We start from the raw sequence: 72,089 nt of genomic DNA, 5'->3' as shown, positions 1-72,089 counted from the left end.
CACTTGATATATACTAACTGAATGAATACACTCTTTTTGGAACCACAGAGTTTTCAAAATTAAATTAGATAAAATCTGCACCATTAAGATTCTTGTAAGACATTAAAGACTGATTAAGATAAAAATTGATGATTTTTATTACTGTTATTTTTGCTTCCCTGAATCCATTTACTTTAATTTTAATGAGAATCTTGTGTTTTCCTCTGAGAAGAATTCTCTCTGGGGTCAATTGAATTTCTGGCTGCAATTCTTCATCCTTTTTTGTAATGTAACATTGAAGTGCCTAACACCATAAGCAAAGTAATCTTTGTGCTCCTTGATCCTGCCACTTGATTTGTTTAGCCTGATTTATATTATAGGCATGAAACACACAGAAGCTTGCAGTGGTCTTGCACAGGAAGACTTGGTCTCTTGAGCCTTGCATATTGCTTGTTAGTCTACTAGTCCCAGAAGGAGAATGAGAAATATGTGCAGCAGCGCTAATCTAAAGAATAAGGATCAACCTTGTCAAGATCAGCTTAACCCTGTAGATAATAAAGGATTAATGTTTACAGTTATGCATTAAGTTACAGAGTTTGGGCGGTAAGAACTGATGTATACGCTCATCTGTTTCCTGTCCATGTGATTTAAGTAGAACAGACAGTAACCTTAAGTTCCAAGATTGGTCATTTTATCTAGATTTGTTTGCACAGTTTATTCAGTTCTCTTTAACTTAGTGATTAAGTCATAAATGAGCTCATCACTATATTCAGATCTTTCAAATCAATTCAGTGACATTTTGTAATTATTAGGAAAAGTAATCTCTCTTCCCACTAGCTTTCCTAACTCTAAGAATTACATAACCCCTGCAGTTGCTGGGGATTGAATAAGAATGCTGCAGGTCCAAGGATGAAGCCAACCCATACTGAAGAAAACACTCAAGAGATAGAAGGAAATAGAGAGAAAAAAAAATCCTTCTGACCTTGTGAGAACCCCTGGATCTACTTCCCTTTGGATATTTTCTTACTGAAAATCAACACTTCTTGAAAATTCATTTTCTTCCTTAAGTAATTTTGAGTTGGACTTATGTTGCTTGCTACTAGTTAAAAGAGTTCCCATAACTTTCAAGAAAAATCATAGAACAAGGAAATATTCATACCATAGAAGAAATATCCATAATGTGTTCCTAGGAAAGACTGCATAAAGATGAGTATTCAAAGAAGAGTTCCAGCAAAGATGAGATTTTGACCAATGAAGAGAAAAAGAGAATATATCCTAGTGAGAAAAGCAAAATGAAGTTAAAAATACACATGGTGGTTTAGTTGCTAAGTCGTGTCTGACTCTTGCAACTCCATGGACTGTAGCCTGCAAGGCTCCTCTGTCCATGGGATTCTCCAGGCAAGAATACTGGAGTGGATTGCCATTTCCTTCTCCAGCGGATCTTCCTGACCCAGGAATCGAACCCAGGTCTCCCACATTGCAGGCAGATTCTTTACCAACTGAGCTATGAGGGAATACATACATATATATATGTATTCATATCCCCTTCATGGATCATAGCCTTGTCCTTGTCATAGTAAAGGGGCTTGCATAACTCAGTGAAGCTATGAGCCGTATCAGGCAGGGCCACCCAAGATGGATGGGTCATAGTAGAGAGTTCTGACCAAAGGTGGTCCACTGGAGAAGGGAATGGCAAACCACTTCAACATTCTTGGCTTGAGAACCTCATGAGCAGTATGGACATGAGTTTGAACAAACTCTGGGAGGTAGTGAAGAACAAGAAAGCCTGCTGTGCTGCGACCCATAGGATCACAGAGTCCAACATGACTTAGCGGCTGATAAACAGCAGCCCTGAATATACTTGAATATTATCTTTGGAGTGCATGATTCAAATGCATATGTTGAACTCTATTATAACCTACTAAATCAGAATCTTTAGAATAAGTTATAAACAAGTTTCACTGGTGAATCTGATGCACACACCGGATTAAGAATGATCAACTTAATCAAAATGTAGGATTATGCTAGAACTTTACAAATAATATTCTCTTTTCATGTTAATTTTTCCCCATTTTTGTTTATTTAGTTAAACTACACATAACAAAATTTACTGCCTTAGCCATTTTTAAGTGCACAGTTCAGTGGTATTAAGTACACTCATAATTGTGTAACCATTGCCACCATCCATTTCTAGAACTCATTTTTATATTGCAAACCTGAAACTATACCCATTAAACACTAACTCCGATTTTCTCCCCTCCAAGCCCCTGATAACAATATTTCTACTTTCTGTCTCATTATTTTGTTAATCTAAACTTCTCAGATAAGTGGAATCAGAGTATTTGCCCTCAAAATTCATCCATGTCATGGGGAGTGTCAAAAGTCCCTTCCTCTTTAAAGCTGTATATACTCCATTGTTGGAGAAGGGATTGGCAACCCACTCCAGTATTCTTGCCTGGGAAACCCATGGACAGAGGAGAGCCTGGTGGGCTACAGTCCATGGGGTCGCCAAGAGTCGGACACGACTGAGCAACTTTCACTCACTCACACCCTACTGTAGGCTTCCCTGGTAGCTCAGCTGGTAAAATATCTGCCTGGAATGCACAAGACCCCACCTAATTCCTGAGTCAGGAAGATCCTCTGGAAAAGGGATACACTACTGACTCCAGTTTTCATGGACTTCCTTGGTGGCTCAGACAGTAAAGAATCTGCCTGCAATGCGGGAGGCCTGGGTTTGATCCCTGGGTTGGGAAGATCCCCTGGAGGAGGGCATGGCAACCCACTCCAATATTTTTGCCTGGAGAATCCCCATGGACAGAGGAGCCTGGAGGGCTACAGTCTGTGTAATAGCAAAAAGTTGGACTCGATTGAGTGACCAAACACAGCACAGTACAGCATGTTCCATTGTATGTGCTCAGTGCTCAGTCATGTCCTATTCTCTGTGACCCCGTGAACTGTAGCCTGCCAGACTCTGCTGTCTGTGGGATTTTCCTGGCAAGAATACTGGAGTGGGTTGCCATTTCCTTCTACAGGGATTGTATGTATATACCAATTTTGCTTATCTAGTCATCAGTTGATGGATACTTGGATTGCTTCAACACTTTAGCTTTTGTGGATAATGCTGCTATGAACATGATTTACAAATAAGTATCTCTTTTGTGACCTCGCTTTAATTTATTTGGTGTATATGCATGTTCTAAGGCCCCTTGTAGATACCAAAATCCTCAGAAGTTTAAGTTCCTTATATAAAATGGCATAGTATTTGCATTTAACCTATCCACATGCTCCTGCATACTTCAAATTATCTCTAGGTTATGTGCAAGATGGAATAAAATGTAACTGTTATGTAAATAATTGCCAGTATGTGGCAAATTCAAATTTTGGTTTTGGAACTTTCTGGAATTTTTTTTTTTCTAGAATATTTTCAATCCACCATTGACTGACTATACCCAAAAGCAAGTTTCTGGATTATATGGTAATTTTATTTTTAATTTTTTGAGGAACTACACCTCTGTGATCAGAAGCAACAATAGGATATCAGTACAGATCCTCAAAATTTAGAGGATGGTGTCTTTTTTTGTCTATATCTACCTCCCACAATAGCTTCCTTGGTGGCTCAGTAGTGAAGAATTTGCCGAAATGCAGGAGATGCTGGTTGGATCCCTTGGTCGGGAAGATCCCCTGGAGATGGAAATGACAACCCCCTCCAGTATTCTTGCCTAGGAAATCCCATGGACAGAGGAGCCTAGTGGGCTACAGTCCAGTGGGTCACGAAGAGCTGGACATGATTTAGCAAATAAACAGTAGCAGAAGCTCCTGCAAGCTGTGTGCAAGCCGCCTTAGGAACCTGTACAAAGCTGTATGCCATAGGGCTCAGGGATGAGGGGTGGGTAGCTACTACTTTTCTAAGAGCCGAAATTGGCTGAGACCTGAAACTGGCTGAAATTAACCACATTTTAGCATACAATTATTTCCCCAGAAGTTGCAAGCTTTCAGTAGACTCAAGAGTCCTGAAATAAAACAGACATATGGTGATATTGCAATTTTTTTTTTTTTGTCTTGGTAAAGAGAGAGTTATCTCATGCTTCCTACTCCACCATCTTCCCAGAATTTCCACTCTACTTTCTTTTTTAGGGTGAAGTCCTTCTTAACTGGGTCATCAATGTGAGATTTAATCTAGTTGTTCATCAAAAGTTCCTCTAGGTGACCTTTCTTAGCTGTCCGTGGTTTCTCTCCATTTCATTTGTATATATTCTTCAAATAGCTGAAGCTGAAACTCCAATACTTTGGCCACCTGATGTGAAGAACTGATTCATTTGAAAAGACCCTTATGCTGGGAAAGACTGAAGGTGGGAGGAGAAGGGGACAACAGAGGATGAGATGGTTGGATGGCATCACTGACTCCATGGGCATGAGTTTAAGTAACATCCAGGAGTTGGTGATGCACAGGGAGGCCTGGAGTGCTTCAATCCATGGGCTCACAAAGAGTCAGACACTACTGAGCGTCTGAACTGAACTGAACTAGCCTTCAAATCAATAAGAATCTCTGTCTAAGCAACATATTGCTTATATATGATATACAAAAAATGACAAAATAACATGTATCAGTTCAGTTATACAATATGATAAACAGATTCTTTCTACCTAAGTACTGGGGCTTCCCTGGTGGCTCAGAGAGTAAAGCGTCTGCCTGCAATGCAAGAGACCCAGGTTTGATCCTTGGGTTGGGAAGATTCCCTGGGAAAGGCAATGGCAACCCACTCCAGTATTCTTGCCTAGAGAATCCCATGGATGGAGGAGTCTGGTAGGCTACAGTCCATGGGATTAAAAAGAGTTGGACACAACTGAGTGCCTTCATTTCACGTCACTTCACTTCACCTAAGTATTAGAATGACAGAGTGTACTCAATTGCCTATTCAGGACAGTTCTGTAGTTCTGTGCTGGGAGCCGGCGAGAGACATTCCGCTTGTGACAAAGGTCATGAGGAAGGAGGCTCGACATACGCAAAGGTGGGATCGAGCCTCGGGAGTCTCCCCGGATATTCTCGAGTATCTTCCCCCAAAAAACAAAAGTCTGCCTACTTTATTGCTTTGTGCTCTCACCTCTGACTCTACTGGGGGCTGTCCCCTACCACCATCTCGCTCTCTCTGTCAAAGAGGTAACTTACAGCTCCAATTAATAAAGTTCCTGGGCAATTAGGAGTGTTTAAATCCAAACCCCTCAGATGGCTCTCTAGCTCGCCTGACAAGTTTACCCGGACTCCTGCAGCTATGCATACAATTGTTTACAGTCTCCCAGCCTCAAGAGGCACGGGAAGCTTAAGGTATTCAAATAGCTTAGAGCCTCTCAGAGAGTTAGAAACTGTCAGAATAAAACTAGTAAAGGATTTCATTGATGAGCCAATGCTTGTTGCCAAGTTTTCACATCCCCTGAATTGTATCCTTGAATGTGTATTAATTAATAGTGGGTATGTAGAAAAAATAAGTAGTGGCCTTGGTGTTAGTAACTTTAGACCCTTAAGGTAATAAATTCTTTCCTTTGTTGTAAACCCATTACACATCCGCCCTATAGGAATGCAATTTTATTTTTGGAAGATGGCGCCAAACCTTAAAATAATTACTCTTAGAGAAAATAAGTCTTTGTTGATAAGTCCTTGTCAAGAGTCATAAAATGTTAGTAGGCCTTCTGGCCAGAAGATGATGTAAATTACCTAAACCATTTGTATACGATAAATTTGCAGGAAAGAAACCCTGGTTTTTGATAAGAATCAAAGACTGCTGACTTTGCATCCCCTATTATCCTCTATGTGTAACTTAGGGTATAAAAACCCCTGTTGAAAATAAAGCTACAGGCCTTGTTCACCAGCGCTTGGTCTCCCCATGTCATTCTTTTCATTCTGGCTGAAGTCTCCATCTGGAGCGCGGAACCCACCACGCTTACTAATTATGCCTGGGCTTCTAAGACCCACTCGAGAAGGTGTCTAGGGTGAGGCACCTTCCGCTATTCGAGAGGGCGCCTGCGGCCTACGTAAGTGGTGCAAACTTCTTGTCTTGAAGTTTTATTGGTCTCCCGCGTAAACCAAGCTACTCAGCCTCTTTTCTCCACTGAATTTTCCTACTGAGCTATCCTCATTCTATTATTCTTTATACCTCTAATTAGCATATAAATAGTCGCCTAGTCTCTCCTTCGAATACCCTGGATCAGCTGGGGCTGGACCCCGGCAGTTCTGAATAAACAAATAGACTTGACTGTATTGGTTAAGTCTAATACAAAACACAACCTATTATGAGAGGTTTGTGTATTGAATAACATTTTAAAAAATAAAACTTAACAAGGTTTATGAATAGATATTTTGCAAAATTTTATTACAGTGTTACATATATCAATTTCAATGCAATACTTTTTGAGCATTTTTGGAAACAGTCTCCTCCTGAAGTCTTCCATGCAGAAAACCATTTTATTGATTTTAAGTTCTTATATGTCTAAAATGCTTTTCCCTCAAATATTTTGCCCATTAAATACAATAATGATGTCTATATTTTACCACTTTGCACATTTTCATGTCTCAAATTCAAATTAGAATGTTCTCTCTCTTGGGGAAAAAAACACTGAATGACATAGAAACTAATTGGTTCCTAAGTGAGTGATGGTGTTATGTAAAATATAGCACTAAGCAAAAATTTAATTAACATAAGACAGTTTAATTATAAATCTATAAATATGCAGATGCACACATATTCACACATAGAAAATGCATATGTAAACCAAAAACGAGCTACCTGAACATTCAAAATTATTACTTCATCAATGTAATAATCATCAACTGCATTCAGTCAGTTTAGTTCAGTCACTCAGTTGTGTCCGACTCTTTGCGACCTCATGGACTGCGGCATGCCAGGCTTTCCTGGCCATCACCAACTCCCACAGCTTGCTCAAACTCATGTCCATCAAGTCGGTGATGGCATTCAACCGTCTCATCCTCTGTCAGCCCCTTTTCCTCCTGCCTTCAATCTTTCCCAGCATCAGGGTCTTTTCCAATGAGTCAGTTCTTCACCTCAGGTGGCCAAAGTATTGGAGTTTCATATTCAACATCAGTTAATATAATAACATTAACATTATGTTATTTTTATATATAGTGGTACTATATAGAGTTATATATGCATAACAATCTATAATTATTCTGAAAGAGATGGGAATACCAGACCACCTGATCTGCCTCTTGAGAAATTTGTATGCAGGTCAGGAAGCAACAGTTAGAACTGGACATGGAACAACAGACTGGTTCCAAATAGGAAAAGGAGTTCGTCAAGGCTGTATATTGTCACCCTGTTTATGTAACTTATATGCAGAGTACATCATGAGAAATGCTGGACTGGAAGAAACACAAGCTGGAATCAAGATTGCCAGGAGAAATATCAATAACCTCAGATATGCAGATGACACCACCCTTATGGCAGAAAGTGAAGAGGAACTCAAAAGCCTCTTGATGAAAGTGGAGAGTGAAAAAGTTGGCTTAAAGCTCAACATTCAGAAAACGAAGATCATGGCATCTGGTCCCATCACTTCATGGGAAATAGATGGGGAAACAGTGGAAACAGTGTCAGACTTTATTTTTCTGGGCTCCAAAAATCACTTTGGATGGTGACTGCAGCCATGAAATTAAAAGACGCTTGGTCCTTGGAAGGAAAGTTATGACTAACCTAGATAGCATATTGAAAAGCAGAGACATTACTTTGCCAAAAAAGGTTCGTCTAGTCAAGGCTATGGTTTTTCCTGTGGTCATGTATGGATGTGAGAGTTGGACTGTGAAGAAGGCTGAGCGCTGAAGAATTGGTGCTTTTGAACTGTGTTGTTGGAGAAGACTCTTGAGAGTCCCTTGGACTGCGAGGAGATCCAACCAGTCCATTCTGAAGGAGATCAGCCCTGGGATTTCTTTGGAAGGAATGATGCTAAAGCTGAAACTCCAGTACTTTGGCCACCTCATGTGAAGAGTTGACTCATTGGAAAAGACTTTGATGCTGGGAGGGATTGGGGCAAGAGGAAGAAGGGGACGACAGAGGATGAGATGGCTGGATGGCATCACTGACTCGATGGACGTGAGTCTGGGTGAACTCCGGGAGTTGGTGATGGACAGGGAGGCCTGGCGTGCTTCGATTCATGGGGTTGCAGAGAGTCAGACACAACTGAGTGACTGATCTGATCCGATCAGACATATATATATATATACACACACCTATATATATCCCTTAATATTCATGAATATAGAAAACCATCTTGGGGTTTTCTTTTGGCTCATTTCTTCTTCTTCTTCTTCTTTTTTTTTTAAATAGAATATAGTCTTTCTGAAGTAGGCTCTCTGGGTCTAGGAACCAGAAATTGACATTGATAATAATACAGATGATCCTGCCATCTCAATAATTATAACATTTAAACAAATGTTACCAGCTGTTCTTTTCTAAGTTTTCTGTGACACTTAGTTTAAGGAATGAAAAACTAAAGCATTTTCCTTTCATCCCAGTAAGGTAGATATTGTGATGGGATTAATGGACACATTTCTCTCTTTATCAATTTAAATTATTAATAGAAATATTTAAAAATTATTTTGAAAATAAAAGCAAGAAGAAATATATTCAGGTATATTCCAAACAACTTACTCAGAGTAGAGATAGATATCACACAGGAAGAGTTTGAGATGAGAAGTTTTGGAAATGCTGAAATAAACTATTTTCAGCATTTATTTTAGTCTCTTTCCAGTATGTTTTAAATTTCACAGAAATAGACCCCTTCAACTAAATTCCCAAATTAACTAACAATCAAAGGAGAAGACAAATATTATTTATTTGGATGTGTAATAATCAGTTATTTTATATTTACTCTAAGGTGTTTTATTTACTGCTCTAAAGCATACTTTACCTTTGCATATCCCTAATCAGAAATAAAGTGTGAGATTTTATTTTTTGGGCTCCAAAATCACTGCAGATGGTGACTGCAGCCATGAAATTAAAAGACGCTTACTCCTTGGAAGGAAAGTTGTGTCCAACCTAGATAACATATTCAAAAGCAGAGACATTAGTTTGCCAACAAAGGTTCGTCTAGTCAAGGCTATGGTTTTTCCAGTGTTCATGTATGGATGTGACAGTTGGACTGTGAAGAAGGCTGAGCGCCGAAGAATTGATGCTTTTGAACTGTGGTGTTGGAGAAGACTGACTGCAAGGAGATCCAACCAGTGCATTCTGAAGGAGATCAGCCCTGGGATTTCTTTGGAAGGAATGATGCTAAAGCTGAAACTCCAGTACTTTGGCCACCTCATGCAAAGAGTTGACTCATTGGAAAAGACTCTGATGCTGGCAGGGATTGGGGGCAGGAGGAGAAGGGGACGACAGAGGATGAGATGGCTGGATGGCATCACTGACTCAATGGACGGGAGTCTGAGTGAACTCCGGAAGTTGGTGATGGACAGGGAGGCCTGGCGTGCTGCGGTTCATGGGGTCGCAAAGAGTCGGACAGGACTGTGACTGAACTGAACTGAACTGAATCAGAAATGCAGAATAAAAGCCAGAGAAAGGAATGCAGAAGATTTTTAGATATGAGTCAAATTGAAGTTAAAAATAAATATGTAATTCATTAATTAAAATGTTTGACAGTGTAACTTAGGAAAACACTCGCAGAGATAAAAAGAATTAGACTGATTGTAGATGTGTGCTGCTGCTGCTAAGTCGCTTGTCATGTCCAACTCTGTGCGACCCCATAGACGGCAGCCCACCAGGCTCCCCCATCCCTGGGATTCTCCAGGTAAGAACACTGGAGTGGGTTGCCATTTCCTTCTCCAATGCATGAAAGTGAAAAGTCAAAGTGAAGTCACTCAGTCATGTCCGACTCCTAGCTACCACATGGACTGCAGCCCACCAGGCTCCTCCGTCCATGGAATTTTCCAGGCAAGAGTACTGGAGTGGGGTGCCGTTGCCTTGATAGAAGACAACTGGTGTAAGGAGAGAAACAAACCCTGTGATTAACATAGAAGAAGAAAGATAACTCACAATAGACCTTAACCCCAAATAATTGAACAGCTGTATACAGGGCTGATGGTTTTTTTCATCTGAGTTGGTCTCTTAAAAGTGACTTTGATAATCTATGATCAAGAAAAATGATGTGTAGTGGAAATTCTGCTGGTTCTTGAATAGCGAAGTCATATCTTTACTCATGTATTTGTTCCATTTTTCACTTTGAAGCATATGCTAAGTATGCTGAGTGTGCCAACCCCTATTCTAAGGGCACCAGAAACAATGTTGAATAAAAACCAGTCTTTATTCTCAAGGAGGATACAGACATGTGAGCAGACACTTCTGATGGCCTGTTAGACATAGGGATACAGGAATGTACAGACAATTAAGACAGATTTATGTGGTAAACATGTATGTGCTCAGAAAATAATTAACAGTCCTAGAGGAAATGAAGACTAAATTTCTTTTAAGCTAAGGGAGAAGAGAAGGGAATTTCATAAAAGGGAAGCAATGATAATATACCCATAAGGTAGCAGGTCACAATCCACATAGATTGTGGAGAACTTTGAAAAGTTCATAGTTGTTAACACATAGAAAGTGAAGAGGAACAAACTAACCACAGAACATGCTGTAACACATGCTAAGGGATATGTAATTTACCCTACAAGTGAAAAGTTGCTACAGAGCTTTAAATGAGCCAGTTTATTTTCATTATACCCCCTCTATGAAGAATATGGCTTCGCAGCTAGGCATGGTGGTAAAGAACCTGCCTGCCAATGCAGAAGATGTAAAAGATGTGAGTTCGATCATTGGGATGATCCCCTGGAGTTGGGCATGGCAACCCACTCCAATATTCTTGCCTGGAAAATCCCACGGACAGAAGAGGCTGGTGGGCTACAGTCCCTAGGGTCGCACAGAGTTGGACACGACTTAAGCGACTTAGCACAGCACATGAAGAATATAACTGAAGAGGGCAGGACTGCAGACAGGAGATTCATCAGGAAACTTGTTACTCTAAAAAGACACAATAAAGGCCTGAATAGATGAAACAGCAGTAATAGTAGCAAACATTAAGGGAAATCAGATTTACTAAAGAGATGAAAGGCTGTATGATAAATTCAATGTGATGCACATCAAAATCCTGGTAAGCTATTATATGGATATTGACACAATGATTTTAAAGTTTATACAGAGAGGCAGAAGACCTGGAATGACCAATACAGTGTTAAAGAAGAACAAAAGTAGGCAATTGGCCATACCTGACGTCAATACTAACCATAGAGCTATAACCATCAAAACCACTAGGGGGATAGTGGTCAAGGAATATACACTTACATCAATGAAACAGAATAGAGGCCAGAATTAGATCCATTCAAATGCAGTTAGCTAATTTTTCACAAAGAAAAAGGTAATTCAATGGAGAAAGGATAGTTTGTCCCCTATTTCTTCTATACTAATAGAACTTTTAGCTGATGGCATGAATATGCAGTTAAAAGTACATTTCCCAGCTCTCTTGGCTTTAATTTTGATGTGCTTTGGCTCTGGTGGGAACAACACTAATAAAAGCGCTATGTTTAACCTCTTCACCATGATTTCAAAGTAAAAGACATCTGCTTTCACTTTCTACCTTCTGTCTTACTAAGCAGCTGCAATGGGGACATCTGGCAGGATGATGAAATACCCATCTCTGATGCATTTTTGAAAGCACTGTGTTTAAGAATACAAAGCAACACGATGAGATTATCCAGTAACCCTGCATTGTGGAACCTGCATTCTGTTTCTCCAGGGTTTAAACTTAGACTTTCAAAGGAAAGACAAATACCCTACTATTTTATTCAAGCAACGTAAGATGTGGCTCTTGTTACAGCAGCTGGACTTCCCATCCTGACTTATACATCCTACAAAACTGACAGACCTTTGTGTCAGCACATCTCTAAGCTCAGCTCGTGCTGTTCTCCTTGGTTACTCAGCCTCAGTCACACTGGCCTCCTTCCAATTTCCAGGATGCATCAAGCATGCTTCTAACTAGGGCTGTTAAAATTGCTGTTCCTTTTGTCTGACATGTTCTTTCCTCAGAAAATATCTGGCTATCTTTTTTCATTTTACTCATGTTATTCTGAAAATGTCACTTTATCACTGGGCCTTATATTTGACAGACTTGAGTTCAAACAACGGAGAAGGCAACGGCACCCCACTCCAGTACTCTTGCCTGGAAAATCCCATGGACGGAGGAGCCTGGTAGGCTGCAGTCCATGGGGTTGCTAAGAGTCGGACACGACTGAGCGACTTCACTTTCACTTTTCACTTTCATGCATTGGAGAGGGAAATGGCAACCCACTCCAGTGTTCTTGCCTGGAGAATCCCAGGGACAGCGGAGCCTGGTGGGCTGCTGTCTATGGGGTCGCACAGAGTCGGACACGACTGAAGCAACTTAGCAGCAGCAGCAGCAGAGTTCAAACAAAACTGTGATCAATTCGAGCTGTCTCCTGTTACGGAAGCTTATTTTGTTTTGCTAAATTTTCTTCGTGTAGTAAGCTAGTTAAGTCAGTGTTCTGCTTGTGGTCCATCTCAAAATATAGTGGCATAGAGTATTGTCATTGTATCACATTTAGCATAAAAGTTGTAGTTTCATGGCCAGCTCTCTTACTTTCCAGCTCTGTGAACCTAGACAAGTTACTTAACTTCTTTGTATACCTCATTTATGCATTCACAGTGCCAACGGATCTGGTTGTTGTAAGACTTTAATAGTACTGTATATAAAACACTTAGCTCAGTGTTTGACATGTAGAAGATGCTTATGAATAGTCAGCTGCTATCTTTATTATCATAATAATTATTCTCATAATCGTCAGTAAAGGCAGTAAGAAAGTCATGTTTTATACATGCAAAGCCCAAAGTGGCAAGATCATGTAAGAATGTAACATCAGATTGCTTGTGTAAACTTAAATCCCCCACCCCCAGCACATGAAGTTTAGTAATGGCATTTCCCTTCAGCCTGTATCCCCTAGTTCAGATCAAACGCTATGAGGCTTATTAGTAGGAAGCCACATCCACTGTCTTATCCAATTCACCCCTCTTATTTCCTCTCATATTAATTTTACTTCACCGTCATCACCCTGGGTCTACTGTCCACTTAACTAGTAAACAGATATTGAAAAAAAAAAAAAAAACTAATTAGGTGGCCATCTCACTGATGGCCAAGACCAGCTTCATTATCTCAATTAGGCTTTGATTTATCAATTAACTGTACAACTGATAGTTCCGGAATCACTATACATCGCAATGTGGCAAAATTGAATTACAGTATGGGCTATTAGAAGCACTCTAAAAATGCCAGAGGGTTAAATAATAATAAAACATCTTAATAGTTAACTATTATGACACTTTTAGCATTAATCTAATGGTGCCAAAGCAGCAGGATTGTTCATATTTATAGGAAAAATGGTCTGATCAGTGCAAATAGTCTCTCAACTCTTTGACTATCATATTTTCCCCCAAATTCCTGTGACATTGTTGGGTTGCTTCTGATGATAAAACATAAATAGAACATATAAACCAAAGATACTTTCTCCTTGCAGTGCTTTGAGTGATTCAGTTCAGTTCAGTTCAGTCTCTCAGTCGTGTCCAACTCTTTGCAACCCCATGAATTGCAGCACGCCAGGCCTCCCTGTCCATCACCTACTCCCAGAGTTTACCCAAACTCATGTCCATTGAGTCAGTGATACCATCCAGCCATCTCATCCTCTGTCATCCCCTTCTCCTCCTGCCCTCAATCCATCCCAGCATCAGAGTCTTTTTAAATGAGTAAGCACTTCGCATCAGGTGGCCAAAGTACTGGAGTTTCAGCTTCAACATCAGTCCTTCCAATGAACCCAGGACTGATCTCCTTTAGGATGGACTGGTTGGATGTCCTTGCAGTCCAAGGGACTCTCAAGAGTCTTCTCCAACACCACAGTTCAAAAGCATCAATTCTTTGGCACTCAGCTTATTACATCCCAAACATCTGAAAAAAAATATTTTATGAGAAATTGTATTTAAAAAAAAAAGAAAATCTGCATTTCAGATAAACAGATGGTATATATCTTCATCTGCAAATGATGCTTCTGCAAACGATCTATGAGGTAGGAATAATGCCTCCTTTTTACAGTGGGACGCTGTAAACACTTTTTTGTTTTGTTTTGTTTTTATTTGTTTTTCCTTAAACTCAGGAGTAGTAAAGAATCTTGATTACTTACCCCAGTGGATTTTCAGTTACATTTATAAATAGATATGGGTGTAGACATAGATGCAGATAATTCTGGGGAAAGGATAGCCTAGGAGAGATGGCTTGAAGACACTCTTCATTGAGGAGGTCGTGGTTTAGATGTTTACATGCAGATCGGGGAACCGAAGCAAGGGGGTGACTTCCATAAAGCAGAGGCTCATCTCAGTGATTCTTTATGCTTATTTTCAAATCATACACTTGGCATAATATTTTGTGACCAATTACTCTTTAGGTAACAAGCTTACAAATTATAAAGCTTTATCAATCAAGCTAAGACTCGATTTGGAAAATAGAATTTTTTTCATCAGAGTGCCTAGTTAGTTACAGTCATTCCTTCTACAACATTAAGAGTTTCCTCAGAAGTTTCAAACTCAATCTATCCAATGTGTCAGGGGGCTTCCCAGGTAGCGCTAGTGGTAAAGAACCTGCCTACCAATGCAGGGGATGCAAGAGACGGGAGGTTCAGTCTCTGGGCCGGGCCAATCCCCTGGGGAAGGGCATGACAACCCACTCCAGTATTCTTGCCTGGAGAATCCCATGGGCAGAGGAGCTTGAAGGCCTGCAGTCCCTAGGGCTGCAAAGAGTTGGACAGAACTGAAGTGATTTGCGTGCACGTGTGCAATGTGTCAGGACCGACTGGCTCAATTTCTGTAAGTATGGAGCTCCAACTACCGCAGGCTTCATAATAAATGACTAATGTCAATCTTTCATAAAGTCTGATAAACTCCAGAATGAGTGATTGGCTGAAATTACCATTTTATGTTATCTGCTCATTGTACTTTTAAAACTGTAGCTTCAGGACATTAAGAAATACGTTGGTATCTCACTCATATTTAGGGGATAAAATTTTGATGTTTGCTCATTGTAAATGGGCCAAGCACTATTTGTGAGTATTTTGCTGTCCTCTTATCTCTTCCTGTCCATTATTCCCCATATTTAATTGGTTATCAGGTCTTGTTAATTCTGGTCCTGAAATATCCATTGATGTAAATTTTGCCCCTTCATTCTTGCTTAACCCCCCTAAACCAAATATCATTTTTTGTTTATACTATTGTGTATCTCCTTGCTGATTTCTTTCTGACATTAGTCAGGTTAACACGATATAGATTTTGTCTTCAGAAACTTATATCAAATGATACAATTGGTGGGAAATATTCACTGCAATTTACATCAAGGGGGATCTTTGTATAGTTTACAAAGAAGGGTGTTGGGGGAATACCTACCTGGTCTTCAAGTTTTTTCTTAGGCCTTAGGTTCACTATGATGTATTTCTTGAAATCCCAGCACATGATGATTTTAACCTCTGAATTCTTGTGGTTACACCAATTAGATAACACTGTTCCACATACATGGTGTCATGGGTTGAATGTTTCTGTTCCTCTAAAAGTCACATGTTGAAGTGTTAACCCACAGTGTTATAGTATTTGGCGGCAGAGCCTTTGGAAGTAAGCAGGTTTAGATGATGTCATGGAGCTTCACAGGTGGCGCTAGTGGTAAAGAATCTACCTGCTGTTGCAGGAGATGCTAGAGACACGGATTCGATCTCTGGGTCCAGAAGATCGCCTAGAATAGCAAATGGCAACTCATTCCAGTATTCTTGCCTGGAAGACCCATGGGCAAAGGAGCCTGGTGGGCTACAGTCCGTGGGGTCACAAAGAGTCAGACATGACTGGGCACACACGCAACACAGATGAGTCCCCGTGATGGAATTAGTTCCCTTATAAGAAAGAGACCAGAGCCCTTGCTGTCTCTCCACCACAACAGCAAGAGGATGGCCATTTACAGACCAGCAATAATGTCTTCACCAGAACTTGACTAGGCTGACATGCTGATTTCAGACTTCCAGCCCACAGCGCTGTGAGAAACAAAACGTCTGTTGTTTAAACACCAATTTAAGGCATTTTGTTATGACAGACTGAGCTAACTAAGACACATGGGCTTTATATACTTACTTTATGATTTATCTCATAAATTAATGTACAAATGTCATGCCTTCCCATCTCCAGATCTATGAAGAGAGAGACTATCAAATAAACATTCTATCCATAGAACATGTTGGTGGTTCAGTTGTTTTGAACCAATCAATAGAAAGTGTATCTTTCCTGTACTAGAATCTTTTTGGATATTCAGGCTTAAAAGTCAATTGCATTATCATATATACATTATCACATGTGAAATAGCTAGTGGAAGCTCTCTACTGCACAGGGAGCTCAGTTCAGCGATGACTTGGTGGGATTAGGGGGTGGGAGGGAGGCTCAAGAAGCTCAGGAGGGAGAGTGTATATGTATACATATAGCTGATCCACTTTGTTCTACAGCAGAAACTAACACAGCATTGTAAAATAGTTATACTCAAAATTTTTAAAAAGTGAGAAAAATCACTTTCAGAGTAGTGTATGATTCTATTACAGAGTTGCAGTGTGAGCTAAGAGTGGAGATTCTGTGGCATGTCATAGCTGAGCTAATCGCACTAGTAGGAATTAGAGCTGTACAATTTATAGAGGTGGGAAAAGATAGTGTCCTATATGGAGAAAACATAATTTGGGGGAAACCCTGACTAAATACAGAAATGGCTCATTTTTTGGTAGAACTTCAAGATTAGTGTGACAAGGGACCATTATCAAGAGGGAAAAGTATAGTGGTGATGAGGTCAAGAAAAAAATGTTGAAGACTTTTGAGTAAAAACAGAATAGAATGATTTCAACGACTGTTATGTAATTTTTTAAATACCTATCACTGACACTTCCCTGACAATGCAGGAGCCATGGGTCTGATCCTTGGGTTGGGAAGATTCCCTGGGAAAGAAAATGGCAACCCACTCCAGTATTCTTGCCTGGAGAATCCCAGTGGCAGAGTAGCCTGGTGGGCTACAGTGCATGAGGTCGCGGAGTCGGCCACGAGTTAGTGACTAAACAACAACAATCACTGATACTAGCCTAGAAGTTCTCTGAAGGAAGGCACAGTATTTACTATGGACTTACCACTTCCTATATGCAACACTCAGACTTATGTGTTGAATGACTGACTATGTGATTGAAAGAATAATGAGCAGGATCCCAGATGGATAATATGAAAGGTCAAATTCGAGAGTGGTTATTAGGGTCAGTATCAGAACAGTGAATCCAAAAGAAATTATCAGTGAAGAAGGTTTAAGTCAGCATTATTAAACTGTGCTGCAGACTAGAAACACAAAGGAAGCTTTTGAAACCCTTAACGTCCAGCCCACCCTGTACCAGTGAAACCAGGAATTCAGGCATCATGTTTTCAGTGCTCATCCAGGATAGAGAACCAGTCAGACGAGCAACAAAGAATCAAGAAGCACAGCTAAATTAAAGGGTCTAGAAATCTAATTGGATGCGACACAAGAGAGCTTATCTGCATTAATTCATTTGTATTAAACTCGGATCTTGCAGAAGAGATCAGCTGAACTTACCACTTTGCTGTATCCTCTTAAGCAACAAGGAAAGTGGATTCTTTTGTCTTTAAGTTTTGTATTAGAGAAGAGTATATTTTGAGGTGAGAATCAAGTCTGGGTGGTGAGCACCGTAAGGTAATCTAATATGTATTTCCTTTACAATCAGCTAAATTCCAATTTTATACTGTTTTAGAAGCATCTACTATCACAGTAGAAAAAATGAACCCCATTCATCTTGATAATTAATAGGAATGAACTGTTTGGAACTGGGCTGACAAGAGAAACACACCAAAAAAAAAAAAATTGTATGAATTCATGCTCCTCTGACTCAAGTGATTTGTTTTCTTCTTAAAGAAAGGAAATAATATTAGGGCAGTTTTGGCTGATGATTTATTCGAACACACACACACAGAGACATCAGTGAGATGCACAAAATGCACAAAATACCTAATGCACAAAATCATTAATGAGAATAGTTTAGACTCTTCTGGTATTGTATCAAATCTTTGAGAATTAAGAAAGTGGACCCCAAAAGAGCAATTCTCTTTCTTTTCTCCTAGGTATTAGAAGTCCAACATAGCTCAGTAAAAGGATTCTTTCCCCTAGATACATAATTCTTCTCTGCTTGGTGGTCCAGGTTGGACTATTCTTTTCTTTAACAGAGCTAAATATAAATCAGCAGTTTATAATTTGGACATTTCCCTTTGCCCCAAAAATAGAGTCAAAGCATTCTTTAAACATTACTTTCTAGTTTTCTTCCTAAGCCCCTTGAAGTATCAGTGTTCTAGAGAACAGTCTAGAACAATCAGACCTACTATTATGCATCAACATTAAGTATGTTTTGCTTCTTTCTCTTCTCCCTTTTCAGAGAAGATCCTTTTGTGGTCCTTTCAATCAGGATACTGAATTATGGGACTGGACGTCTCTGTTCCAACCTGCTTGAATACAGGTTATTGTCATTCCCTAGTTAAGCCACCTAGGTTTTCTACTTAGAGAAAGAAAGTTTCCAGTACTTCTCTGTCAAGTTCTTGAACTCAAAGATAATGTTCAGCATGAGCTAAGTGGTGTTGGAAAAGACTCTTGAGAGTCCCTTGGACTGCAAGGAGATCCAGCCAGTCCATCCTAAAGGAGATCAGTCCTGGGTGTTCATTGGAAGGACTGATGCTAAAGCTGAAACTCCAATACTTTGGCCACCTCATGTGAAGAGTCGACTCATTGGAAAAGACCCCGATGTGAGGAGAGATTGGGGGCAGGAGGACAAGGGGACGACAGAGGATGAGATGGCTGGATGACATCACCGACTCGATGGACTTGAGTTTGAGTAGACTCCTGGAGTGGTGATGGACAGGGAGGCCTGGTGTGCTGTGATTCATGGGGTCGCAAAGAGTCGGACACGACTGAGCGACTGAACTGAACTGACTGAACTGAAAGGGAGTAAATTTGAAACATATGTAAATGATGCAGAAAAACCTATTCCATAAAAAATTAGAATACTGTACATGGTCAGAGTCCATGTGTCTCAGAAAGAGAATGAGATGGAGAGAATCTTAACCTGAATCATTTATTTATTTAAGCCTCTAATATGATCACAATCTACTTCCTGCTGAGTTCTATTGAGATACTCTTGGATTTTTTTCAGTACACTTTCCTCTTGTATCAAAGTCATTTAGCTTGGTTAAAAATGTCAAAAGGCAAATTTTATTTCATATATGTGTTACTGTGAAGACTGTAATTATCCTACTGGAATGAAATTAAACAGTCTGATTCATGTTTAGTTAAGTTTTCTTCAACAATTCTTTTAAAGGTGTATATTTAGGAAGTTCTACCCTTTCCTTTGACAAATGAAGATACATTTCAAGACTGATAAAAGCCCTCAGTAGTATACTGGACATTGATTAATTAGGCCACCAGATTGAATGCCATGCAGCATTAGAAGATACAGCTCTGAGACCTACATTATAACACTAAAAATGTTTGGAATAACAATTAATTAAATGCATATTTCATTAAATTTGATATAAAAACTCTGAAAAAATTTCATTGAAGTGAGCCACCTAGAAGGCATTGATTTATGTGTTTTTACTTAAGTTAGTCAACTACTATTTTATAAAAATCCATTCAATCTCTGTTTAACATAAAAAGAAACTGAGGTCAGAGAGGATATATATTTTGTTCATGGTTAGACCTTGTAAGTAGTTCCTCCTCCAAAAATAATTCTGAATAAAAGATGATGACAAACACACTAAATGAAAATAATGACTGATAAGAAGTACACTTTTTGGATAATGATTTCTCTCTTTATAAAAATTCATACTGTAATTTTATTTTATCACCATCATAGAAAAACATAATAAAAATTAAAATGTTTCCAACTATGCAGAATCTTTTTCACAGTATTGGCTGTATTTGAAAGTGAAAATAGAATTCATAACTTCAATCATGAAAAATATAGAATAATATTTAAGACTTTAAGGATAAAAAAATGTTCAGTTTATCATTACTGCAAATCAAAATACTGTCACAGCTATTCCCTCTATCTACTGCCATTGCTATTCCATCAAGTTTATGACTGTGCAAATTAATGGTGCCACATCCGTCTCCCCTAAATTCCCTTCACAAAGCTGTCAGAGCTTGCTCAGTTGAATGAGGCCGGCTCATTTCTGGGTGGCTGCATCCTGGTTGCTGCTCCCGAAATTGCATGGTCAGGAGTCAATGTAACTTAACCTTCTCTGATCAAAGATGGATCTCTGGGAGAATTATTGTTGCCCTTGAAGGAAGTTTAAGTAAATGGCTAGTCAGTTATCTGGTCTCCAGAAACAAAATGATTAGATTTTGCCTGGGAGAAGAGTAAGGTTAAATCCCTCTTCCTCTCTGTTTCCTTTGCTGTTAGCAAGTCTTCATAAACTGATTAATCATAAATTATTAATGTCTGCAGGACTGAGATACATTCTGTCTCCATTTATTGAAATATATCTCCCAGGCATCCTGGCAGTGGGTTTGACTGATAAGCCGATAGCATTGGGATTTGCATAATCACGTTGGCACCTTGCTGCTAAGCTAACACCCTATGCTGGTGATGGAGTAGCTCATGATGTATTGTGCTTGGCATAATCTTGATGTCCCAATCAGTATCTTTGGCTGAGAAGAGTGTAAATCATTCTTTAAGTTTTCATTTTTTCACCTGATTAATGCATATATATAGTGATAAACAATTTGAGGAGAAAATATTCTGTGTCTGCTTGGTGAGAGTGTGTACTGGACACAGCCTTGTTTTAAGATTGAGAGAGTTGAGTTGTTGCATTTCTGGAAACTCGTAGGTATCATGAATAATCTGGGGGTCATCCATGGGAGATAGATGCTACCAAAATGGAATATAAGATTATATTTCTTGTAAATATTAGATCTTTTTTAGAATTCAGAGTGATTTTAGATAGCCCAAGGTTTAGCAAGCAGTGCTTAATCATTAAGTTTAAAAAATGACCAAGTCTTCATTGGATCTCTTCCCTGGTGGCTCAGATGGTAAAGCATCCCCCTACAATGTGGGAGACCAGGGTTTGATCCCTGGGTCAGGAAGATCCCCTGGAGAAGGAAGTAGCAACCCACTCCAGTACTCTTGCCTGGAAAATCCCATGGACTGAGGAGCCTGATAGGCTGCAGTCCATGGGGTCGCAAAGAGTCTCCCGGACATGAATGAGTGACTTCACTTTCTTTACTTTCATTGGATCACAGTCAAAGCTCTAGAGATGGATGGGATTTTCTTTGATGGGATTTTGCTGGCATTTAAAGGACAATCTGACATAAAGTAACCAAAACTTTCAATGTCTGATTGTTAATGAACTGCAAGCTAAAGTGGATTTAATGGATCTACCAAATGTCCATTAACCTTATTAATCAGGGATGATTTAAATAAAATATTGAAATAAAATAGGAGATGTAATGTCTTCTTTTACTTTTAGTATACCTAATTCATATGAAATGTCTGAAGTGACTTATTTGGCCCCCATCATTTTATAAATGAGGAAACTGAATCTCATAAAGATTAATAACCCAAGATTACATACTTGGTTAATACCTGAGCTAGGCAATTTTTTAGGCAAAGATCAAACACCTTCAGTTTCTTCATATATATCAGAAATTGATTTTATTATTAACAACCTATAATGCCATGAGTTCAGTGATTTAAACAAAATATGACATAGAATGACTAACTCATTGCTTAATGAACTATCTTCTTTCTCTCTGGCACATAGGCAGTATTTCTCACTGCAGAGTATCCAGAACAGGACTTGAAGGCCCTAGGACATGATAAAAATGTGTATCAAAGAAGGCTAAGTTTGCATCTTTTGGTTTCCTGAATTCTTGTGTGGAGTAGGACTATATGTCTTCCTCAAATCACCACCACTGTAATAGTCATCAAGCCACTAATATTTTGGAGTTAGTTTATTTTAGATGCTGGCGTTACTTGCCCTAAATAATTCCCTGGACTTTGCTGAATTACTGAAACAATTTTGAACTTTATATATATATATATATATATATATATTTGCAGCTGAAAGAAGCTAAATATCAGAGTGAAATTTTACTGTCACCTTGCCAAATAAAATTAATTCAGGGCATTCTAAATTCTCTGTTCCCCTTTAGGGGAAGTTATTTAGAAGTTAGACATACTTCTCAAAAGAATTGTAAACACTCTGTACTATAATTCCCCACATTTTGAACTTACACTCATCATATTTGGGGAGCCACCACTCCATGGAAATCCCTTCTATAATGATCAACAGCTATCTCCACATTGGCAATTCTAGTGACCAATATTCTGTCCTCATTGTATTAGAACTCTCAGAAGCCTTTGATATGTTTGACCACTTCCATCCTCTCAAAAAACTTAATTGCCTTCAGTTCAGTTCATTTCAGTTCGGTCGCTCAGTCGTGTCTGACTCTTTGCGACCCCATGAATCGCAGCATGCCAGGCCTCCCTGTCCATCACCAACTCCCGGAATTCACTCAGCCTCATATCCTTCGAGTCAGTGATGCCATCTAGCCATCTCATCCTCTGTCGTCCCCTTCTCCTTCTGCCCCCAATCCCTCCCAGCATCAGAGTCTTTTCCAATGAATCAACTCTTCGCATGAGGTGGCCAAAGTACTGGAGTTTCAGCTTTAGCATCATTCCTTCCAAAGAAATCCCAGGGCTGATCTCCTTCAGAATGGACTGATTGGATCTCCTTGCAGTCCAAGGGACTCTCAAGAGTCTTCTCCAACACCACAGTTCAAAAGCATCAATTCTTCAGTGCTCAGCCTTCTTCATAGTCCAACTCTCACATCCATACATGACCACTGGAAAAACCATATCCTTGACTAGTCAAACCTTTGTTGGCAAAGTAATGTCTCTGCTTTTCAATATGCTATCTAGGTTGGTCATAACTTTCCTTCCAAGGACCAAGCGTCTTTTAATTTCATGGCTGCAGTCACCATCTGCAGTGATTTTGGAGCCAAGAAAAATAAAGTCTGACACTGTTTCCACTGTTTCCCCATCTATTTCCCATGAAGTGATGGGGCCAGATGCCATGATCTTCATTTTCTGAATGTTGAGTTTTAAGCCAACTTTTTCACTCTCTTCTTTTACCTTCATCAAGAGGCTTTTTAGTTCCTCTTCATTTTCTGCCATAAGGGTGGCATTATCTGCATATCTGAGGTTATTTATATTTCTCCTGGCAATCTTGATTCCAGCTTGTGCTTCTTCCAGCCCAGCATTTCTCATGATGTACTTTGCATACAAGTTAAATAAACAGGGTGACAATATACAGCCTTGATGTACTCCTTTTCTTATTTGGAACCATTCTGTTGTTCCATGTCCAGTTCTAACTGTTGTTTCCTGACCTGCATACAGGTTTCTCAAGAGGCAGGTCAGGTGGTCTGGTATTCCCATCTCTTTCAGAATTTCCCACAGTTTACTGTAATCCACACAGTCAAAGGCTTTGGCATAGTCAATAAAGCAGAAATAGATGTTTTTCTGGAACTCTCTTGCTTTTTTGATGATCCAGCGGATGTTGGCAATTTGATCTCTGGTTCCTCTGCGTTTTCTAAAACCAGCTTGAACAACTGGAAGTTCACGGTTCACGTATTGCTAACTTCTGACATATCACACATTTCTTATACCTCACCAGAGGCTCTTTCTGTTTGTTTATATAGCGGGATTCTCTTCTTTGAGTGGTAACCCAGAACCACTCACACCAGTTGGCAAGAGAGGATTGCCAAATTCTCATGAATTTTGCAAGCTGGCAGACGGATGTCAAGTTGAAACTGAGAAGCAGTCACTGTGAGAGTATCTGCACCTGGAAATAAAACAATAGAACTCAAGCCCTACCTTGCTCCTGAGAGCTGGTAGTTAAACACTGTACCAGTACAAACCTGCATGTTCTGTCTGACTTCTGAATATAAGAGTACCTCAGAGCTTAGTCCTTGGATATCTTTATTGCTGCATTCACTTGTAAATGACCTCCGCTGCAGAGCCTTAAATGATTCCTATATTCTGTGACCTTCAATTTATACCTCCAACATTAACCTCTTCTCTCACTTCTAGAGTGTTTTACTTCATTGAAGTTGAGGGAAAGCTTTACAAAAGAGACTGAGGGTGAGATGACTTGAGTTCATTTCATAGAAAGTGGAATAGGGCATCAAGCTCAGGAAGAATGTATTCTGATAAGCCAAAGTGTACCAATTTGGGATTATGACAGGATAACCAAACTGTAGGGAGCAGATGTAGAAATATTTAATTCACTCCATTCCAGAAGTGATGTGTATTTTGTTACTAATTTCCTGAAACAAAATATATATGCAACAAAATAGCTTAGTATTAGCAATGTACCCAACATGACAGAGCTCTTTCACAAGTTATATGAATGAGTGAGCCAAGCTGCTAACATACTGGGACCTATTTCCTCAAATTTAAAATGAAAATAATAATACCTGGTCTGCCTGACTAAAAGAGACTTTGACAAGAAACAAATCAACATTTTTTGTTTATTCTTTCGGATAATACTTTTATTCTGGACAAACTAATGGAAAAGACAAGAGTCCCTACCCACATGGAGTTTACATTCTACTTAGTGCGAATCCAGTTAGGCAATAAATAAGGTAAATAAGTATGATGTCATGTTAATGAGGATTCTCCTGAGAATCAACCAATATGTTGTGTGAAATCAACCAGTCTGAGCCAGAATCCCTCAGACTTTATGTTTCCTCTTAGTAGTTTTCCCTCCACCAATGTCCCTTCCTCCAAAATTGCTCCTTGACTGTAAATCCCCACTTTTTTTGGTAATATTCATGATTTAGTCCAATTGTGGACTGGAGTCTCTACTGCAATAGTCTTATAGATAGATAGATAAGCAGACAAATAGATATGTGTGTGTTAGTCACTCAGTCGTGTCTAACTCTGCAACCCCAGGCTCTTCTGTTCATGGAATTCTCCAAGCAAGAATACTGGAGTGGGTAGCCATTCCTTTCTCCAGGGTATCTTCCCAAACTCAGGGATTGAAACCAGGTCTCCTGTATTGAAGCAGATTACCATCTGGAGCCACCAGGGAACAGGATAGATAGATATATTAACTTCATAGAAACATCTAAATAAGGTTTCACCAAATATCTGGGTAACCTGGTCTAGCCATATTGACATGTAAAATTTACCATCATAGGTGTTTCTTTTGCTAGATGAAGACAAATATCAGAAAGGTATATAAATTAGAGAAAGGAATAGAGAATAGTGGGCTGTAGAGTAAAATCACTAGGGTAGGATCACCAGGAAAGACTGAACTAAAAGAGTAACATGAAATAATGACTGGAAGGAGATGAAGAAATGAACCACAGGGATATGTAGTAAAAGAGCTAGCAGACCAGCAGGTGCACAAGCTCTGTGTTGGGACCTGCCTAGCATAGCCAGGATAACAAGTAGATCAGAGATTTTGTGGCCAAGTGAGTGGAACAGATGGGACAGGTGAAGAAAAAGACCCTTAATGGCAAGTAGACCTTTGTAAGGACTTTACCTTTTATTCAGGCTACAAAGCAGAGGACTTCCATGATCTAACTTATTTTTGAGAAAAAAAAAAAAAAATCTATCTAGAAAAAGTGTTGAAATTAAGCTGAAAGTTAAAAACTGTAAATGGAAACCTATTAGGAGGCTGTGATATTATCTATTTGAGAAATAATGGTATGAGCAATATGGAAATGATGAGTTTTGTAAAACATCAGATTCTGGGCATATTTTTAGAGATAGAACTTAAATTTGTAATTGCCTACAATTACAGAGAAATAGAATAAATAAAAACAATTTGAGCATAAGCATTTAGAGGAATGCAATTGCCATTATCTGGGATAAAGAAGTCTAAAAAGAGACTATGTTGTTTTCTTGGGAAGATCTAGGGTATGGCTATTAATATGTTAAGTTTGAGAAACACACTAATAAAAACATCTATTGAAGTTATGTGAATGTGCTTGGTAATTTCTTAAGTGCAATATAAGCTTACAAGTATAGACTTATACCATTGTAATTCTATATCATATCATAGAATATATAGAATTGATACCTCTAGTTTTATATATTATTTTGGCATTTCTATCTTATTCCATGTTTTATTTGCTTGTATTAAAACTCCAATTTCACCTGTATTTGCCCCTCATCCACGTTTGGCTTGAGGGAGTCCAGAGAATTAAGTGTTGAATAATTTAGTATGGATAGAAATGACTCATCTTTAATAATTTTGGACCATTTTAATCCAAGAAGTGATCCAAGTTAGTCAATCACAGCAAAATATTTTGCAAACCTGGAACTTACATTTCTTGTGATTTAAAAACAGAATTGGTTTCTAAAAACCTCATTGCCAGAGATGTAGAAACAGAATCAGTTTTGAGCTCTATTGATAATCTGTTTTGATGTTTTCCATGTGGGAAAATTCATAATCAAGTATTCAATTTAGGAAGAATGTGGACTAGCCAAAAAAAATTAATGCAGATCAGATCAAATTCAGTTAGATCATGCAATTTAAATAAAAATAAACTGACTGAGAAGTAAAAGAAGAGGGTTTTAACCTGAGAAAGTTGGGAAACACAGACTGGTTATATTTAAACTGAAGAAAAGGAGCAATCAGAAGTACATTTCACACGTGCTTTGAAATGCTTACAAATAATATGTCTTTGTCCAGTATAAATAAGTAGAATGTATTCTAATCTTTATAAGAAAAATAACACATCAAATTGAATAGAATTAGCTCAAATATCATAAATACATAAAATGAATTATTTTAGGATTCTAAATAAAAAGATCAGGACTAATACATGTATTTCATAATGAATAAGCAGTAGACCTTCAGTTGAGTAGTTTCTGAGTGATTTTCATGAATTAAAATTATTTGCCACATTTCTCGTTCCCTTTGAGTGGCTTTTCTCTTGGATTTTGTCATTAACACAGATGAATAAAGAACTAATATGCATTTAAATAGCTGCTAAGGGAAGTTTTTTGCCTGTGTACAGACCTTCAGTGATCATTGCAATAAGGCTTTTTGAGTACATATTACATGCCAAATCATTTACCATTCCTATTAGACATTTCAAAATTGAATAATTTAGTTCTTTGTGTAGAGTTTATTTAAGTTGTTCAGAAAATAGATTTTTTTTTTTTTTAGAATTAAGGACATAAGTTCTTTTTTTTCATAGTCATTATATTCTCTTCTACCTTATATTCTCATATTAATGCATTAACTCTCTGTATAGAACTTTGACTTGTGGTAAATATTATGTAATGCGAATGATATTAAAAGGAGCATATCAGGTGAAGATCTTGGAGTAAGACCAATGGTTTGAGAGAGTTAATTCTTCGATAGGTTGATAAAAAGTCCTGGGTCCAGAGGGAGGAGAAAGGGGTCTGGGGCCCTGGAAGAGGAGAAAAGGACAAACTATTTCTTTTCTACATTCCTTTCTCTTAGTCACATCAAACATTTCTTTTTTTCTTTAAGTCCAGAGCTAATGATTATACAACAAAACAACTCATCTTGCTCAAAGGTATGTTTTTCCTTAAACTCTGTACCAATGATTTTATAACAACATGTCCTGCTCGAGGACATGTTTCTCTTTAACAGGAACTTCTGACTAATCTTGTTACGTTAAAATTTAAATTGTGCTAGTGGATGTGGTAAGACCTTTACAACATTGAGACATCCTTTTAATTTATTGTTAATAACCAGTTGAAAAGTATACAGCTCCTTTTCTAAGACTACCGAAAGGGGCACTCTCCTTCCCTGTTCTGATGTCTCTGTCAGAAGCTTTCGTTGTCCTTTTTCACTGCAATAAAACTTCTGCCACACATAAAAACTGAGTGATCAAGCCTGGTCCCTGATCCTGAAGCTAAATCTTCTTCTTTAGAGATCAAAAATCCTACATCATTCACCGTAAGCTATCAGTTCTCATATATTAACATGTATTACAATCACTTTGGGGGCTTATTAAAACTCAGACTATTGATCTTGTCCCCTCAGATTACCAATTAACAGAATTGTGGGGGAGAAGGCTGAAAATTAGCATTTCTAACAATTTCCAAGATGATATTGATGCTGCTAGTCTAGGATAATAATTTTAGATCCACCAAACTAGAAGAAGGAAAGGAATTTTAATACAACTCTATAGTTTTCTTGATGTAGTACTATAAATACGTATTACCTATAAACTATCATACTTACTGCTATGTGTGTGTGTGTGTGTGTGTGTGTATACAGAGATGCTTGCTTAGTCAGCACTTGCTTAACTGATAGCTTAAAATGATGCCGAATTTAAAGCCACAATGGTAACTTTTAAAGAGAGTTAAGAAAAAAAAAAAGTATTCTAAATTGTAAGTTAAATATTTTTAATACTTATTTTTATTTATTTTTTGCTTTACGGATGCCCTGGGGCTTAGCCACAGCATGCAGTTATTTGTGGCATGTGAACTCTTAGTTGAAGCATGTGGGATCTAGTTCCTTGACCAGGGATTGAACCCAGACCCTCCACATTGAGAGCATAGAGTCTTAGCCACTGAAGCACTTGTTCAGTTCAGTCACTCAGTCATGGTCAACTCTTGTGACCCCATAGACTGCAGCACTCCAGGCCTCCCTGTCCATCACCACTCCCGGAGCTTACTCAAACTCATGTTCATCATGAGTAAGTGATGCCATCCAACCATCTCACCCTCTGTCTTCCCCTTACCCTCCTGCCTACAATCTTTCCCAGCATCAGGATCTATTCAAATGAGTCAGTATTTCGCATCAGGTGGCCAAAGTACTGGAGTTTCAGCTTCAGCATCAGTCCTTCCAATGAATATTCAGGACTGATTTCCTTTAGGATGGACTGGCTGGATCTCTTGCAGTTCAAGGGACTCTCAAGAGTCTTCAACAGCGCAGTTCAAAAGCTCAATTCTGTGGCACTCAGCTTTCTTTATAGTCCAAATTTCACATCCATATGTAATTACTGGAAAAACCATAGCTTTGAATAAATGGACCTTTGCTGGCAAAGCAATGTCTCTGCTTTTTAATATGCTGTCTAGAATGGTGATAGTTTTTCTTCCAAGGAGCAAGCAACTTTTAATTTCATGGCTGTGGCACCATCTGTAGTGATTTTGGAGCCCCCCAAACAAAATCAGTCACTGTTTGCATTGTTTCCCCATCTATTTGCCATGCAGTGATGGGACCAGATGCAATGATCTTAGTTTTCTAAATGCTGAGTTTTAAGCCAATTTTTCACTTTCCTCTTTCACTTGCATCAAGACTCTTTAGTTCTTCTTTTTTTTTAATTTAATTTTATTTTTAAACTTTACATAATTGTATTAGTTTTGTCAAATATCAAAATGAATCTGCCACAGGTATACATGTGTTCCCCATCCTGAAGCCTCCTCCTTCCTCCCTCCCCATACCCTCCCTCTGGGTCATCCCAGTGCACTAGCCCCAAGCATCCAGTATCGTGCATCAAACCTGGACTGGCATCTCATTTCATACATGATATTTTACATGTTTCAATGCCATTCTCCCAAATCTTCCCACCCTCTCCCTCTCCCATAGAGTCCATAAGACTGTTCTATACATCAGTGTCTCTTTTGCTGTCTCGTACACAGGGTTATTGTTACCATCTTTCTAAATTCCATATATATGTGTTATTATACTGTATTGGTGTTTTTCCTTCTGGCTTACTTCACTGTGTATAATAGGCTCCAGTTTCATCCACCTCATTAGAACTGATTCAAATGTTTTCTTTTTAATGGCTGAGTAATACTCCATTGTATATATGTACCACTGCTTTCTTATCCATTCATCTGCTGATGGGCATCTAGGTTGCTTCCATATCCTGGCTATTATAAACAGTGGGGTGATAAACATTGGGGTACACGTGTCTCTTTCCCTTCTGGTTTCCTCAGTGTGTATGCCCAGCAGTGGGATTGCTGGATCATAAGGCAGTTCTAGTTCCAGTTTTTTAAGGGATCTCCACACTGTTCTCCATAGTGGCTGTACTAGTTTGCATTCCCACCAACAGTGTAAGAGGGTTCCCTTTTCTCCACACCCTCTCCAGCATTTATTATTTGTAGACTTTTGGATCGCAGCCATTTTGGCGTGAAATGGTACATCATAGTGGTTTTGATTTGTATTTCTCTGATAATGAGTGATGTTGAGCATCTTTTCATGTGTTTGTTAGCCATCTGTATGTGTTCTTTGGAGCAATGTCTATTTAGTTCTTTGGCCCATTTTTTGATTGGGTCGTTTATTTTTCTGGAGTTGAGCTGTAGGAGTTGCTTGTATATTTTTGAGATTAGTTGTTTGTCAGTTGCTTCATTTGCTATTATTTTCTCCCCTTCTGAAAGCTGTCTTTTCACCTTGCTAATAGTTTCCTTTGATGTGCAGAAGCTTTTAAGGTTAATTAGGTCCTTTTTGTTTATTTTTGCTTTTATTTCCAATATTCTGGGAGGTGGGTCATAGAGGATCCTGCTGTGATGTATGTCGGAGAGTGTTTTGCCTAGGTTCTCCTCTAGGAGTTTTATAGTTTCTGGTCTTACGTTTAGATCTTTAATCCATTTTGAGTTTATTTTTGTGTATGGTGTTAGAAAGTGAGAAGAGCTAACATCTATCCTGCTCAAACTCTTCCAGAAAATTGCAGAGGAAGGTAAACTTCCAAACTCATTCTATGAGTCCACCATCACCCTAATACCAAAACCTGACAAAGATCCCACAAAAAAAGAAAACTACAGGCCAATATCACTGATGAACATAGATGCAAAAATCCTTAACAAAATTCTAGCAATCAGAATCCAACAACACATTAAAAAGATCATACACCATGACCAAGTGGGCTTTATCCCAGGGATGCAAGGATTCTTCAATATCCGCAAATCAATCAATGTAATACACCACATTAACAAATTGAAAAATAAAAACCATATGATTATCTCAATAGATGCAGAGAAAGCCTTTGACAAAATTCAACACCCATTTATGATAAAAACTCTCCAGAAAGCAGGAATAGAAGGAACATACCTCAACATAATAAAAGCTATATATGACAAACCCACAGCAAACATTATCCTCAATGGTGAAAAATTGAAAGCATTTCCTCTAAAGTCAGGAACAAGACAAGGGTGCCCACTTTCACCATTACTATTCAACATAGTTTTGGAAGTTTTGGCCACAGCAATCAGAGCAGAAAAAGAAATAAAAGGAATCCAAATTGGAAAGAAGAAGTAAAACTCTCACTATTTGCAGATGACATGATCCTCTACATAGAAAACCCTAAAGACTCCACTAGAAAATTACTAGAACTAATCAATGACTATAGTAAAGTTGCAGGATATAAAATCAACACACAGAAATCCCTTGCATTCCTATACACTAATAATGAGAAAACAGAAAGAGAAATTAAGGAAACAATTCCATTCACCATTGCAACGGAAAGAATAAAATACTTAGGAATATATCTACCTAAAGAAACTAAAGACCTATATATAGAAAACTATAAAACACTGGTGAAAGAAATCAAAGAGGACACTAATAGATGGAGAAATATACCATGTTCATGGATTGGAAGAATCAATATAGTGAAAATAAGTATACTACCCAAAGCAATTTATAGATTCAATGCAATCCCTATCAAGCTACCAACAGTATTCTTCACAGAGCTAGAACAAATAATTTCACAATTTGTATGGAAATGCAAAAAACCTTGAATAGCCAAAGCGATCCTGAGAAAGAAGAATGGAACTGGAGGAATCAACCTACCTGACTTCAGGCTCTATTACAAAGCCACAGTTATCAAGACAGTATGGTACTGGCACAAAGACAGAAATATAGATCAATGGAACAAAATAGAAAGCCCAGAGATAAATCCATGCACATATGGACACCTTATCTTTGACAAAGGAGGCAGGAATATACAATGGATTAAAGACAATCTCTTTAACAAGTGGTGCTGGGAAATCTGGTCAACCACTTGTAAAAGAATGAAACTAGAACACTTTCTTTAGTTCTTCTTTGCTTTCTCCCATAAGAGTAGTGTCATCTATGTATCTGAGGTTATTGATATTTCTCCTGGCAATTTTGATTCCAGCTTGTGTTTCATCCAGTCCAGCATTTCTCATAATGTACTCTACATATAACTTAAATAAGCAGGATGACAATACACAGCCTTGACATACCCCTTTCCTGATTTGGAACCAGTCTGTTGTTCCATGTCCAGATCTAAGTGTTGCTTCCTGAACTGCATACAGATTTCTCAAGAGGCAGGTCAGGTGGTCTGGTATTCCCACCTGTTGAAGAATTTTCCACAGTTTGTTGTGATCCACACAGTCAAAGGCTTTGGCATAGTCAATAAAGCAGAAATAGATGTTTTTCTGGAACTTGCTTGTTTTTTTGATAATTCAGTGGATGTTGACAATCTGATCTCTGGTTCCTCTGCCTTTTCCAAATCCAGCTTAACATCTGGAAGTTCACGGTTCACATACTGTTGAAGCCTGGCTTGGAAAACTTTGAGCATTACTTTGCTAGCATGTGAGATGAGTGCAATTGTGCGGTAGTTTGAGCATTCTTTGGCATTGCCTTTCTTTGGGATTGGAATGAAAACTGACCTTTTCCAGGCCTGTGGCCACTGCTGATTTTTCCAGATTTGCTGGCATATTGAGTGTAGCACTTTCACAGAATAATCTTTTAGGATTTGAAATAGCTCAACAGGAATTCCATCACCTCCGCTAGTTTTGTTCATAGTGATGCCTCCTAAGGCCCACTTGACTTTGCATTCTAGGATGTCTGGCTCTAGGTGAGTGATCACATCACTGTGGTTATCTCTTTCCTGAAGATCTTTTTGTATAGTTTCTTCTGTGTATTCTTGCTACCCCTTCTTAATATCTTCTATTAGTTCCATACCATTTCTGTCCTTTTTGTGCCCATCTTTGCATGAAATATTCCCTTGATATCTCTAATTTTCTTGAAGAGATCTCTAGTCTTTCCCATTCTATTGTTTTCCTCTATTTCTTTGCACTGATCACTGAGGAAGGATTTCTTATCTCTTCTTGCTATTCAGACTTCTTGGAACTCTACATTCAGATGGGTATATCTTTCCTTTTCTCCTTTGCCTTTTGCATCTTTTCTTTTCTCAGCTATTTGTAAGGGCTTCCCCAGACAACCATTTTGCCTTTCTGCATTTCTTTTTCTTGGGGATGGTCTTGATAACTGCCTTCTGTACGATGTCATGATCCTCTGTCCATAGTTCTTCAGGCACTGTCTTTTAGATCTAATCCCTTGAATCTATTTGTCACTTCTACTGTATAATCATAAGGGGTTTGATTTAGGTCATACCTGAATAGTCCAGTGGTTTTCCCTACTTTCTTCAATTTAAGTGAATTTGGCAGTAAGGAGTTCATGATCTGAGCCACAGTCAGCTTCCAGTCTTGTTTTGGCTGACTGTATAGAGCATCTCCCATCTTTGGCTGTGAAGAATATAATCAACCTGATTTTGGTATTGTCCATCTGGTTATGTCCATGTGTAGAGTCTTCTTTTGTGTTGTTGGAAGAGGGTGTTGTCTATGAACAGTGTGTTCTCTTGGCAAAACTCTGTTACCCTTTGACCTGCTTCGTTTTGTACTCCAAGGCCAAATTTGCATGTTACTCTAGATATCTCTTGACTTTCTACTTTTTCATTCCAGTCTCCTATAATGAAAAGTGGTCAAACAGGAGACGGCAAGAATAAACATCAAAATTTTGGGAATCAGTGACCTAAAATAGACTGGAATGTGTTAATTTAACTCAGATGACCATTATATCTACTACTGAGGGCAAGAATCCCTTAGAAGAAATGGAGTAGCCATCATAGTCCACAAAAGAGTCCAAAATGCAGTACTTGAATGCAATCTCAAAAACAACAGAATGATCTCTGTTCCTTTCCAGGGCAAACCATTCAGTATCACAGTAATCCAAGTCTATGCCCCTACCAGTAACGCTGAAGAAGTTCAAGTTGAATGGTTCTATGAAGACCTACAAGACCTTCTAGAAGTAGCACCCAAAAAGATCTCCTGAACCCCCAGGGAAGTCACTAAATATTTTTCCTTTTTCTTGGTTTGGTACAGTGTCTCCACGGTTGGGAGGAATTCCAGCTGTGGGAGTGAGAAGGGACAATACGCTTTTGTACAGAATTGACTGTGATGACAATAAAGGCTCACTATATACCCGAGGCATTCCAGGGGCAATCCAGAGGTCAAGATCAACTGGTTATAAATTAATCACTCCAGGATATGGGAAAGCAACAGGTCTCATGTCTGAGGTAGACTTCTGGGAGACCTGTGACCTACAGAAGTTTTATATGAAGCATTTTCTTCTGGCACTGAAGGAGTTGGGGCAGAAGTGAAACGTTAGTTGCTCAGTCATGTCCGACTCTTTGCGACCCCATGGGACTGGGGCTCTCCAGTCTCCTCTGTCCATGGAATTCTCCAGGCAAGAATACTGGAGTGGGTAGCCATTTTTTTCCCCAGGGGATCTTCCCAACTCAGGGATTGAACCCAGGTCTCCCACATTACAGACAGACTCTTTACTGTTTGAGCCACCAAAACCCAGCTCAAATGCCCAATAGTTTATTTACATTTTATTTTATATTTTTCTATAGATGTTAAGCTATCATGTGAACTTTTCATGTGAAGAAGTCATATAAATCACCTTTAATTATCACAGTAATTAGTATCAACACTGTGTTATTTGCAAAATGATAATAATGTATACTATCTTTAATGTCTTTTGATTCATAATATCTCATTCGTTTCTTTTCCATATGAATATAACAAAGATGGTCTATGGGCTCACATTCCCATGTGTGAACTGAGTAAGTGGTAGATACACTTTTTCACAGGAAATAAAACAGGGTCCATGCTGTAAAATGTTTAATACAAATGCTATTTTCATAAGCCACATTTTCTAAATATGATTTATTACAAGGAAGTTATTTACTGGATATAAGTAAATATTAGGCACAAATAATTTTTCATGGATCTCTATGTTATATCTACAGCCTCAGAGAGATTTAGGGCACTCAAATATGCTAAACAAATTATACAGTGTATTTCCAGAGGGGTGTAGTTCCAAAGAAATTCAGTTATTGAACTTTATAGTTAAAATAAAAACAATAGCAGAAAACACTCAGAGATTTCCACTTTTGTAAATTATTCATATCTCATTCCTTCCAAGTAGCAGTCTGGTCTGTGGCTTGGCTTTTTTATGCCAATCCTAATCTTATTTCCATTCACAGTGTTTCATACCTTTTAATAAATGTTATGACAGTGTTCATTTCAAAAAGATATACAATTTTTTTCAGTTCTTAATTTAATGTTTAAGAAACCTAAAAAAATCGTAGATGACATAATATAGACTTCTATTTTTGGGCAGCATGTCATATGAGATAATGTGAACAGTCCTGCTGATTATACAGCTGAAAATCTGTATTAAATACAACAAAATAACAACAACAACAAAAAAAACTTGGCTGCTTGCAAATGCTGAGTTGGCACAAAGAAGGGAAGAAATATACTGAGACAAAAATGATGCGCAAGTAAGACCATGCTAACAAACCAGTTTTTGCCTGTAGGGTTTCTAGTGTGTCCAGGTTTAATTCTAATTGTGTTTTTTGATGACTGCATGGGTTTTAGGGAGGAGTAGAAAAAGTCAGAAACAAACTGATGTGGGAGTCTAACAGGAAACATGTGGATAAAACTGACATCAATTGGACTGCATGATGCCTTTGTTGTAAAGGTGAAATAGAAGTAAATTTCCAGGAAAGGGGACTGCAAAGAGACTTTCTGTCTTTAAGTTGGACAGGGGTTGGCAGACGTTTTCTATAAAGGGGCAGGGAGTGAATATTTTAGGTCTAGTGTCTCTCCTAACTGCTCACCTCTACCACGGCAACACTAAAGCAGCCATAGTCAATATGCAAATAATTGAATGTTCCAAAAAATGGTATCAATAGACACCACAATTTAAATGTTTTATAATTTTCACTTACCAAGGAATATGATCATTCTTTAGAATTTTTGACCATTTAAAATTGTAAAAACTATTATTAGCTACTTCTCTGGTGGCTCAGTAGTAAAGAATAAGCCTGGCCATGCAAGAGACATTGGGTTTCATCCTTAGGTCATGATGATGCCCTGGAGAAGAAAATGGCAATCCACTCCAATATTCTCATCTGGGAAACCCTATGGACAGAGGAGCCTGGTGGGCTACAATCCATGGGGTCCCAAAAGAATTGACATGACTTAGTGACTGAACAACAACAACATTATTCACAGACTGAATAAAAATAGATGTTGACCCACTAATCATAGTTTTTAAAACCTAATGTAGACAGTGTGATATTGGTACACAGATGCAGAAACTGACAAATGAAATAGTATATCAGATCAGATCAATCGCTCAGTTGTGTCCAACTTGAAATAGTATATAAAGTCCAATAATTGACCCACATGTGTTGAAAGTTATTTATAATAAAATAGCCTTTACATAAATGTGAAAAAGGATGTGCTATTTATACCTAGTTCTGAAATAACTGTTTATACAGAAAAAAATTTTAAAAACACCTGAAATATAATTACTACTTCACACTGTAATGAAGGGAAAAAAAATTTCTGTATAGAAGAAAGGATTATCAGTGAAATGAAACATTTTAGAATTATATAAGAAAATATTATTTTATGGTTTTATTTTAGGAAATGGTCTTTTAAATAAGATATAAAATGTGTAATCATAAAGCTAGACCTCAATATATTTGATGATGACATTACTATTAATAACTTCCATACAGCAAGCATCAAGAAAAGAGTTAAAATGTAACTCACAAATGTATGAAAATGTCATATATTTTCAGCAAAGATATAATTTCCTGAATATAAAGTAGACTCTGCAATTTAATATAAAATGAAAAATTATCATAAAATGAGAAAAATAAAAGGAATTTTATATAAACATAGAAGATGTAAACCACATTATAAATCAGGTAAATGGACATTAAAGCCCATGAGATACCATTTTAATACCACCATATTTACAAAATGTAAAGATCTATTGGGGTAATAAATTGGTATCTTTTGTCATTACCTGGATAGATGAAATATGTGTGTAAGTGACAAGCCCATCAATTCTGCTCTCAGTTTCATAAAAGTTGTGAACAAAGCTATTCATCGCAGCATAATAAATAGACACACACACACTCGCAAGCAAATGTACATACAAACATCAAAAACAATGATTTTTAAGAATCTGGAAATCCCTCAAATGTACATCACTTACAGATTATGTTTAATCTAAACAAGTAAATATAAATCAGTGGTGAGAAATGAGTGAACTAAAACTTCATGAATCCGTATAGATGAATCTTTATTATTTTTTTAGATGAATCTTTAAAATACATTTTTTAGAAAAGTAATCATGTTAAAATAAATATAATAAATTACAGCTATATGAATTTTAAAGGCAGGCAGAAAATGCAACATAGTTTGTAGGGATATATATAGTAAAAATATAGAGAAAAACATAAAGGATTTTTTTTGAAATGAAATAGTTGCTTTGTGTGGTTGAAAGAAAGAGATATAGTTTCCTTTGTTGTGCAGATGCTTTTAAGTTTAATTAGGCCCCATTTGTTTATTTTTGCTTTTATTTCCAATATTCTGGGAGGTGAGTCATAGATGATCCTGCTGTGATGTATGTCGGAGAGTGTTTTGCCTATGTTCTCCTCTAGGAGTTTTATAGTTTCTTGTCTTACGTTTAGATCTTTAATCCATTTTGAGTTTATTTTTGTGTATGGTGTTAGAAAGTGCTCTAGTTTCATTCTTTTACAAGTGGTTGACCAGTTTTCCCAGCATCACTTGTTAAAGAGATTGTCTTTAATCCATTGTATATTCTTGCCTCCTTTGTCAAAGATAAGGTGTTCATTCATAGGTGCGTGGGTTTATCTCTGGGCTTTCTATTTTGTTCCATTGATCTATATTTCTGTCTCTGTGCCAGTACCATACTGTCTTGATAACTGTGGCTTTGTAGTAGAGCCTGAAGTCAGGCAGGTTGATTCCTCCAGTTCCATTCTTCTTTCTCAAGATAGCTTTGGCTATTCGAGGTTTTTTGTATTTCCATACAAATTGTGAAATTATTTGTTCTAGCTCTGTGAAGAATACCGTTGGTAACCAATACAATATTGTAAAGTTAAATAAAATAAAATTAAAAAAAAAAGAAAGAGATATAATCTAGGAGAAATACTTAAGCCTTCCTTAGCTAAGTGGTGAATATATGGAGTTCTCTTGTACTATTATTAATTTCTTTTAAAACACTTCTTAGTATTTTATGTAAAATCCATATTAAAAATGATATATTATCATCTCTGGGCTTCCCAGGTGGGGCTAGTGGTAAAGAACCCATCTGCCAATGCAGGAGATGTAAGAGACATGGGTTTAATCCCTGGGTTGGGAAGATTCCTAGGAGGAAGGCATGGCAGCCTACTCAAGTATCATTTCCTAGAGAATCCTATGGACAGAGGAACCCAGGGCTACAGTCCATAGGGTCACCAAGAGTCAGACATGACTGAAGCACCTTAGCACACATAATCATCTATAGTCAGTAATATTGAAATGTATTTATTATTCTAGTATAGAACCCCAAATATGAATTCAGGGCACAAAGATCAAGAATTATAAGTTGTCCACTAATAGTGAGTATACAAATCTTATGATAAAGTTTGTCTACCTAGAAATGTCCTTATTTCTTATGAGTTTTATGTGCTTTTGCTTTGTTATTATTTTAAATTCTCAGTTTCCTAATGCACATATATTAAAGGCAAATCTCTAAGAATTGGTTTCTTAAAAAGTCCAATATCAAAGAAAAAAAAACTCCACTATCTTGTGTTTATCCACTTCTCCACTCTTTCTTTAGAGATGTATTTTCAGATCCTCAGACATTGTTAAAACAGTTGAAGATCCTCTGAATTCAATGAAGATACTTCTGTTCATTCCTAGTGCATTTTAAACAGTTTGTAACTTGTACATCATGAAAGTTGGCTGCATCAATGATAACAGGGGTCATATCCAAAAAGCAAACTGTTTTGATCAGGATGGCTATGAAATAGATGATCATCTAGACATTAAACATTTTGAAAGAAAGTTTTCTCTTGGAACATATTCTTAGTCGCTAGCCCTGCACACCAGAAAAAACAAACCCTCCCACCCATATATGCAAGAATACAGACACAAACACACACAATTAAATGGCTTAGTAATCATATAATGCTTTAAATGATGCCTACTCTTTAGGATGATGGGGAAACAATGGAAACAGTGACAGACAATTTTTGAGGGCTCCAAAATCACCACAGATAGTGACTGCAGCCATAAAAGTAAAAGACACTTGCTCCTTGAAAAAAAATTATGACAAACCTAGACAGCATATTAAAAAGCAGAGACATAACTTTGCCAAAAAGGGTCCATCTAGTCAAAGCTAAGGGCTTTCCTCATAGCTCAGTCAGTTAAGAAATTGCCTGGAATGCAGGAGACCTGGGTTTGATTGCTGGATTGGGAAGAACCTCTGGAGAAGGGAATGGCAATCCACTCCAGTATTCTTGCCTGGAGAATCCCATGGATGGAGGAGCCTGGCGTGCTACAATCCATGGGGTTGCAAGAGTAGGGCACGACTTAGTGACTCAACCACCACCACCAGTCAAAGCTATGGTTTTTCTAGTAGTCATATATGGATGTAAGAGTTGACTATAAAGAAAGGTGAGCACTGAAGAATTGATGCTTTTGAACTGTGGTGTTGGAGAAGACTCTTGAGACTCCCTTGGACAGCAAGGAGATCCAACCAGTCCATCCTAAAGGAAATCTGTCCTGAATATTCATTGGAAGGAATGCTGAAATACTTTGGCCACCTGATGTGAAGAACTGACTCATTTGAAAAGATCCTGATGCTAGGAAAGATAGAAGGCTGGAGGAGAAGGGGATGACAGAGGATGGTTGGATGGTATCATGTACTTGATGGACATGAGTTTGAGTAAGTTCCAGGAGTGCTGATGGACAGGGAGGCCTGGTGTGCTGCAGTCCCTGGGGTCACAAAGTGTCGGACATGACTGAGTGACTGAATTGAACTGAACTGAATCTTTAGGATATGCTCTGTGAGTATTTGCTTAATAAATAAATCTGCATGTTAAAAGCCTATTTAGTATCAATGATACCAATCCAAAAAGCCTTGGGGTTTGGTACACTGATAGTTTGCACATCAAAAAGAACTATACTTTGAATGACTTCATGACTAACTTTGTACAGTGTTTTTTCCTCAAGTCAAGAGAAAATATGACATTTATATTTAAATTTTCAACCAACAGAAGCAGAACTAGTCTAGTAAAATGATTTTCACATTATAAAGAAACAACTTATAATGAAGCAGGTGTTAGAATATTGTCCAAGAGACTAAAATTTAGTGGAGTATTTCAGAACTCCTCTAATTACTTTTACAGCTTTGGAGAATATAAAAATTCTGGCAAAGGTTGTATGTGCAAATTTACAGGCTATGTTCTACAAAGATTAATGAAATTAGGCAATTGATCTGATCAATGAACTCATAAAAATAAGTAAGTTCAGGTCAACCTTCTTTAATTTTCCTGGTGCATTTCAGTTCAGTTCAGTTCAGTTCAGTCACTCAGTTGTGTCCAACTCTTTGCGACCCTATGAACTGCAGCATGCCAGACCTCTCTGTCCATTACCAACTTCCAGAGTCCACCTAAACCCATGTCCATCTAGTCAATGATGCCATCCAACCATCTCATCCTCTGTTGCCCCCTTCTCCTCCTGCCCTCAATCTTTCCCAGCATCAGGGTCTTTCCAATGGGTCAGCTCTTCATATCAGGTGGCCAAAGTATTGGAGTTTCAGCCTCAATGTCAGTCCTTCCAAAGAACACTCAGTACCAATCTCCTTTAGAATGGACTGGTTGGATCTCCTTGCAGGCCAAGGGACTCTCAAGAGTCTTCTCCAACACCACAGTTCAAAAGCATCAATTCTTCAGTGCTCAGCCTTCTTCACAGTCCAGCTCTCATATCCATACATGATCACCGGAAAAACCATAGCCTTGACTAGACAGACCTTTGTTGGCAAAGTAATGTCTCTGCTTTTCAATATGCTGTCTAGGTCAGTCATAACTTTCCTTCCAAGGAGTAAGCATCTTTTAATTTAATGGCTGCAAATCGCCATCTGCAGTGATTTGGGAGCCCAGAAAAATAAAGTCTGACACTGGTTCCACTGTTTCCCCATCTGTGTCATGAAGTGATGGGACTGGATGCTATGACCTTAGTTTTCTCAAGGTTGAGCTTTAAGCCAACTTTTTCACCCTCCTCTTTCACTTTCATCAAGAGGCTCTTTCAGTTCTGTTCAGTTCAGTCGCTCAGTTGTGTCCGACTCTTTGTGACCCCATGAACCGCAGCACGCCAGGCCTCCCTGTCCATCACCAACTCCCGGAGTTCACTCAAACTCATATCCATCAAGTCAGTGATGCCATCCAGCCATATCATCCTCTGTCATCCCCTTCTCCTCCTGCCCCCAATCCCTCCCAGCATCAGAGTCTTTTCCAATGAGTCAACTCTTTGCATGAGGTGGCCAAAGTACTGGAGTTTTAGCTTTAGCATCATTCCTTCCAAAGAAATCCCAGGGCAGATCTCCTTCAGAATGGACTGGTTGGATCTCCTTGCAGCTCAAGGGACTCTCAAGAGTGTACTTCCCTAAATTCATAACCTCAGGTTATGAATTTAGGGAATTCATATTATGAATTCATATTCATAATATTCATATTATGAGAAAACATGAGGCAGACAGTATAGAAAACACCCATCACTATTCCACAAAGCTTCAAGGTCATGAAAATAAGATTGGAGAACTGTCATAGATTGGAGGAGACCAAGAAGGCATAATGACCAACTGCAGTATTTGATCTTAGATTGAATCCTGGAACAGATAAGTAGCTGATGTATAAGACAACTGAGGAGACTGGAATAAAGTCTATAGTTTAATTATTAGTATAGTTACAATTAAATAACATTAAAATTTCAAATTCTCAGTCACAAGCACCACATTTCAAATTCTCAGTAGTCATATGTTACTAGAAGTTATCACACTGGATACCATACCATGTGTATAACATTCTGTAAGCATGGAGATCCTATTGGGAAGCACAAAGAAAATTATTTTAAAAAATGGAAGGGAAACAAACATGCTCTAAAGTTAAAAACTTAGTTTTAAGAAATGGTTGCATAATGACTGCTGATATAATAAATCTTCTGTAAGAAATTCCCTGAGGCTCATTTCTTGAGAGTCCCCCATAATGTCCAGAGCTCTGAGATTTATTGCTCTTCAGAGAATACATCTAATCATCAAATTTCACATGCAGTGATTCTTCATTCTGATGAAATCCAAGCTCTGAATGTCATACTCATTGTCTACAAAAGGTCAGTACTTCTACCTTAGCCATCTGCAAAGTAATATGCATCAGATAATAATTAAATTTTTATAGATGTCCAATATTGAAAATTATTTTCTTTGATGTTTCATGCTCCAAATCACTTTCACATCACTGAAAAAGTTGTTTCTAAAAGCAGTCTAAAAGAATGACATCATTCCCCTGTTTTCAAATTCTCACTTCCTAGGAAGCTCATATACCTTATTTAGCAGGATTACAAAGTCACTTTCAATATTAGCTTAACCTATTTGTTTAGTCTCATTGGCCATTTCTTTTCTGTCTTCTCTCTGGAAACGTAAGCATTCTTTGGTATGTATTTTACTTTTTTAGCTCCCTGATCATTTCCCAAAATCCTGTTCCATGTCTTCCCTGCTCAGAGTTTCCTCTTATCATTCCAGACAGAGCTGAGACACCTCATTTACCATTATATCCTTAGCCTCTATTAAGCACTTCACTATAATGGGATCTAGGATTATTTATACACTTCCATAAGAATGCTATTCCATTCGACTCTAAGTATTTTTCTGTGTTCCTGTCTTCTTCAATAAACTGAATTCTTAAAGGATATCTATAAGGTATTATCTAATATCTATCAGGTATTATCTCAGGAACTAGCTGATCTTCTATGTATCCAGCTCACAATAGTTATTCAATAAATATTTATTTACTAAATATATTTTTATACTCATACTATCAATTTGTCTTAATTTTACTCTATTCTGGAAATGGAATAGAGTATCTTACAGATGAGGAAGCTGACACTGAGTGAAATTTTCCTCCAGGTCACATAGTAGTAAAAGAGAATTAGACCACTTTGACGATGATTAATTATTCAATATAGATAATGTCTCACGGCTGCTGCTGCTAAGTCGCTTCAGTTGTGTCCGACTCTGTGAGACCCCATAGATTGCAGCCCACCAGGCTCCCCCGTCCCTGGGATTCTCCGGCAAGAACACTGGAGTGGGTTCCCATTTCCTTCTCCAATGCATGAAAGTGAAAAGTGAAAGTGAAGTCGCTAAGTCGTGTCCGACTCTTAGCAACCGCATGGACTGCAGCCTACCAGGCTCCTCCGCCCATGGGATTTTCCAGACAACAGAACTGGATTGGGGGTGCCACTGCCTTCTCTGAATGTCTCACTAGCTCTAACTAAGAAAATTAAATAGAAGAAGGGAATAACATCTTCAAACTTGTAAAAATAAATAAAGGAAAAAGAAAAGAATGTTAGATTTTGATCCATGATTCCACACTGCAGTAGCCTACTCTTTTGCTTTTGTCTGTATGCAGGAGTAGGGTGATAGGAAAGGAAAGCAGTTGGAAAAGTATTTACTATGTAGAACTCAGCTTCTTTCTTTTTGAAACTCTTTTCTGGGTAAAATCTTTACAGAATGGAGTGAAGGATATTGTCAGTTTTCAAATGTACCACAGAAACAAGAGAAATATAAAAGGATCAGAAAACTGGTAATGATGCAATTAGTCTGCCATTCTTCACCAAATACTGTGGGAAGATAACCACATGTTTAACTGATAATTAATATTTGACCCAGGAGTGTATTATAAGGGCAATGACATCATGAAAATATGAACTTATAGAGTGCTTAGGGTTCATGCGAGACAACTTCAAGTTTCAGATGAGAAAATAGAGATCAACAGAAGATGTATCACATGGAATTTTGATATCCACCTATAAAACATGATATCCATGCTTTAATATTATAATTACATGTGTGCATGTTTGGTCGTGTCCAACTCTTTGTGAGCCCGTGACTGTAGCCTGCCAGGCTCCTCTGTCCATGGAATTCCCCAAGCAAATATACGTGAGTTGGTTTCCATGTCCTCCTCCAGAGGATCTTACCGACCCAGGGATTGAACCCATGTCTCCTCGTCTCCTGCATGGGCAGGCAGATTTTTTACTTCTGTGCCACTTGGGAAGCCCAGTATTATAATGATGTGCCATTTAATGTTTTACCAAAGAACAGTGTTAAATACATCATGGAAGAATTCCAAGTTATTTGAATCTGTTTGGATATGAATTTCTGCTTTTTTTGAAATTGGTGTCCATTTTGGCAAAATTATCTATAAATAGACCAACTATAAATCCTTCTCTGAAGAAATGCAAAAAGAAGATTTCATCAAGATATATAAAAGAGTGTTAACATTTTGTGTTTTATAAATAATGACCCACATTAAATAATTCTTAGTTGTCAGAAAAACAAATCTAGATCTTGTTATAAAGTGTCCACCCCAAAGTGCCATTGTAACACTTAGTACCATGTAACATGCACTGCACATTAATCTCTGTTTTAGACTATTTTCTTCTTCAGTACAATTGAGAGATATACAACAGAATCTCTCATGATTCTACACATGCATAGTATATTGATACATAACACATTTAGATTTGTAGACTATTTCTATGATTATAGGCTTTGACTGAAAAAGCGTTAATGTATGCTTAAGTAGGTGTTTTACTTGGCTGTCTATATTAAAGGGCTTCCCTGGTAGTTCAGCTGGGAAAGAATCCACCTGCAATGCAGGAGATGCCAGTTTGATTTCTGGGTCAGAAAGATGCCCTAGAGAAGGGATAGGTTACCTACTCCAGTAGTCATGGGCTTCCCTGGTGGCTCAGATGGTGAAGAATCCACCTGCAATGTGGGAGACCTGGGTTTGATCCCTGGGTTGGGAAGATACCCTGGAGGGAGGGCATGGCAATCCACTCCAGTGTTCTTGCCCAGAGAATCCCCATGGACAGAGGAGCCTGACAGGCTACAGTCCATGGGGTTGCCAAGAGTTGGACACAACTGAGCAACTCAGCACTGCATGGCTATATTAACTTAACTTTAGTTATTTTGTTTGAAAGAACTTTTTAATAAGATTATGGCAAGATTTAAATAATATGCTCAGTGTACGATAATGGTAGTTATTCATGTTTGCCATTGAATTTTCAACATGAAGATATTCTGTGTCCTTAAAAACTCAGTCACTAGTGATGAGAATAAAGTAATGTAAATCAGAATTCAATATCAATTCAGTACAGGCACAAGAAGTGAGCCAATTTCTAAATTACCATTGTGAAAGTTAAAAACTTATTTCCTTGAAGATTTTCCAGGCTGATAATTGTTCAGTCTATCTATCTAGTTACAAACCCCAAAACTGTGTCCATAGCTGGTATGCATTTTAAGGCCAAACAGCTTTTATTTGTGTTTGTGTCTCTAGAATACATAGATGATCAAAGCAAAATAATTATTTTTAAAAAATTGCTTGTTGCAAAATTTAGAAGGGCTAGACAGAAATATATTTAGGCTTGCCTTAATCCTAGGGAAGATGATAAAGTGCAAAATAGTTTGCCTATATTTTACTATAAGAATACTTGACTATTTTTTTAGTTGTAGTCTAGCTAAATGTTAATTTAAAATGATATGATATTTGTTTTTATGAGTCATGTAGTTTATTTCCACAGCTGAACTCTAATAATACAATAAAGATAAATACAGCCTAAATAAAAGACACAATTTTTGGCCATGATGCCTGAGATGGCACTTGTAATTAATCAGAAATCTCTTTTCTAAATACTAGGAGAAAACCACAATGACTGAAAATTCTTTCGCCTGTGTTTTAACTCAATAAAAACTTGAATTTATGATATTAAAAGGATTAGATTTTATTTTTGTGAGTAATGAACCATATTTTAAGAAAAAAACATATTTGAATTGACCTTAAATAACAAACATCTTTAAGAGAACATTTCTTTATACATTTAGTTACAAATTGGTGTGATCATCTTATTCAGGATTACTGCATCTTCTAAATCTTTTCCAAATCACACTTGGTTTTCATAACTGCAGATTTTCTAGGGAAGAATTCAAGTCAAAAACAGAATCAATGCCTAATCTCTTTGGAATCCATAATCCATGAATTCTGTTACAAAATGCCAGGTGTTGAATTTTAGTTGAAATGACCAGAAATGTGATTAGTGTATTATCATGTATCTCTTCCTGACCTCCAGTATGTAAGGAAACATTTGTTGCATATTCACCATGTTGTAGATATCATCTCTTTCTCTTTATAATCTATGGCTTAAGAGAAGTGCTATTTTGTATCCTGTATTTTAAAATAAAGTCAAGTAACTTTCCCAAGACATATAACTAGTAAATGTCAGAACTAGGATTTGAAGGCAAGCACACCAGCTGAAGTATTTTTGTTCTGTTCTTAACCACCATGTATTAATATGACCCCTTCTACTCATAATTTGGAGTGAATTATTTGATATGTCTATATATCAGTTGCCTCATCAGTAAAAATGGGAGATTAATAGTACCTTCTTCATAGGTTGTGTCTGGAATATAGCAAGCACTATACATACATACATACAACATACAAAGTTACATACAAAACTTCAAGTTTGAAACTTTCAAAGATGTGAAGGTGAATGCCATCAGGGTCAGGTGTGAATGAAGTTGCGCCCTGCCCTCCATCTGCCGTTGCTGACGATCCTTCAGCTCTACACCTCCCACCTCCTGTCGGTAACCCTTGCAGATTCACTCAATGCCAGGCCCTGTATGCTAGTGGTTATACTGGACCTACCGTACTTTTCAAGGTATTGGGCTGTAAGACTAAATGTGTTTCTTTATTTTTTGTGTTTGTTTTTATGTATTATTAATATTGGTGTGAAAAGTATTACAAACCTAATACAGTACAGTACTTTATTGCTGATTGCGTTAATTAGGTACCTAGGCTAACTTTGTTAGACCTAAGAACAAATTAGACTTATGAATGTGTTCTCAGAACAGAACTCATTTATATATAGGGGACTTACAGTACTGTGTGTGTGTGGGTGGGTGGTAGTCACTCAGTCTTTCTGACTCTTTGTGACCCCATGGACTGTAGCCTGCCAACCTCCTCATCCATGGAATTCTCCAGGCAAGAATACTGGAGTGGGTTGCCATTCCCTTCTCCAGTGGATCTTCCCGACTGAGGGATCAAACCTGGGTCTCCTGTACTGTAAGTGAATTCTTTACCATCTGAGCCACCAGGGAAGCCCACAGTATAGTAGAGATGTTAGTTATTATCTATTATTGCTCTGTGTAATACAAGAAATGATGCATTTAACAGCTTATGTGGCTTTTTAATATTTCTAATTCTACTCTAAATACTTGTGTGTTTGCAGGGGACCTGGCAACAATTGTAAGCACCTTGTACTGCCATTATCACATAAAAAGTTTCTACACTATATGTATAAAACATACAAAGAGAATATAAGGCTGATTTTTGCTACCATTAATTATTCCGTGAGCCACTCTGTGAAGGCAGCTGACAAGCCTGTTAATAAAGACTTCACTGAAGATTTATCTATGAGCTATGCCTATATCCCCTGTGGTTTGGGTCATGCAGTTACTCGTATCTGATATTTGCTGACTGTGATGGTTAATTTTATATGTCACTTTGACTGGCCATGGGGTTCCTAGATTCAACATTTTTTCTGGATGTGTCCCTGAGGTATTTCCAGAAGAGATTAGCAATTGAATTGGTAGACTCAGTAAAAGAGATTGCCCTCCTTAGTGTAGGCGGTCATCATCCAATCCACTGAAGGCCTAAATAGAGGAAAAAGAAGAGGAAGGAAGAATTTGCTCCTTTTTTCTGCCTCACTGTTGAGCTGGGACATCTAATCTCTTCTCCTGCCCTTGGACTTACACCATCAGCCCCTGGTTCTCATGCCTTTGAACTTGGACTGAATTATACCACTGCCTTTCCTGAGTCTCCAGCTCACACATAGTAGATGGTGGGACTTCTTAGATTCATTGTCCATTGAGCCAGTTCCTCATACAGATTTTGGTACTGAGAGTTTTTCTCCAGGAAAAACATATTAAAGATGAATTTTTTGAATTGGTTAAGGGGTTTCTGGAATTGGCTGTCTTGTCTGATTAAATAACAATTCTAATGGCCTCATTTCCAGTAATAAGGAGAGCACTTAGAGTCCATGGTGTGATCTATTTACAGAGGTATGCCAAATACCTGCATTGGAGCAATCCCAAGTAGAAGCTAGGTGACTTTGTATATGATATTTTCAAACAATTTTGGAAAATGAATGGATAGAATGTTCTTAACATTGCTGCACAGAGTGGTGAAAGATAAGGATGAGCTCAGGAATGCCAGTTCCCAGGTCAGGCACTCATAACTGAACTCAGAGCTACTGTGTGTACTCTGAAGAAAGAGTATCTCCTGTGGCTTCAGGGCTGAAGTTGCTGGAAATCAAATGCAGAACATCATTCAGTGACTGGCTGAATTACAATGCAGGTTAAAATCCCAGTCTTGCAGGGTATACTCTTGAAATGAGGTTACTGGTTGAGAAAGAATGGGTTTCTGTAAATTGGGATGAGGATATTCAGGAAGACTCTAATGAAGCTGGGGACACTGAGCCCCTAAATTCTGATGAGTCTTCTTTACTAGTGGAAGAGGTCTTACCACTCCTGAAAGAAAGTTCCTCAGTCATGTCCAACTCTTTGTGATCCCATGGACTGCAGCCTGCCAGACTACTCTGTCTATGGAATTCTCCAGGAAAGAATACTGGAGTGGGTTGCCATTCTCTTCTCCAGCAGATCTTCCCGACCCAGGAATTGAACCTGGATCTCCTGAATTGTAGGTGGATTCTTTACCATCTGAGCCACAAAGGAAGCCTGGTAGGAACATACACTGGTGAAACAAAAAGGCTGACTCTACCTGGCAGAGGCAAAAGAGAAATGAATGAAAAGAAGTGAGTAAGGAGGGAGGAAGGGTTAGGAGACAGAGCAAGAGTGAGGACAAGTGAAAGAGATATGTTGGGAAGAACAATCTATGTTTTCTCAGAAGGTGAAATGAGAGTATGATTTTTGTAACCTGACATGGATTTTACAAAAGGAGATCAGCCTGGAGTCATTTAAAAAAGAAATCCATCCCAATGGACCCACTTGCAGTGGTGTGCTGGTAAATTGATTGTTTGAAAAAGAAAAAGGAACACTAATCTGTGGCATTTTCCAATTTCTGTGATATAAATAATCCCACTGTGGCCAATTCCAAGCTGTGAATATGACAGTGGGGAACACAGCATAGGGAAGAGATGGGTACAGTCAGCTGTCTAGCCAGTATGAGCTGGATCTGGTACAGTGTGGAAAGAGGCAACCACTGCAGATCAGATGAAAAGCAACCTTCCACTCCAGTATTCTTGGGCTTCCCAGGTGACTCAGGTGGTAAAGAATCCACCTGCAAGACAGGAGACCTTGGTTCAATCCCTGGGTTGGGAAATTCCCGGGAGGAAGGCATGGCAACACACTCCAGTATTCTTGCCTGGAGAATTGCTATGGACAAAGGAGCCTGGCAGTCTGCAGTGTCCATGGGGTTGCAAAGAGGTGGACATGACTGAGTAACTAAGCACAGGGGAAAAAATGTCATCATTAAAGGAATTGCTACCGAGATCACACATGAGAATCTTGGAGGAACTCAGAAAAGGGCCAGCTATTGTGCATCCCACATAAGTAAAGAGTACCAAAACTAAATACAGATGTAGTCTACTCAAGAAAATTGCTTTTCTTTTTCCCTCCTTTCTGTGAAACTTCAACTCTGATAAGTCACAAGCTACAACTGGGGTGTGGGTGAGAGGAGACCCAGAGAAGTGGACATGGGCCATTTCCTCTGTATCCCTGTTGGTTTTCCATCCTGAACAAGTAACACATTGTTGGAGGAAGGGGAACTTAATACTGGATGGAGAGACAAGATTCATTCTACATGGGGGTGGACTTTTTAATTACCGAACAATTCAGAAGTGATAAGAAAAGCTATGAGAACTGCCAGGGATTTAACCTGGGGAAGTTATAAGAAAAAAATAAGGTTTCCTTTTGATTGCACCTGCCAAGTCATTAAATCTCCACTGACCCTTCTGTATCTGATCAATCCCACATGAAATGACATGAAGTATTCTGGATTGTTTCTGCTCCCATTTTTAGATAATGAGATCCTTTTTAATAAAGAAGAATTATAGACAGAAAGTGCTGCATTCAATATGCCAGCAAATTTGGAAAACTCAGCAGTGGCCATAGGACTGGAAAAGGTCAGTTTTCATTCCAATCTCTAAGAAAGGCAATGCCAAAGAATGCTCAAACTACAGCATAATTGCACTCATCTCACACGCTAGTAAAGTAATGCTCAAAATTCTCCAAACCAGGCTTCAGCAGTACGTGAACTGTGAAATTCCAGATATTCAAGCTGGTTTTAGAAAAGGCAGAGGAACCAGAGATCAAATTGCTAACATCCTCTGGATCATGGAAAAAGCAAGAGAGTTCCAGAAAAGCATCTATTTCTGCTTTATTGACTATGCCAAAGCCTTTGACTCCGTGGATCACAATAAACTGTGGAAAATTCTGAAAGAGATGCGAATATCAGACCACCTGACCTGCCTCTTGAGAAACCTATATGCAGGTCAGGAAGAAACATTTGAACTGGACATGGAACAACAGACTGGTTTCAAATAGGAAAAAGAGTATGTCAAGGCTGTATATTGTCACCCTGCTTATAACTTATATGCAGAGTACATCATGAGAAACTCTGGGCTGGAAGAAGCACACACTGGAATCAAGATTTCTGAGAGAAATATCAGTCACCTCAGATATGCAGATGACACCACCCTTATGGCAGAAAGTGAAGAAGAACTAAAAAGCCTCTTGATGAAAGTGAAAGAGAAGAGTGAAACAGTTGGCTTAAAGCTCAACATTCAGAAAACAAAGATCATGGCATCTGGCCCCATCACTTCGTGGGAAATAGATGGGGAAACAGTGGAAACACTGTCAGACTTTATTTTGGGGGGCTCCAAAATCACTGCAGATGGTGACTGCAGCCATGAAATTAAAAGACGCTTACTCCTTGGAAGAACAGTTATGACCAACCTAGATAGCATATTAAAAAGCAGAGACATTACTTTGCCAACAAAGGTCTGTCTAGTCAAGGCTATGGTTTTTCCTGTGGTCATGTATGGATGCGAGAGTTGGACTGTAAAGAAGGCTGAGCACCGAAGAATCGGTGCTTTTGAACTGTGGTGTTGGAGAAGACTCTTGAGAGTCCCCTTGGACTGCAAGGAGATCCAACCAGTCCATCCTAAAGGAGATCAACCCTGGGATTTCTTTGGAAGGAATTATGCTAAAGCTGAAATTCCAGTACTTTGGCCACGTCATGCGAAGAGTTGACTCATTGGAAAAGACTCTGATGCTGGGAGGGATTGGGGGCAGGAGGAGAAGGGGACAATAGAGGATGAAATGGCTGGATGGCATCACCGACTCAATGGACATGAGTTTGAGTGAACTCTGGGAGTTGGTGATGGACAGGGAGGCCTGACGTGCTGCAATTCATAGGGTCACAAGGAGTCGGACGCGACTGAGTGACTGAACTGAACTGAACTGAACTGAATCAAATCCTATTCTGACTATGGTTTATATAAATGTGTCAAAATAAAGAGAGCTTCAGTTTAGTTCAGTTGCTCAGTCATGTCCAAATCTTTGCGACCCCATGAACTGCAGCACACCAGGCCTTCCTGTCCATCACCAACTCCCGGAGTCCACACAAACCCATGTCCATTGAGTCAGTGATGCCATCCAACCATCTCTTCCTCTGTGGTCCCCTTCTCCTCCCGCCCTCAATTTTTCCCAGCATCACGTCTTTTCAAATGAGTCAGCTCTTCACATCAGGTGGCCAAACTATTGGAGTTTCAGCTTCAACATCAGTCCTTCTAATGGACAACCAAGGCTGATCATTAGGATGGACTGGTTGGATCTCCTTTCAGTCCAAGGGACTCTCAAGAGTCTTCTCCAACACCACAGTTCAAAAGCATCAATTCTTCAGCACTCAGCTTTCTTTATAGTCCAACTCTCACATCCATTCATGACCACTGGCAAGACCATAGCCTTGACTAGATGGACCTTTGTTGACAAAGTATGTCTCTGCTTTTTAATATGCTGTCTAGGTTGGTCATAACTTTCCTTCCAAGGAGTAAGCGTCTTTTAATTTCATGGCTGCAATCACAATCTGCAGTGATTTTGGAGCCCAGAAAAATAAAGTCAGCCACTGTTTCTACTGTTTCCCCATCTATTTGTCATGAAGTGATGGGACCGGATGCCATGATCTTAGTTTGCTGAATGTTGAGCTTTAAGCCAACTTTTTCACTCTCCTCTTTCACTTTCATTAAGAGGCTTTTTAGTTCCTCTTCACTTTCTGCCATAAGGGTGGTGTCACTTGCATATCTGAGGTTATTTATATTTCTCCCGACAATCTTGATTCCAGCATGTGCTTCTTCCAGCCCAGCATTTCTCATGATGTACTCTGCATATGTTAAATAAGCAGGGTGACAATATACAGCCTTGACGTACTCCTTTTCCTATTTGGAACCAGTCTATTGTTCCATGTCCAGTTCTAACTGTTGCTTCCTGACCTGCGTATAGGTTTCTCAAGGGGCAGGTCAGATTGTCTGGTATTCCCATCTCTCTCAGAATTTTCCACAGTTTATTGTGATCCACACAGTCAAGGCTTTGGCATAGTCAATAAAGCAGAAATAGATGTTTTTCTGGAACATTCTTGCTTTTTTAGATGATCCAGAGGATGTTGGCAATTTGATCTCTGGTTCCTCTGCCTTTTCTAAAACCAGCTTGAACATCTGGATCTTCATGGTTCACGTATTGCTGAGGCTGGCTTGGAGAAAGAGAGCTTATGTATGGGAATTTTAGGACATCAACCCAGTCAGTCCTAAAGGGAATCAACCCTGAATATTCATTGGAAGGACTGATGCTGAAGCTGAAGCTCCAATACATTGGCCATCTGATGCGAAAAGCTCACTCATTGGGAAAGACCTGATGCTGGGAGAGATTAAAGGCAAAAGGAAAAGAGGGTAACAGGATGACATGGTTGGATGGCATAACCATCTCAATGGACATGAACCTGAGGAAATTCTGGGAGATAGTGAAGGTAGGAAGCCTGGCATGCTGCAGTCCATGGGTTTGCAAGGAGTCGGACACAATTTAGCAACTGAACATCAACAACAGGGCAACAGGCGATATCCATACAAATGGACATAAATGTATAAGCTCCCAAATTGCTCTGTAAAGTTTCTATCCTATTTATATATCTCAGTTCCAATTTTCATGAGGAATTACAGGTATCTTTATAGCAGAATAAAGCATCTTCTAAAAATGATTGCAAAGATTCTATTTGATGTCACCACATTAAACAAATAGAGAAAGGGATATAATTGAATGACAAGGGTGTCTTATGAAACCTTGTGTATTTAAACATGACACCGCATGCATATGAAGCTTCTCAGCAGAGCCATTATGTCTGTAACAGCTGTCTCTTCAAAGTATAAAAATTCAGGCTCTGTTCTCAGCTCTGCCACCCAGCTGCCATGGCAGCTCTCTTAACCACTCTGAGCTTTCTGCATAAAATGAAGTTTCCTATTTCAGAGAATTCCAGTGTGTACAGTAGTGTGATAAAAGCCTTCTTCGACAAACATTGCTATAAATCATTTCAACATATAAACTCTTATCACTAAAATCTATCTCAAATGAAGATACTATCTTCAAACATATTAATTATTATTGTTCAGTTGCTAAGTCATGTCTGCCTCTTTGCAACCCCATGGACTGCAGCATGCCACGCTCCTCTGTCCTCTCCAATCTCCCAGAATTGTTCAAATTCATGTCCATTGAGTCGATGATGCTATCTAAACATCTCATCCTCTGCCACCCCCTGTTTCTTTTGCCTTCAGTTTCCCCGAGCATGAAGGTCTTTTCCAGAGAGTCAGTTATTTGCATCAGCTGGCCAAAGCATTGCAGCTTCTACTTCAGCATCAGTTCTTCCAATGAATATTCAGGGTTGATTTCCTTTAGGATTGACTGGGTTGATGTCCTTACAGTCCAAGGGAGTCTCAAGAGTCACCAGCACCACAGTTTAAAAGCATCAATTCTTAAAATTCAGCCTTCTTTATGGTCAAGCTCTCACATCAATGCATGACTATTAGAAAAAAAAAAAAAACAAACATAGCTTGGACTATAGGAACTTTTGTGGGCAAAGTAATGTCTCTGCTTTTTAATACACTGTCTGGGTTTGTCATAGTTTTCCATCCAAGGAGCAAGCATCTTTTAATTTCATTGCTGCAGTCACTGTCCACAGTGACTTTGGGGCCAAAGAAAATAAAATCTGTCACTGTTTCCAATTTCTCCATCTATTTGCCATGAAGTGATGGGACCAGATGCCTTGATCTTCATTTTCTGAATGTTGAATTTTAAGACAGTTTTTTTCACTCTCTTCTTTTACCCGCATCAAGAGTCTCTTTAGTTCCTTTTCCCTTTCTGCTGTTAAAGAGGCATAATCTACATCTCTCGTCATTGGTATTTCTCCCAGCAGTCTTGCTTCCAGCTTGTGATTCATCCAGCCTGTCATTTTGCATGATGTACTTTGCATGTAAGTTAAATAAGCAGGGTGACACTATGCAGCCTTGTTGTTCAGTTCAGTTGCTCAGTCATGTCTTACTCTTTGCAACCCCATGAATTGTAGCATGCCAGGCCTTCCTGTTCATCACCAACTCCCGGAGTTCACTCAAACTCATGTCCGTCGAGTAAGTGATGCCATCCAGCCATCTAACCCTCTGTCGTCCCCTTCTCCTCCTGCCCCCAATCCCTTCCAGCATCAGAGTCTTTTCCAGTGAGTCAACTCTTCACATGAGGTGGCCAAAGTATTGGAGTTTCAGCTTCAGCATCAGTCCTTCCAATGAACACCCAGGACTGATCTTTAGGATGGACTGGTTGGATCTCCTTGCAGTCCAAGGGACTCTCAAGAGTCTTCTCCAACACCACAGTTCAAAAGCATCAATTCTTTGGCTCTCAGCTTTCTTCACAGTCCAACTCTCACATCCATACATGACCACTAGAAAAACCATAGCCTTGACTAGATGGACCTTTGTTGGCAAAGTAATATCTCTGTTTTTGAATATGCTATCTAGGTTGGTCATAACTTTGCTTTCAAGGAGTAAGCGTCTTTTAATTTCATGGCTGCAATCACCATCTGCAGTGATTTTGGTGCCCCCAAAATAAAGTCAAGCCTTGTTGTAATCCTTTCCAAATTTGGAACCAGTCTGTTGTTCCATGTCCAGTTCTAACTGTTGCTTTTTGACTGGCATACAAGTTTCTTAGGCGACAGATAAGTTAGTCTGGTACTCCCATCTCTTTAAGAATTTTCCACAGTTTGTTGTGATCTACACAGTTAAAGGCTTTAGCATAGTCAGTGAAGAAGGAATAAATGTTTCCTCCTCCAGGGGACCATGTTTTGTCAGAATGCACCACTGTGACCTCTCCTTCTTGTGTGGCCTTGTATGACCCTGCAAGGCATGGGTCATAGCTTCATTGAATTATGCAAGCCCCTTTGCCATGACCATGATCCATGAAGTGGTCAAACGTAAATGGAAAACTTTTATTTTTATATCTCTAATAATTGACTTATAAGACTTAAGAAGTATCTTAACTAACTGAAAAGAGAATATAATATCATAAAATAACTATTTAAGTCTTTAAAAAGTAGCATTAACTTTGAATGTGTTAAAGGTAATGAGGGTTTTTCTTTTTTTTTGGTCAGAGTTGGCACAATATCCTTGTTCAAAACTCACCAACATATCTCTTTAAGTCATGGGTGGCACCTCATCCTTCCAGAAAGCCCTGTACTTTCCCTTGTAGGTAATGCAATTGCCTTCCTGTTAGCCACACTCTTCCCCTCATTGTCCTCACTGTTTAAAATTAAATCTGTGAACTGAGTGCCCACTTGTCCATTCTTTGGCCATTGAATAAAGTTTGCACTTTTTTTTTTTTTAATTTTTGGTGGGGAGATATTCATGAACCCAAAAGTAAAAGGAACTTTCCCCTCTAAGGCAGAGGACCTTGGATAGACTAGGGCCTGAGCAGGGGGAGTATAGGTCCATATAACCCGATTCAGTAACACTAGTTCCTACAATAAATAAGACTATTTCTTTACCCTTCTAGTGTGGAAGTTATGAAATTAAGTTCCAGCATCCTCCAACTACCGCCCACAGTTGACAAATAAGTCAAATTTCTGTTCTTTCATCAGTGTGAATTTTTATGCATTTCAAAACAATTCTTCAAAAGAAAATAAAACAAATAATATTTCCAAGCAGGAACACTTCCACAAATATTTTCTTTTAGATTATTAAGTGACTCAGTCATGTCCTTCTCTTTGCGAACCTGTGGACTGTAGCCTGCCAGGCTCTTCCGTCCGTGGGATTTTCCAAGCAAGAATGGAGGCAGGCATTTTCCAGGCAACCACTGGAGTGGGTTGCTATTTCCTTCTCCAGGGGATCTTCCTGACCCAGGAATCAAATCTGGGTCTCCTGCATTACAAGCAGACCGTTTAATGTCTGAGCCACCAGAGAAGGCCCCAAAATAATGCTTTGACCCCAGCATGATTTGAACACACAACCTTCTGATCTGGAGTCAGACATGGTACCCTTGCACTACAAGGCTTTTAGATTATTGGCTTGTCCCAAATACCATGTTTTAGAAGTTCTATGAGGATACATGATCATTAAATAGTGACATTCCCTATGGACTCATATCTGAAGCTATAGGTTCACAGATTAAATTTATTTAGAATGATTTATTTAACAGGACAGGAAATAAGATGGAGTTTGGGTTTAAATACAGATAGTTTAAAATTAATGTTTATCACTTAGCAGACATTTAATTTTAAGTAGGTTTCTTAGATATTCTGAATTGTTTTCTTATCTTTAAAATGAAGATAATTATATAATTTCAAGTGGGTTATTTGGAGGATCAGAGCTGAGATATAATACCTGCAACATAACATTGCTCTATAAAAGGTAGTGATAAAACCTGTCATTTTTTAATTTTGCATATAAGCGAGGACAAAGATATTTTTAATTTTCTTATTTTGAAAATTAAAATGAGAGCCTTATTGTTTATATCTTACTTATATTTAATTATATGTGAATATATGGATATATTCTGTGTAACTGGAATATGCATTTTGCTCAGTATGTTACTCAGTAACTTCTAATAAGAGTCATTTTTTTAGATACTAAAATTATAAGTTTACTATTGCTGTTTATGCATTATATGAAATTGATTCTAGGTATTAGATGGTACTTTATGAATTTATTATCAGTCTTTCCCTGGAGAGTATCATAAGAATCTTTAGCAAGACCAAGCCATATGTATTTTCGTATTTTCTTTTTAGTTCTCTTAAATTTTTCTCACTCATTTTTTTTCTATCTTTTCTTAAATCACCACACTATGCATTAAATGGGCTTCCCTGGTGGCTCAGATGATAAAGAAACTGCTGCCTGCAATGCAGGAGACCCGGATTCAATCGCTGGGTCAGGAAGATCCCCTGGAGAGGGAAATGGCTACGTGCTCCAGTATTCTCACCTGGAGAGTTCCATGGACAGAGGAATCTGAGGGCTGCAATCCATGCAGGTTGCAGAGTTGGACACAGCAGTGCAACTAACACACTGTAACACTATACATTAAAGAAATTTTCTCCTTTGTAAATTAAGCAAAAATGTAATTTCATACTTTATTCGGGTGAATATTAGTCCACTTACTTTTTTCTTAATTTTTGATAAATGTTTATATAAAATATATAATACTGGAGTGGGTAGCCATTTCCTTCTCCAAGGGATCTTCCTGATCCAGGGATCTAAACCAGGTCTCATGCATTACAGGAAGATTCTTTACCATCTGAGCGACCAGGGAAGCCCTTATATAAGATATGAATCTCTAAATACCTAGCCAGGTTCATTATTATTGGTTTTCTTTCACATATTTTGTAAGAGAAGACTTGCAGCTAACTGCTCTCTGTACTCTTTTTCAGATTTATCTTACTCATGTTTCAAGAAGAGAAACACCACTCTATTAGAACTACATTTAAGGATAAAATTGTCACTTTGTATTACAGTGACAAGACATCAAATTCTGTCATATATGCCTAAAAACTAAATATAAATATTCAGGCCATCTTGTGTGTATACACAGTTACAAATTGTGAACCTCTTCAGCCTTCATCCCAAGAGTAATTGGGCAGTAGTTAGGGAGAAGGAAGGGCTTACAAATTGGAAATACCATTTTTATATAATTTCATAATTCCATCAATTATGTTTATTTTATAGTGGACTTGCTTTCATGAAGTGTCCACTTTAGTGCTAAAATGTGCTTATACCTGATGATGGAAGAATGAACAACGATCCATATGTAATTGGGAATCTATTGTGTTTATGTTAAAACTCAATATTCAGAAAACTAAGATCATGGCATCTGGTCCCATCACTTCATGGGAAAGAGATGGGGAAACAGTGGAAACTGTGTCAGACTTTATTTTGGGGGGCTCCAAAATCACTGCAGATGGTGATTGCAGCCATGAAATTAAAAGACACTCCTTGGAAGAAAGGTTATGACCAACCTAGATAGCATATTCAAAAGCAGAGACATTACTTTGCCAACAAAGGTCCGTCTAGTCAAAGCTATGGTTTTTCCAGTGGTCATGTATGGATGTGAGAGTTGGACTGTGAAGTAAGCTGAGTGCCGAAGAATTGATGCTTTTGAACTGTGGTGTTGGAGAAGACTCTTGAGAGTCCCCTTGGACTGCAAGTCCATCCTAAAGGAGATCAGTCCTTGTGTTCATTGGAAGGACTGATGCTAAAGCTGAAACTCCAGCAGTTTGGCCACCTTATATGAAGAGTTGACTCATTGGAAAAGACCCTGATGCTGGGAGGGATTGGGGGCAGGAGGAGAAGGGGACAACAGAGGATGAGATGGCTGGATGGCATCACTGACTCGGGAGTTGGTGATGGACAGGGAGGCCTGGTGTGCTGCGATTCATGGGGTCCCAAAGAGTCAGACATGACTGAGTGACTGAACTGAACTGAACTGAACTGAATTCCAGAGATACAGAAACAACCACAGAGAAAATGCCTCTTCTCCATTCACCTTAAATATTTGGACAGTTTGGGTACCAGTTATTTTGTAATAATGGAGATTTACAAATTTTGTTACAATAACATTGTGAAGCTATTGTAATATCCATTTCCCCAGGCTCCAGCACCAAATTTTGATTCAGTCTGTTTGCTCAAATAAAATAAGCTATAGATCTTTTGAAACAGATGGTGCAGTTTCTTATTCTGAAACAAGAAATCAAAATTGCTGCATTTCAGAAATAATGCAATGTTTTTACATTAGAAAAAAACAGATACAAATGTTTCTTAATGGGATGTACTATTTACTCAAAAGCTAATTCTGATACCAAGTATTTTACACTCTTTGGGATGTATAGGAAAATTTACCATACACTCCAGAAAATCATAATGCTGATTCTCAGTTTTGAATATTAAATTTATAATCATTATTGTTTTGCTTATTAATCAAAATGATATTCTTTTTATTTATTTCCTTACTGTATGTCATGAACTATGCTATTTATGAATATACCATCTTAGCTTACTTGGGTTGACATAAAATAATATCACAGGTGAATGACTTAAGCAACAGAAATTTTCAGTTTGGGGGGCTAAAATTTTAAGATTAAGGTCCAGCCAGGCTTGTTTTCCAGCTCAAGCACCCTTTCTTGTTTGTAGACAGCCACCATCCACTCACATGGACTTTCTGCACTGAATGGTGATGAAGAGAGACAGGGAGGCAGAGACAGAGACAATTAATGTAAAAAGAACTCTATAGAACTTCCATTTTTCTGGTTCTATACGTGAGGAACTTAGATGTCACTGCTCTGCCTTGACACGTAAAAAGCTAACCAGTGTGAAAAATCAACAGTTCTTCTTACATCTGTAAGATAAGGAGGGGACACAAGGAAAAGAGCTTCCCCCAAGACTGGAGATAGGTGAATACAGGGAGTCATGACTGCAAGTCCAGAGACTCACGGGCAATAACTGGCTGTGAGAACCAGTGACAGGGCAGGAAAGCCTGATCTGTGATAGATGAATTGCTGGAGGCTTGTGTGGACAAAAACTCCAAGCGAACCCAGCTAAGGGGAGCCCCCACACGTTCATGACTTTTACCTTGTCAAGTGCAAATTGCTACTTATCAAGGGCATTGCCAAGGAGTGAACAGCAAAGGTATTTGCTATCAGCCTCTATAGAGATTGAACCCCATGCTGCTCCAGCTGTTGACCTTCCACAAACCCTAAGGGAGTTCAGGGTGGAGTGAGGTACTCTGCGCTCCAGGGAATCTGGTGGGACAGGTCTTTAGATAGTTGGATGTTTTTAGGAACAGATTTTATGATCTGCTGCTTCCTAGCCTGCAGTCCTCATTTTGCCCCAAATAAAACTTAACTCACAACTCTCAAGTTGTACATCTTTTTTTTAGTCGACAACCTCTAGAAGCTCTACCAGGTTCTTACAGTGAGAACTGGAGAAAAGTCTCTCCCAGACTCTAACAGGGAGAGGGAAAAGAAACCCTTGTGAAACATGTCAGAGAATTCTGTTCTTAATAAGACCTACCCTCAGTGGAAATTACTTAACTGGAGCTTAACCTACTGGGGTATAATGATAGCCTAACTGGCATGACAGAAGGTCAGTACCCAACTCCGGGCAGTTCTAGTTGTTTATATGGGAGGAAAGAAAACCCAACACCAGCCCACTCTACTATTCTGTCCCAGAAAAGAACTGAGAAATGCCTGTGAAGTTCACAGTCCAGAGGTGTAGGCCCTCTAAAAGACTGAGATCTATCCATGGGACTGTAGAGGGTTTTTTTGGTTTTTTTGTTTTTTCTCACAGTACTTCAGCACCACATTATTAAAGGCCTATTTACAGCAGTTCCTTTTATCTGGCACATCATGTTTGGCTATTGATAAGTTCAGTTCAGTCACTCAGTTGTGTCTGACTCTTTGCAACCTCATGGACTGCAGCACACCAGGCCTCCCTGTCCATCACCAACTCCCGGAGTCCACACAAACCGTGTCCATTGAGTTGGTGATGCCATCCAACCATCTTATGCTCTGTCATCCCCTTCTCCTCCCACCTTCAATCTTTCCCAGCATCAGGTCTTTTCAAATGAGTCAGTTCTTTGCATCAGGTGGCCAAAGCATTGGAGTTTCAGCTTCAGCATCAGTCTTTCCAATTAATATTTAGGACTGATTTCCTTTAGGATGGACTGGTTGGATATCCTTGCAGTTCAAGGGACTCTCAAGAGTCTTCTCCAACACCACAGTTCAAAAGCATCAATTCTTCAGCACTCAGATTTCTTTACACTCCAACTTTCACATCCTTACATGACTACTGGAAATACCATAGCCTTGATGAGACAGACCTTTATTGGCAAAGTAATGTCTCTACTTTTTTTAATATGTTGTCTAGGTTGGTCATAACTTTCCTTCCAAGGAGTAAGCATCTTTTAATTTCATGGCTGCAATCACCATCTGCAGTGATTTTGGAGCCCAGAAAAATAAAGTCAGCCACTGTTTCCACTGTTTCCCCATCTATATGTCATGAAGTGATGGGACCGGATGCCATGATCTTCGTTTTCTGAATGTTGAGCTTGAAGCCAACTTTTTCACTCTCCACTTTCACTTTAATCAAGAGGCTTTTGAGTTCCTCTTCACTTTCTGCCATAAGGGTGGTGTCATCTGCATATCTGAGGTTATTGATATTTCTCCCAGCAATCTTGATTCCAGCTTGTGCTTCATCCAGCCCAGCGTTTCTCACGATGTACTCTGCATATAAGTTAAATAAGCAGGGTGACAGTATACAGCCTTGATGAACTCCTTTTCCTATTTGGAACCAGCCTGTTGTTCCATGTCCAGTTTGAACTGTTGCTTCCTGACCTGCATACAGATTTTTAGCAACAGTTCGAACTGGACATGGAACACAGACAACAGATTATGATCCAGTAATAAAGTGAGATCTTGAACTATAAAAAACAGAGAGAAATTTTAAATGCATATTGCTAAGTGAAAGAAGCAAATCTGAAAAGGTTGTATACTATATTACCCCAACCCTATAACATTTTGGAAAAAGCAAAACTATGTAGACAATTTTTATAATGAGATCAGTAGTTCCCAGAGTTTGTGGAAGCAGGTGAAGAGTAAATAGGCATAGCATAGAGGATTGTTTGGTCAGTCTACACCTTCTGTCTCATACTATAATGATAGACATAGCATTATACATTTATCAAACCCACAGAATGTACAATACCAAGAGTGAATGGCATAAACTATGGGCTTCGGGTGATTATGATGTGTCAATGTAGACTCACCAGTTGTAACAGATGTATTGTGCTGGTGAGGGTTTTGATAATGGGAGAGGCTATAAATGTGTGGGGCAGGGTGTATATGGGAAATCTCTGTACTTTCCCTCAATTTTGCACTGAACCTCAAAATGATTTCAAGAAAATAACAAAACAAAAAACCCTACCCAATGCCTGGAACATTCCAATACCAAAGAAAGGTAATGCCAAAGAATGTTCAAACAACCACACAATTGTAATCATTTCACATGCCAGCAAAGTAATGCTCAAAATTCTCCAAGGTAGGCTTCAATGGTAGGTGAACTGAGAACTTCCAGATGGACAAGCCAAATTTAAAGACAGAGGAACTAGAGATCAAATTGCCAACATCTATTGGATCATAGAAAAACAAGAGAATTCCAGAAAAAAAAAATCTACATTTGCTGCATTAAATATGCTAAAGCCTTTGACTGTGGGTGGAGAAGGCAATGGCACCCCACTCCAGAACTCTTGCCTGGAAAATCCCATGGACAGAGGAGCCTGGTAGGCTGCAGTCCATAGGGTCGCTAAGAATAGGACATGACTGTGCGACTTCACTTTCACTTTTCACTTTCATGCATTGGAGAAGGAAATGGCAACCCACTCCAGTGTTCTTGCCTGGAGAATCCCAGGGACGGGGGAGCCTGGTGGGCTGCCGTCTATGGGGTTGCACAGAGTCGGACACGACTGAAGCAACTTAGCAGCAGCAGCAGCATCACAACAAATTATGGAAAAATTTTAAAGATATGGGAATACAAAACCACCTGACCTGCCTCCTGAGAAACCTGTCTGCAGGTCAAGAAGCGACAGTTAGAACTGAACATGGAACAATGGACTGGTTCTAAATTGGGAAAGGAGTATGTCAAGGCTGTATACTATATACTCTGCTTATTTAAATACTATGCAGACTACATCATGCGAAATGCCAGGCTGGATAAAGCACAAGCTGGAATCAAGATTGCTGGGAGAAATGTCAATAACCTCAGATATGAAAATGGCACCACCCTTATGGCAGAAAGTGAAGAGGAACTAAAAAGCCTCTTGATGAAAGTGAAAGAGGAGAGTTAAAAAGCTAGCTTAAAACTCAACATTCAAAAAACTAAGATCATGGCATCCAGTCTTATCATTTCATGGAAAATAGATGGGAAAACAGTGGAATCAGTGGCAGACTTTATTTTCTTGGACTCCATAATCACTGCAGATGGTGAATACAGCCATGAAGTTAAAAGATGATTGCTCCTTGGAAGAAAAGCTATGACCAACCTAGAGAGCATATTAAAAAGCAGAGACATTACTTTCCAGACAAAGGTCCATCTAGTCAAAGCTGTGGTTTTTCCAGTAGTCACATATGGATGTGAGAGTTGGACTATAAAGAAGGCTGAGCGCCAAAAAACTGATGCTTTTGAACTGTGGTGTTGGAGAAGACTCTTGAGAATCTCTTAGACTGCAAGGAGATCAAACCAGTCAATCCTAAAGGAAATTAATCCTGAATATTCATTGGAAGGACTCATGCTGAAGCTGAAGCTCCAATACTTTGGCCCCTGGTACAAAGAGCTGACTCATTAGTAAAGACCCTGATTCTGGGAAAGATTGAAGGCAGGAGGAGGAGGGGATGACACAAGATGAGATGGTTGGATGGCACACCAACTCAATGGACATGAGTTTGAGCAAGCTCCAGGAGATGGTGAAGAACAGGGAAGCCTCATGTGCTGCAGTCCATGGGGTTTCAAAGAGTCGAACACGACTGAGTGACTCAACAACAACAACCATGCCTGGATCATAGTGACACTCAATAAATGATGGTGATTTCATTAGTACTGTAATCACTAGATCTGTCATCGTCTTAAAAGTCAATATACTGTCTTATGCTTTTGTTGTTCAGTCACTAAATCATGTCCAACTCTACAGACCCATGAACTGTAGCCCACCAGGCTTCCTTGTCCTTCACTACCTCCAAGTTTGCTTGTGTCTTTAGGTAGAATTTAAAGGATGACCTTGCATAATAAGCAGAAAAAATAATATAGAAAATGGAAACTAACTACATTAAGACATAAGTATGTGCTCAGAATAGTGCTTTATATTTGAAATTTTATCCTTATAGTAGAAATATGGCCCTGCATGGAAAGAAAATACACACACACACACAACAGTTTCTTTCATTGATTTCATATTTGAAATCAAATTTTTCTGCCTTAATCCTCCACTCATCATGTTGGTAGGAAATAAAATCCTAATAATATATAAGTACCTCTCATGTCCAATATTCTCACGTAAGGTCTCAAATTTACGTGAGATGTCAAACACCCTGGTATCCCATGTCTCATCTCTGATTTTAGACACAGAAAGGCTGCAGTTCTGTGCAATTTCAGATTCATGCTAACAGTATCCCACAGAATATGTATGCTATGTTTCTATCTAGTTCCCAACTTAGAACTCAGGACTTTATCTCAGATCTTAGAAGTCTTCTTATGATGAGGTATCACACAGAGGAGGAGGCAACAGCTTAGTGACAGACTATCTCACCATTCACACACACACAGCCAAACACATTTATACCTATACATTCAGTTGGTTGTTTCTCAGGCTAGGTATTGTTATGGATTTAATGTCTGTGTCCCCTCAAAATTCATATATTGAAATCCTATCCTAACCCCCATGTTTTAGGAGGTAGAGTATTTAGGATGTAATTAGGTCATGAGAGTGGAGGCCTCATGAGCAGGCATAACAGGTCTCCTTATAAAAAAAGAGCCAGAGATTCCTCTCTCCTCTTCCACCTTGTGAGGACACAGAGAGGTTGCTGTCTGCAATTCAGGCAGTGGCCCTCACCAGAGCCAGGCCGTGTATGTGTCCTAATGTTTGACTCTAAGCCTCCAGAACTGTGAGGAATGCATGTCTGTTGCTTATAAGCCACCTAGTCTACGGCATTCTGTTACAGCAGCCCAAGCTAACTATGATGATTACATTCCATAAAGTTGACATGAACTTTGGTAATGGTAATGGTAATATTGGTATTATTGAACCATTTGCCTAGAAAAAGTACAGGGTTGCGTATCTGTGAGCCTGTGGTCATATTTTATCAGCAGATCATATATAACCTTGTTTTTGTGTGTGTGTGTTTTCTATTTAAAGAGACTTTAATATTATTTTATTAATCCATTAACATTGAACTTATAGCCAGTTCTCGAGGCAAGAACACCTTGAGGCCATTCCCTTCTCAGGGGATCTTTCGGACCCGGTAACTGAACCTGGGTCTCCTACATTGCAGGCTGATTCTTTACCATCAAGCCCTGGGTTGGGAAGATCCCCCAGAGAAGAGAACGGCTACGCACTCCAGTATTCTTGCCTGGAAAACTCCATGGATAGAGGAGCCTGGAGCTGGTGGGCTACATTTCGTGGGGTCACAAAGAGTCAGACACAACTGAGCGTCTAACACTTTCATAGCCAATAGCACTGTAGCTTATCCTGAATGTAGCTTATCCAACACAGAGTTTTTTCTGAAAGGCATATCACACTTTTGCTTAAGAATGCTAGTAAACTTGGTAATACTAAATATATTTAAGGGCCATTTTAAGAAGTGAAATTACCAACAAGAAGGACATAAATGCAAAAACATGGCACTAAATAGACAAAAATAGGATACTTTTTTACAGTATAAATGTCTTATTTGACCTTAACTGGTAATGTGTGCCTGATTCAACTTAATTTTGGGGGATATGCTTACAGATATATCCAGAAATGAACTGAAAATCACCATGAGTGTTAATTTAGGAGTTAACAGTAAACTATAGCTAGTAGGTGAATTCAACAAATGAGAAATTCATGAGGATCAATTGCTTGTATGTTCATATTTTATGTGTTAATTTACATATATAACAAACATATGTCTCTAAGTATCCATAGATGTTTACCCATCTCCAAACAATATATGACTTAGATTAAAACAAAACAAAACAAAACAAAACACTATCTTTGTATCATAGAAATAATTTGAAAATAGCTTTCTTTTTCCCTTGGGAAATGAAGGATTACACTCTATGGGGACATTATTTCTCAAATGCCATGTACTATATGTCCAACTAGTCAGAGTAACATTAAAAACCCCATGCAGGGTTTTAGAGTAGTTTATAATAAAATGGCATTGCCTTTTATAAAAAGTAAGTATGAATGCATTTTGTTGGTATCCTAGTCTCTCCTTTCACAGAATGTGATTTTAAAATACATGGACCTTTTTTTATTTGAACTTAATTTAGCTTCTGTTTAAAATCAAAGTCTATGGCAGGATCCTACTACCCCACTAAGACATCTTCAAAGACTTTTATATCAGTATATCTCCTTCTTCTTTCTCACCCCCCATGGTTAAATACATTCCTTTGATGACTTACTGTCTCCTAAGATTAAAATCTCTAGACCAGTTTACTGACAACAAAGGATGAATAGAAGCAGTAACTTCACATAGAGACTGTTTGCAGGCTCACCAACTCCATTTCTTCTGCTGTTTTCTCAGGCAGGAAATATATTTGGGTTGTGAGAATACGAAGGCCCTAATTTTCTTAACCTTCATAGGGAAATGAATTTCTGACTCAGGGAAATGCTGTCAACTTTTTAATTTATTTGGCTTCTTCCATCCACATTCTTGTGAATCCTTCATTGTCCTACTTAGTCGCTTGTAGAAATTTATTATTTATGTTGAACAAGGAGCTGACACTCTTCTGCAACTCTTCCTCCAAAGCACTTAATTTTAAAGGATAGGGTAGAGGAATAAAGACATGTTTACCTAAAGGACCAGCTTTTTGAGGTAAGCATTTGCTTTTCTCCTGAGTATTTTTTTTTCTTTGCTCTCATTCTTAAAGCAAACTAAAAAAAGACTGAGATTTCCCCTCAATACTTACTTATCAGTATATCCCTGGGAAAAATTCTGATCAACTCTAAAATTAAAGGTGGTTAATTGGAGGTTGGAAAAATGTAAGGTTCTAGAAAGATCAAGACTCTACACATTACCTTATTTCCCCAATTCTTTCTCCATTTATCGATCTATTCTTCACAGTGCAGTTCAGTTCAGTTGCTCAGTCGTGTCCGACTCTTTGCGACCCCATGAACCGCAGCACACCAGGCCTCCCTGTCCATCATCAGCTCCCGGAGTCTACCCAAACCCATGTTTCTTCACAGAAACAGGATAACTTCTGAAATTCTCCCACATTTTTGTGTGGTATAATAAAAACACCACTTTACTAATAGGATCTTGTACCACTATTTTGCATTATTAAATTTTATACCTAGAACATACTAGCTGTTTGACTTTGGTTTCCTTGTCTGCTTTAATGGATATAACAATACTTCCCTGTTTCACTCTATAGAAGTTCTTTATAAGTGGAAGGTGTTCTATAAAGTTCAACCTGCTCAACAGGTATAGCTCTCTGAACTATGAAATATTTAAGCAAACATGACTTGAATGATTCACAGCTTTTGTTATTTATGAGATATAAAATTAAAATGTGTAACCAAATATTAAATTGAAATGTTGAACAAATCTCCAGAATAGAAAAACTCCCCCCACCCCTGCAAATCACCATATGTAAAATTACAAAAAATACTAGTCAAAATTGGTGGCATTACTTTTTGATGTTCAGACAAAGTAAGCCTCTAAAAATGATTTGAGCTGAAGGTATCCTCCTTCTGGAAAGAATTGTTGGCCAGCTGTTAGTCCTCATCTCGCTTCATGTCAAATCAGCTTACATTTTATAATTCATATCTTGTATTTCATGCTATCTCTACTGCCTAGAGACTGTACCTGTGACAAGTGATTATTACATTGCCATTTCCTTGCATGAGTTGCATGGACTTTTCTAAGTTTTCATCTGATGTCAGGGGAAAACCTTCCTTTGCTAAATGGAGTTTAATGGAAAGATTGGAAGCCGGAAGAGTAAAGTTGCATTTTGACTGTGCCATGAGTCATGCGTGTGCACAGCATTTATGATGTGATGAAATAAAGAGCAAGTCTTTATTTCTGCTCTTAAATGAGATGCAAATTTGAAGCTTCACAATAACATTCAGTCTTTTCCCTCTTTTCCTAACCACATTAATCTTTTTCTATTTTTCTCACCATCCATACTTCCCAGAACCTCTTAATCACTAATCTATTACCCTTCAAAGCTCATCTCTCTGCCTTCATCACACAGTGTTTTATTTGTCCTCTCATATCATATTTTCTGTTTATTTTCCAATGTGTATATTAAATTCTTCCACAGACTCTTGGAATAGGAGGAAATATGTGGTTGCATTACAATGTTACCTTTGATTTCTGGAATGAGATCATTCTTGTCTTTTAACATATCCAATGATAATTTTATTGATTGTATCTTATCACATAGTCCCACTATTAGGCTTTATCATGCTCAATACACACAGACTCTCCAACTACCACTATCAAGATACTATCGTCTAAGAATCTTTATCCCTTCTCCTCTTATTCCTTCATTTTTTTAAATTGGAGTACAGTTGCTTTTATATATTATATTGACTTCTGCTGTACAGCACAGTGAATTAGCTACACAGATACATATATCCCCTCTTCTTTAGATTTCCGTCCCTTTTAGGTCACCAGAGACTATTGATTGAGTACAGTTACCTGTGCTATATAGTCTGTTTTCATTCAGTAATCTAGTTTATACATAGTAGTATATATACAGGAGAAGGAAATGGCAACCCACTCCAGAGTTCTTGCCTGGAGAATCCCAGGGACGGGGAAGCCTGGTGGGCTGCCGTCTATGGGGTCGCACAGAGTCGGACATGACTGAAGCGACTTAGCAGCAGCAGCAGTATATCTACGTCAATCCCAATCTCCTGGCCCATCCCACCATCCCTCACTCCCTTGGTGTCAGTATGTTTGTTCTCTACATCTTTGTCTCTGTTTCTGCTTTACAAATAAGTTCATTAATATATATATATAAATATACAATTTTTTTTAGATTCCACAAATATGCATTAATATATGACATTTGTTTTTCTGACTTACTTTACTCTGTGTGAAGGTCTCAAGGTCCATCCACATCTCTACAAATGACCCAATTTTGTTCCTTTTTATGGCTGTAGTATTCCATTGTATGTATGTCACTCAGTCAGTTCAGTCGCTCAGTCGTGTCCGACACTTTCCGACCCCATGAACTGCAGCACACCAGGCTTCCCTGTCCATCACCAGCTCCTGGAGCTTGCCCAAATTTATGTCCATCGAGTAAGTGATGCGATACAACAATGTCATCCTCTGTCATCCCTTTCTCCTCCGCCTTTAATCTTTCCCAGCATCACGGTCTTTTCCAATGAGACAGTTCTTCACATCAGGTGGCCAGAGTATTGAAGTTTCAGCTTCAGCATCACTCCTTCCAATGAATACTGAGGACCAATTTCCTTTGGGATTGACTGGTTTGATCTCCTTGCAGTCCAAAGGACTCTGAAGAGTCTCTCCAACACTACAGTTCAGCATCAATTCTTTGGCACTCAGCTTTCTTTATATTCCAACTCTCACATCCATACATTACTACTGGAAAAACCGTAACTTTGACTAGACAGACCTTTGTAGGCAAGGTCTCTGCTTTTTAATATGCTGTCTAGGTTGGTCATGGCTTTTCTTCCAAGGAGCAAGCTCTTTGCTTCTTATTGTATGTATGTACAATATCTTTCTCTCTTCCTCTGTTGATAGACATTTTGGTTGCTCCCATGTCCTGGCTATTGTAAACAGTGTTTTGGTAGACTGAGCTGCATGTATGGTTTTACATTATGCTTTTCTTCAGGTATAGCCCCAGGAATGGGATTGTTGGGCCATATGGTAGTTCTATTTTAAGTTTTTTAGGGAATCTCCATACTATTTTTCATAGTGACTTTGTCAATTTACATTCCCACCAATAGTGTAAAGGATTCCCTCTTCCCTGCTTCCTCTACAGCATTTTTTCCTCCATTTTTTCTTTCTGTTCTTTCCTTTTTTCTTTCTTTTTTTCCCTACTATTCCTCTCCCTCCTTCTTCTCCTCCTGCTTCTCTCTGTCGATGCTATCAGGTAGAAACTGGCTATTTCCATTTTAGTCTCCTCTAATAAATCATGTGATAGAAGAATAAACAACTTTCCTTTGAGAAACAGAAGTAGTCTGCAGATTTCATGCCCTCTGGTATCTTTGTTAATGAAAAGGAATGGGGAATAAGCAGATCTCCAATTACTATATTCAGCATAGTCAAAGTAAGTCTGAGACTGACCTTCAAAATTTAAGGTTTTACCTACCCATCGGTCAGAAAAGAATCAGAATATAAGTAACTGAATGACTACAAAAGACTTTATGTCCCACTATTCTCACAACAACACAATTATCTCTATTCATGTCCAAGGCAAGCCATTCAATATTACAGTAATCCAACTCTATGTCCCAACTAGTAATACTGAAGAAGCTGAAGTTAAATTGTTCTATGAAGACTTACAAGACCTGCTAGAACTAACACCCAAAAAAGATATCCTTTTCATTATAGGGGACTGGGATGCAAAAGTAGGAAGTCAAGAGATAACTGAAGTAATAGTGAAATTTAGCCTTGGAGTACGAAATAAAGCAGGGCAAAGACTAATAGAGTTCTGCCAAGAGAACGCACTGGTCATAGCAAACACCCTCTTCCAACAACACAAAAGAAGACTCTACATGTGGACACCACCAGATGGTCAATACCAAAACCAGATTGATTATATTCTTTGCAGCCAAAGATGGAGAAGCTCTATACAGTCAGCAAAAACAAGACCGGGAACTGACTGTGGCTCAGATCATGAACTCCTTATTGCCAAATTCAGACTTAAATTGAAGAAAGTAAGGGAAACCACTAGATCATTCAGGTATGACCTAAACCAAATCCCTTACGATTATATAGTGGAAATGACAAACAGATTCATGGGATTAGAGCTGATAGATGGGTTGCCTGAAGAACTATGGATGGAGGTTCATGACATTGTACAGGAGGCAGTGATCAAAACCTTCCCCAAGAAAAAGAAACGCAAAAAGGCAAAATGGTTGTCTGAGGAGGCCTTACAAATAGCTGAGAAAAGTAGAGAAGCTAAAGGCAAAGGAGAAAAGGAAAGGTATACCCATTTGAATGCAGAG

Source organism: Bos mutus, chromosome 15, assembly GCF_027580195.1.
Source record: "Bos mutus isolate GX-2022 chromosome 15, NWIPB_WYAK_1.1, whole genome shotgun sequence".
NCBI classification, from domain to species: Eukaryota; Metazoa; Chordata; class Mammalia; order Artiodactyla; family Bovidae; genus Bos; species Bos mutus.
The sequence above is the reverse complement of the archived record's forward strand: the minus strand, read 5'-3'. Positions refer to the sequence as shown.